We start from the raw sequence: 53400 nt of genomic DNA, 5'->3' as shown, positions 1-53400 counted from the left end.
TATCTGATTAAAATGCAGTCACATTATTTATTATTTAAAAATCAGTATTTCCTTTTCAGTCACAACACCATGGGTTTGTCCATGTTTTCTTTTCAGGCAGTTACTCGACTCCTGTATCAGATGTGGCGCACTGAGTGGTGTGGCTGCGGTAACAGCAGGCAGACAGCCGGTGCAGGGTCCTTTTCCAGCACCAAGTTTAACCTGTTCGTTTGTTCTAAATGGAACAAAATCCCCATTGATAGCCTAACACTGAAATGTGTTCCGGGTAAAAGCTAAGTGAGCTGTTACCTGTTTTTTCTTTCTTTTTTTGAGCTGGGAGGGGTATTTAGAGAAATAAAGTGGTTTAATTACTGGAAACCAATCAGTCCACATGCTTATGATTCATTTTGTGTGACCGTAGACCTTTTCTTTGAAAACATGGGGCCAGAGGACAGGTGTCAAAAAGTAGCTTCATTGTGGTAATATCTTTTCCTCTGGAAACCAGAAGACTATCCAGTTCCACAAGTTCCAACATGTCTCTAGTTGATACCTCTGTTTGTCAACCTCTATGTCACCCTCTGGAGAGCAAGTCGGAAAGGAAACCTATAGGCAATCGGGGTCACGGGTGAGAAGGCCAAAGAAATGGCGAGTCCTGGAACAGGACAGCTTCTGTGTCACCCGTGGAGGGTACGGCATAACCACCAAGGCAGTCGGCTCATCGGCTCCTCTGCGCATGGCCACGCTGCAAGCCTGAAGGAAAGGGGACGTTGGGCCTCAAGAATACAAGGCCCTCGCTCAGCCCTGCTCTTCTAGACAGCACAGAAGGTCAAGTCGAGTTTAAGATGTATTTTTTTCATAATGAACTTTTCATCAGCATTGTTTTGTAGCTACAGTTGCACAAGGTGTGTTTTAGATGGAGTAAGGCGACATAAGAGGTAGAATTCATGTGGGGGGAGAGAGGTTCCAGAGGGAGGCAGATCGCCTATCCAACTATGATTGGCTTTTGGGTTTGTAAGTTACTACTGAAATTTGATTTTGTCAGACCAAAGTTTTTTTTAGAAACCTGATATTTTTTCAGAACCAACTAATAATAAAACTTAATATCCAAAATTTATAAAGAACTTCTAAAACTCAACACCAAGAAAATCCAATTAAAAAATGGGCAAAGGACCTAAATAGACACTTCTCTCAAGAGAACATACTTACGGCCAACAGACATATGAAAAGATGCCCAAGATCTCAAGTCATCAGAGAAATGTACAATTAAAACCACAATGAGATAGCACCTCACAGCTGTCAGAATGGCTCTAATCAATAAGTTAACCAGTGCTGGCGAGGATATGGAGAAAAGGGAACCCTCGTGCACTATTGGGCATGCAGACTGGTGCAGCCACTGTGGAAAACAGTATGGAGTTTCTTCAAAAAAATTAAAAATGGAACTGCCTTGTGACCTAGCAATTCCACTTCTGGGAATATATCTAAAGATATCCACACACTGATTCAAAATAATATATGCGCCCCTATGTTCACTGCAGCATTCCTTACAATAGCCAAGATCTGGCAACAGCCCAAGTGCCCATCAGTAGATGAGTGGATGAAAAAATTTACACAATGGAATACTACTCGACTGTAAAAAAGAAGGACATCTTACCTTTTGTAACAGCATGGATGGACCTGGAGAGTATTATGCTAAGTGTAATAAACCTGTCAAAGAAAGACAAATACCATATGATTTCACTTATGTGGAATTTAATCAAATAGACATAGATACAGAGAACAGACTGACAGCTATTAGAGGAGAGAGGACTGGGTGAAAAAGGTAGATATTAAGCAAAAAAGCCCCACAAAACTCATAGACAGCAGTATGGTGATTGCCGGAGGAGGGGAGGGATGAAGGAGGTAGAAGAAGGTAAAGAGATAAATGGTGATGGAAGAAGACTTGACTTTTGGTGGTGAACACAATACAACATACAGATGATGTTTATAGAATTGTGCACCTGAAACAATTTAACCAATGTCACCCCAATAAATTCAGTAATAATAAAAGTAGTAGATCAATATGTTGATCAGAGTGCCAGTTTGTTAATTTATAGTTCTGGAAATTGGGGCAAGCAAATGTTTAAAAAGATTAGTAAAATCTATTTTTAAAAAGAAAGTTTAAAATGTGGGGTCTGTCTGCTTAACCTGAAAAGGATTGTTGTAAAGTTATCTGATCTTGAAATATTCCTTATTCAAGGACGAAGATAATAAATTACAGTGATGGACTGATCAGACACAATTGATCTAACAGTGAAAGGGAACAACCAGGTTGCTGACGTGTCTGTGGCTAAGGCCTGGCATATGGGAACTCGTACAAAGCAAGTTCCCGCGAAAGGACTCTATATAAAGTCATGAGTTTCTGTGAAAAAGGTTGATGCAGCAAGGGAGTCCCCACTGTGACCAGAACAAGCCTGCCAGATGTTTCCATCGCCTTACGTATGTGGAAATGGAGGGCAAAAAAAAAAAAATTTTTTTTTTCCCAGAAGGTAAAATCATGACTCATACAAAAATGTGCACATGTTCAAGGTTTTATGTGATGCATTAATCTGAAGAATTAAGCACATGTTATAACAGGCTCAAATTTAAAGTTTTTGAAAGCACATGTTTTTATGGAGTAGAGGACTGTTGAAATGTAAATAGAGACAAATTTTTTGAGAGGAGGAGGAGTCCATTGAACCTCTCCTGGAGGGGACCAAATTTACATGTCTGATCAGTTACCTACAACTTACAATGTTATAAAATAGCTCCCACGGAGTCAGGATCTGATAAGACAGAAGGATGTGTTACAGATATGTATAGTTTTCCATTGACGTACAAGTGTTGTTGTTTTTTAACCTGGCACAATTTTTCTTTAAGCTGGAGTTCAGTGATTTGCCTGAGACGATACACATAACACATGGCATGATGGAGGCAAGATTGGGGGACATTGCTCTCCATGGTGGTGCACAGGATGTTGGGATTGCAAAGGGAGCCCCGGGGAAGGCAGTGGGAGCTGCTCTGCGATTCAGCCTGGAGGCAGTGTGGCTGGGGGGGAACTAGAGGGTTCGCGCCTGTGTTCGCAGAGGGAGCCCGATACTTTTTGCACAGGAAGTGAAGCGGGGAGAGCTTTCAGGGGCAATGTGTGTGAGGCAGCACACGAGGCCGGACTGAGCAGAGGGAGGAATTGAACTGTGACGCAGTGACCACCAAGACTTCAGTCAAAATCTATCGGTAGATCTGGAGCTGGATGGCCCTTCTAAGATGTCCTGAATGAAAACCGTGAGTGTCCTGAGAACACTCACTGGGGAGGGCACCCCGCCTGGCAGCTGGGGGAACGCTCGCCTCCTTCCTGAGGTGGAATCTGGGCCGAGCACCGCTGCACCCCCCATCCCCCTCCTCTCCTACCCTTTGGAGATTCCTCCTGGACTAGCACCTCTGCTGGTTCAGGCGCGTACCCGCTCTTCCTGCAGGCTTCCTTGCTGGGATGACCGACTCCATCCTTGAAAGCTCTGAGTCCCTGGTCACCCTGCCCTTCTCAAGCAGTGGCTGCTGTACTGAACCGACCATTTGCTATTTCAAGTGGACAAGGAAGGACCAAAAGACACCCTACGGTTCTCCATGGAGAGTCTCCAGTTAGGTTTCCATAAACTCCTTAGCACCTTGCCCCATCGTAGATGCTTTGAATATCTTAAGGGTACGAGATTGTGTGGACCAAGCCACAGGCTGCTCGCACCACATCTTGGACTGGCTGCAGAGATAAAGTCTCTCTTACCCAACTTTATATTATGTTCCTCTCGATCCATCCCCCTGCAGACCCAGTCCTGTGTGTATTCTCCTTGCTTCTGCCAGTGCACACGGGCAGGGTCTCACGGTCCTCCAACAGGTAGTCCCTTTCCTCCCTTAGCAGACCCAGCACTGCCCTGGCCAGGGGGTGGTGTGGCTTGGCCAGTTATTGGCCAGGCAGCCAGAAGGGGGTGGGGGTGGGGGGAGCAGACTGTGAAGGGCAGGAACAGCCTTTGAGTCGTCTTCAAGCAGGAGGAAGTGGGTCACCTCTGCAGGCCAGTGTTCGGGGGATCTGGGGCTTCAAGGTTCTCAAGAGCATCCAGTTACAGCCACGGTGTCGGGGGGCTCTGGCGCTGCCCTGGCTCCCATCCCGGCGAGAGCCCTCGGCGTGGCGTGCCTGACTTGGGCACCAGTCTTCTCTGGAGCTGTCCCCTTCCCGCTGTGTTCTGGCCGGACCTCCCGCTGCGGCCGCCCTCTGGCTTAAGGAGATGAGAACCCCTTTATATGCTTCCAAGAAGGCCCCCTCTGACTGTGACACTTTGTCTTGAAGAGGCCAGCAATTGTCCTCAGCCTCTTGCCATCTTTCCTCAGCCTCAGCCTGGGAGGGGGAAGGAGCATGTGGGCCGCGGGAGAAGGTGGACTGCGGTGCGGTCCCCAGGGTCTCAGCCCGCCCTCCGGAGCCACCCACCAGCCAGCGTGGCTCAGTTACTGGATGAGGGCCGCCCCGGAGGAGACCCAGCCTTTGGAAGGAGGTCAGGTCCTGGGGAGGGACTTAGCTTTGAACATCGAGGGGCGTGAGTGTGTCGTGAAGGGAAGTCTGGGTGGCACGCAGCATCCATTACACTGACCCTGGGCATAGAAAGGAGCATCCATTACACTGACCCTGGGCATAGAAAGGAGCATCCATTACACTGACCCTGGGCATAGAAAGGAGGACTCTAGATAAGAGAATGCCTTCTGGAAGAAGAATTTATAGGCTATGAGGACCCAATCGCAGAGAATTCTTTCACTCGAGAACACTTAATACCGTCTCTGTGCTCAGCCCTGTGCTAGACACAAGCTGGGGAGGAGGGGTGGTGGGGAGGGGGGAGGTCCTGAGCCTCATGGAGCTGGAACCCGTGTGCTTATGGGACGGTCAGGACAGGGCCCAGATCTCAGCACCAGCATCAGTGGGGGGTGCGCCTACAGGACAAGCCACCCTGTGGTGTAATGGAGCCTTTAATCAGCTCCGGAACTCGTATTTTCCCTTCCACAGGAGACACCCAACTCCCCGACTCAAAAGGTAACAGCTTCTTCCTGGTGGGCTCGGAAGTTCAGAGCGCGTGTCCGTGCCCACCCGCTGGTGGTGAGCGGTGACCCCCGCCCCGCACTGTCCCTGCTCCGGACCTGCGCTGCTCGCCAGGAGGGGAGGGCTCGCTGTTAGAGACTCTCCAGGCGGGGCAGTGAGGCCCTCGCTCGCAGGGGGCAGTAGTGTGTTGAGCAGTGGCCTTTCCTTGTGTTCATGAAGGAGATGATGGGAGCAGAGGCAGGAAAACTCCCACAGCCCGGCAGATGAGTGCAGGCCTGGGAACAGAGGCCCTGCATTCTAGTGTCCCGCACACAAACGGCCACCAGAGGGCAGCAGGAGCTCAGCCTCACTGGGGAGGGATTGCACCGGGGCAGTGTGTGTGTGTGTGTGTGTGTGTGTGTGTGTGTGTGTGTGTGTGTGTGTGTCGGGGGCAGGTGGTGCCCCTGACACACGCCTTCCAGAAGAGATGTGAGGAACAAAAAATAGCTGAATGACAAGGCCCTGGAGCCTACTTCCCCCCTTTATTTCATTTCATTTCATTTCTTAACTCAATTCACAGGGATGTCTAGCAAATAACATGTTAGTAATCGAAGTAATTTTAAAATCATGTAGGCATCACTGGTTCCTGAGAGAATGTCAGACCTGGTGCTCCTCTGAATTGAAGACGAGATAACTCTGAAGGGCCTATTTAACTACTACTTTTCCATTACGGTTGACGTGCAATCTCATTTTACATGAGTTCCAGGTGTACAGCGTAGTGGTAAGACAAGCATAATTTACAAAGTGATCCCCGGTATCTGAGGCGGAACCTATTCAAACCAGGGGTCCACATACCATTGCTTTCTTTTATTTTTTAAATATATTTTATTGATTTTTTACAGAGAGGAAAGGAGAGGGACAGAGAGTTAGAAACATCGATGAGAGAGAAACATCGATCAGGTACATGCCCTTGACCGGAATCAAACCTGGGACCCTTCAGTCCGCATGGCCGATGCTCTATCCACTGAGCCAAACCAGTTAGGGCACCATTGCTTTCTTTTAAAAATATTTTTATTTTACTGCTCAGCTGGGGGCTGGTGGGAAATTGGGAGAAACGAGGCAGGAGGGTTGGGAACTGGAGTATGATTGGTTTTGTTCTCCCCACTTTATTTCATCCATGGAAAACTTGGGTCAAATCAGGAGGTGGAGAGATTTCTTCATTGATGGTCCCTCCACCATCTCTAGTTTCCCTGCCCCCTCATTAGTAAACGCATCATTCCCACCCCAATGCCTGATTGGGGGTGAGGTCTGGTGCTCACATGAAAAAGAACAGCTGCTCTGCAAAGCTCTAAGACCTCCCATTTCAGAATCCTTAAACAGACTCATTAATGAATTCTTCCTTGGGAGCTGACCACATGGCATGGGCATATTATAAAAGATGCATGTAGTCACTGTGGGGAGTGGAGAAAGAAGCCAGTCATTCATGTTTCACACAGCGCTTACAAAAAAAAAAAAAAAAAAAGCCTAATAAAGTTGACACATTTTAGAGGGAAAACGTGTGGTCTGAGGCTTTCTGTAGACATCCACCACAGCTCTCGATGAGTCAGCTGCCTGTCTGGGTAGCACTTGAATATCAGATCTTCATGAGAAGCCCCTGACCCTTCAAGGCTGCAGGTTTCCAAATATCAGATTTCTAAAACGTAGACTGGCCCACGGTTTCACCACTTCCCTTGGTGTCAATGCGTTTCAGTTTGAGTCCAGACAGGAAAAGGCCCCTCTGAAATCTCGCCACCACTGACAACAGGAAACAGCAACCTGTGCTCACCAGCGCCGTCTTTCCCCACAGCCAGGAGACACGGGCTAGGCTCACCTCCTGCCTCTTTGCTGGGCTCTGGAAGGGTTGCCATGGACACAGTGAGAGAAGGAGGCTCCCCCCTCCCTCCCCCTCCACTCAGGGTCAGCATGGCGGTTGGCAGAGAGAAGGCAAACTCAGGGGTTCTTTCCATCGGCCATTGTCCAGCTGCAGGAGAAAGGTAACAACTGAAGCTTGCCATGCCCTCTCTCCAACTTTCTTTTTTAAATATATTTTATTGATTTTAGAGAGGAAGGGAGAGGGAGATAGAGATAGAAACATCAATGATGAGAATCATTGATTGGCTGCCCCCTGCACTCCCCGCACTGGGGATCAAGCCCGAAACCCAGGCATGTGCCCCTGGCTGGGATCGAACCTGGGACCCTTCAGTCCAGAGGCCGACACTCTATCCATTGAGCCAAACCAGCCAGGGCATCCTCTCTCCAACTTTTACAGAAAGCCTGGTGCCTGAGAGATCGGCTGGCCTGCTTCCAGGATACTGAGGTGATGGGGCCCCACCCCACCGACATCCTGTGGAGTCTGAGACTCACCTAGCCACACGGGACACCTTGCCCTGTCCCGCTCTTGTCTCTTGCCTAGAAGACTCTCCTTCACCATTAGGGCTCGGCATGAACCTGTTGTGGTAAAATACAAAATAAAGGCATCTGTCCCCGGTTCCTGACAGAGTTCCGCAAAACCCTTGGAATTTACTGTCTTGTGTGCTAATTCCTGTGTGTGTGTGTGTGTGTGTGTGTGTGTGTGTGTGTGTGTGTGTGTGTGGCGGGGTGGGGGGCCTTTAGAATAGGGTCTAGTCACCATAAAAAAATCACTGATCAGAGGGTTAGAATGTTCCGCCTGCTCCTCACTCCCAGCCCCAGGAGAAGAAATGGGCTGGGGATTGAGTTCAATCACCAGTGGCCAATGATGTAATCAATTGTGCGCCTCCAAGGAAATCTTCATTAACAACCCTAAAAGCCGGGTTTGGGAGCGCTTCCTGGGAGGGTGGTGCGCCCAGAGAGGGTGTGGCATCTCTCTGCACCCCGCACCCGACCTTGCCTGACCTTGCCCTGCCCGCTCTCCCATTGCATTCGGCTGCTCCTGAGTTATATCCTTTATAATAAATGTAAATGTAAGTAAAGTGTTTTCCTCAGTTCTGTGAATTGTTCTAGTGGATTATTAACCCTGAGGTGGGGGTAACTGGGATCCCCAAACTTGCAGCCCTTTGGTCAGAAGGACAGGTGGCCTGGGGACGGGTAACTGGTGCCGGAAGTGGAGGATTCTGGGGGACAGAGCCCTCACCTGTGGGGTTGTGCTAACTCCGGTATTTGACTCCATGTCGGGTTATTGGTTGTTGGTGTGGAAAAAACTCCACAGATTTGGTGTCAGAATAAAGACGTTTCCTGTTTCCTTACCAAACAGTGGAGTTGTTCAACTACAATTTGTTTCTACTAAAATCTTTCCCTTTTTTAATTCCACTTTTCGTGGGAGCTTGGGGTGATTCCTGGAAGCTAGATTGCTACCCACACCCACTAACAGCCAACCAAGTTGACATTTTGGGGTGACAGTTCTTAGTTGTGGGGGCTCCTAGGCATTGTGCCATGTTTAGCAGCATCTCTGATCTCTGCTAGATGCCGACAGCACCCACCTACACTCTGGGTCCCCAAAGTGTGATAATTCCGTGTGACAAAACCTAGACTTTTAATTTTATTTTATTTTTGTTCATCATCGCCCAAGGGTATTTTTCCCGATGTTTTTAGAGAGAGTGGAAGGAAGGGGGAGAGACAAAGAAACACTGATGTGGGAGAGACATATGGACTGGTTGCCTCCCACATGCACCGCGACTGGGGCTGGGGCTGCGGCTGAGCCTGCGACCCAGATACGTGCCCTTGACTGGAACTGACCCCGAGACCCCTCAGTCCACAGGCCGGTGCTCTAACCACTGAGCAAACTGGCTAGGGAGAGAGCTAGACTTTTTAAAAGTGTAGTGGAGCCATGAGGAGGGGAGACCTGGGCTTGGCTCTGGCTCTGTCCTGAACTCCCCTGGTGACTCTGGGCAGGGCTTAGCTCGGGGTGTCCTCAGCCGTGCCCTGCGGGTCAGACAGAGAAGCCTCAGTTCCGTGCGGCAACGGGACTGCTGCTCCGCGCGTCCTGCCCGCTGGACGGAAATTGCGCTCCTTCGCGGCGCTGCCCTGTTCCTCTACCAAGGCCTGACTTCACGTCTGTCTGTATGGTCTGACCCTGAGTCTGCCCTGGGCCAGGGTGAGTGAGGCCTGCGGGGACCTGACGGGCCCAGGTGGGGGGCAGATGCTGCTGACAACCTGGAAGAGACTGGACTTCACGTGCTAAGGAATCTCATGGGCTGAGAGCACCTTCCCTGCTGGAGCCCCCTGACGGCCCAGCCCAGAGTGGTGCCCTTGCAGGGAGTGTGTGTGTGTGTGTGTGTGTGTGTGTGTGCGCGCACATGTACGCTCAGGGGGACAATGCAGGAGTGTGTGGGGGTATGTGCACACTCAGGGGGACAATGAGGGAGTGTGTGTGTGTGTGTGTGTGCACATGTACGTTCAATGGGACAATGCAGGAGTGTGTGTGTGTGTGTGTGTGTGTGCGCGCACATGTACGCTCTGGGGGACAATGAAGGAGTGTGTGTGTGTGTGTGTGTGTGTGAGCACACATGTACGCTCAGGGGGATAATAATGCAGGAGTGTGTGTGTGTGTGTGTGTGAGCGCACATGTACGCTCAGGGGGACAATGAGGGAGTGTGTGTGTGTGTGTGTGTGTGCACATGTATGTTCAGTGGGACAATGCAGGAGTGTGTGTGTGTGTGTGTGTGTGTGTGTGTGCGCGCACATGTACGCTCAGGGGGACAATGCAGGAGTGTGTGTGTGTGTGTGTGTGTGTGCGCACATGTACGCTCAGGGGGACAATGCGGGAGTGTGTGTGTGTGTGTGTGTGTGTGTGAGCGCACATGTATGCTCAGGGGGACAATGCGGGAGTGTGTGTGTGTGTGTGTGTGTGAGCGCACATGTATGCTCAGGGGGACAATGCGGGAGTGTGTGTGTGTGTGTGTGTGTGTGTGTGTACAATGCGGGAGTCCAGAGGGACCACAGTGGGGATCTGAAGCCTACAGCTTAGGGTTGTGGTTGTGATGATTAAGTGGGTTGGCACAAGGAAAGGGCCTGGCCCATGTAAGCGTTATGCATGTGTTACTAATATTGTGACAGTTACCCTCATGTCGTGCCCAAAGATGTCAAGACTGAGCAACAAATATTTTCTGAATGAATGAGTAAATGAGGCTGGAAAAAGAGGACCCACATAAATGTGTATACCGCACAGCTTGGGTACTGCATGTGTGTATGGAATGGAGTGGAGCCCGAATAATAAAAATAAAGGCCCAGTTTATGGAGTTTCTCCTATATGCAAAGCACCTTCCGTTTATTATCTCTCGTCCTCTCCTGTCCCCTCCTCTCCACTCCACTCCTCTCCCTTCCCCATCCCTCTTCTCCTCTCCTCTCCTTTCCTCTCCTTTCCTCTCCTTTCCTCTCCTCTCCTCTCCTCTCCTCTCCTCTCCTCTCTTACACACACACACACACACACAATCCAAGTTGCACGCCTTTAAGGCCACAATCCAAGTTGCACGCCTCACTTCCGCTATATCCTGTTGACTAGAATTTAGTCACATGTTCATAGTTCAATGTAGAGGTGCTGGGAAATGTAGTCTTTATTCTGGGCAGCCAGGTGCCTACTAAAATTCAGGGGCTGTGTGACTAAAGAAAGTAGAGGAGATTGGTTAACAGAGACCATTGGGCAATCTCTGATCTAATACGCATACACAACGGCATAGATGTAGGCATAAGAGTTCATTGTGGCATTTTTGTAATTGGGAAAATCCTAGTAACAATCTGAATGATATCTATCAGTAGCAGACTGATAAAATAGAGGATGATGCATTTGTTCAGTGGAATACTACACAGCAGCTAAAAATGAATGTGATAGATGTGTATCTGCTCATCGGGAAAGCTGTCCAAGATACAGAAGTGAGAGAAGGGAGTTGCAAAAGTATTAAAAAAATTTTTTAAAGACATATGTGAGGTGCCTAGACAATCTGTGGAAGTATATGCTTCAGAGCCAAGTGAATCAGGCAGTCAGGAGACTTTTATGTTCTGTTTCTCATCCTTCTGACTCCAGTTCTTCCCATAGGCACACACTCCTTTTAGAAGATAAAACAAAGTTTTAAAGGTAGCAGATCTGTAAGCACTGACATAGACTTCAGAACCATAGTAAGTAAAAAGCCAGTTAGAAAAATAGGTGGAGCAGATCCCATTTCCCTGTCACGAGCACAGTGTGTGCCTGTGTGTAAATCTCCTGCCGACTGCTGTTATCTCACAAGTATCGCTGTCTGTGGCCGGGACTGGACTCGCACACGCCACACTGTCCGCCGTAGGGGAAGGACCACCTACAACGAGGGACGGGAGAGTCCGGGACGAAGAGGCCGGTGGGTCAGGACCCGCACGGTTCACTTTGCTCTGTGCACATTCATTTGTGTGAGCTGTTCACATTTTAACAAGCATAGATTCATGTATTTGTTTTAAATTTTAACCAAGAATAAAACCACCCTGCAATATATGTAGAGTTCACAATGACTAACACATCTTTGGGACTCAGTGCATAAATGCAGTTCAAGTTTTTTTTTTTTCCCCCTGTTTTTTTTTTTTTTTTTTATATATTTTATTGATTTTTTACAGAGGAAGAGAGAGGGATAGAGAGTTAGAAACATCAGTGAGAGAGAAACATCGATCAGCTGCCTCTTGCACACCTCCTACTGGGGATGTGCCTGCAACCAAGGTACATGTTCCTTGACCGGAATCGAACCCAGGACCCTTGAGTCTGCAGGCCGACGCTCTATCCACTGAGCCAAACCGGTTTCAGCCTTCAGGCACTTCTGAGGCTCCCCAAGGCCCCTCCTGGACCAGCCTGCCCATCACCCCTGGCCCCGCCCACTCTCCTCCAGGCTGCTTTTCTCCCCCTGCCCGCTCTGCCCTTCCCGCCCCCAGGCCTGGGTGAGCCAACCAGCTCTCACTGAATGAAGACTTGGGCGTGTGTTTACTGGGGGCACAATAATAATCGCAGACATTTCTGGTGGCTGAGTAAGGATTCGGGAGAGTGTGGTGTCTCCAGTGTGGAATATGCATAAGGGGTTGGAAATATGTGCCTTTTCGAACCCTACGCTGCTCGGCCTTCTCCTCATGGCGTTGTTGCCAGTGACTTCTGAGTGTTAGCAGTCATACACCTCGTAGATGTGCCATCGTTTGGAGAGGATTCGCTTTTCTTGTCACTTCCTGCAGCCCCTACACCAGTGGTCGGCAAACTCATTAGTCAACAGAGCCCAATATCAACAGTACAACGATTGAATTTCTTTTGAGAGCCAAATTTTTTAAACTTACTTCTTCTAACGCCACTTCTTCAAAATAGACTCGCCCAGGCCGTGGTATTTTGTAGAAGAGCCACACTCAAGGGGCCGAAGAGCCGCATGTGGCTTGCGAGCCGCAGTTTGCCGACCACTGCCCTACACCATCTACAAAGTGGCCAGCAGAGAGAAAGGGCGTCCTGGGCAAGATGACCCCCACATCTCTGGGCCTCACAGATGCACAGGTTGGTTCTGCAAATGGACTGAGCTCCCCCTCCCAGGCGTGGTCCTCTTCCCTGCGCATCCCCACCTACCACCACCCTACCCAGTTTTCAGACTCAGTTTGGATGCCATGTCCTCCCAGCGAGTTTCTCCGCCCTGCTCACGCCGGGTCTCCTTTCCCACGCAGGTGCTCCCTGTATTTGGGCCTCCTTCTCTCCTGTCACATGCCCCGAGGCGGGGGCTCCGGAGAACACGGCCTCGGGCAGTGCTTTGCGCCTTGTGATGCTCAACAAATGTTCCCTGACTCCGAGAGCAGCCACCAGCCACGTGAGCGCAGGGGAAGTGCTTTGTCATCTGTTGTTGGCTGTGCTCCTGGGCCCGACCGTCACCCGCAGGAGCCTCTGCCGGAGCGGGGCCTCCAGGGTGCTGAGCCGGGGACACAGGGCTCAGCCCGCTGCACCGAGTGGTGAAAGGCTGGTCTCCGCCAAGCTTCATCAGCAGCTGATGGCTTTCTCTGTTGGGGGAGGGGAGGCTGAGGGAGGGGCGGCCTTTGCGGTTGTCCCAGCCTGCAGCCACCGCGGGACGTGGCTCCTGGGCCCGAGGCAGAGGCAGGTGTCCCTCCGCACGCTCCGCTCCAGGGACTGCGGGACTCCTGCCCGCCCTTGAGGTGGAGGCAGCGGGGCTGAGCAGCCCAGGCAGAGAAGCTCCGAGACAAGTGGTCCAGGGGCCGGCGGCCGGGCACCACCGAAGGGGATGAGAGATGCGGAATCGAGGGCGCTGCCCGAGCTCCGGAATCAGAGCCTGCGTTTAGGGAGGGTCCCCCCCAGTCAAACACACACATTAAATGTGAAAAGCAGCTCTCTAACCTCCAGGTTCGTCAGTGAGCGACCAGCCCCACGGGTGCCGCCCAGCATCTGACCCTGCGGCACCTGCGGGCAGCATCCCGATAGCTCAACCGCGAGTGCTGAGCATTGCACTGGGGCTGGGGCGGTACTGGGATGGGTTTATGGCAGGCTTGAGACCAGAAATGCTCAAATATTGTCTTATTTCTCATGCCCACGAGAATGACCAATGCAGACCAGGAATCAGTACCCCACTTTATTAGTAGCTGAGCCGTCACCCAGGCACCCGTTCGCAGAACTGGGATGAGAGCTGGGTAGGAGCCCACAGCCACAGTCCCTCATCGCAGACCTGAATGGGTCTCAGGCTGCACACGGCGTAAAGCTGGGACAGGGCTCCATGCCAGGCTGACCCCCAGGCCACAGCCCTCAGGCCCGGGGAGAGACGGAGAGGCAGGGCTGCGTGGGACTTTAGACACGTGATGATTGGGATTCGGGAGCCCGGGGTGAGAGGGAGGTGAGGCAGAGGCCACAGGCCAGCTCCTCAGACCGTTACGGGCAGCAGACACCGTCCTGCCCGCCAAGTGCCTCAGCGGATGTCCTGTCCTGGTGTGCTCGCTCCCTGGCCCGTGGGAATTCTTTTTACCTCCCCGGTTCCTCAGGGGCGGCCTTACACACAATTGCAAGTCCTTCTCGCGACGTTCTCTCTGTTCCAATACCGGACGCAGAGTGTGGTCTGAAGGGAGCGATCACCTCGATCAGCAAACCCTGGTTCCTGACCCACCAGAGGTGAGCACGTCGGGCCAGGTGGGCTGATCGGAGGCCTTCCCCGTGGTTTTTCAGGCGGGAGCTTGGCTGCAGGAGAGAGGCCGTGGTTTCTCTCTGCTCTCTGTTGGTGAGGTGGGGAGATAGTGAGGGTGGGGGCTGTGTGCGCCAGGAGAAAGCATGCCGGAGGGGACACAGCAGCGGTGAGCAGTGGTGGAGGGGTGGGGGCAGGTCCCAGGAACCCACCGAAAGTACCTCTCCATCGCCCTGGAATCCTGGTCCCATCGGGTGGCCTGTGGAGCAGCCCTGAGTCTCAAGGCCTGATTGGGTGAGCTCGTCTCTGTGTCTTCCTAACAAATGTCACCTCCTGCCCTCACCCCCTCACCCTTGCTGAGTTGGGTCTCACTTGCACCCCCAAGTCTGCAAAATAACACACTGAGCACTGGATTTCTTTTTTTTCTTTTTTTTAAAATATATTTTATTGATTTTTTACAGAGAGGAAAGGAGAGGGACAGAGAGCTAGAAACATCGATGAGAGAGAAACATCGACCAGCTGCCTCTTGCACACCCCCTACCGGGGATGTGCCCGCAACCAATGTACATGCCCTTGACCAGAATCGAACCTTGGACCTTTCAGTCCGCAGACCGATGCTCTATCCACTGAGCCAAACCGGTTTCGGCGAGCACTGGATTTCTTGCCTCTGGGTTTGTTTCTCCGTGACCTGGGTTTCTTCGGTGCCAGTCCACAGCCCCTGGAGCCCTCGCTGATCCTCAGGGTCTGTGCCTGGTTACAGGGCCCTTCAGGGTGAGGACGAGTCAGAGCCGCACACTGGGCAGCTCTCACACGCTGAGCTAAGCCACGAAGGCCCTCGGCATGAGGTCAGCAGCGCCCCATGCGTCCCGTCCCTGGGTCCTGTCCTGTCTGGCACCTGAGAATAACCGAGTTGCCATGTGTTGAGCACTAACCAGCTGGCAGGCACCGTGCTAAGCACTTTTCAGGCATTATTGTACTTAATCGTCTCAACCCTACGAGGCAGGTAATACTCTTTACACAAACTTTCTTTGCTCTTGGGACAGTTTAAGATTTACAGGAAAGTTGTGAAGGTAATCCAGAGAGTTCCTGCATGCACCACACCCAGTTTCCCCTGTTATTAGCATCTTCCATTCGCATGGTGCTCTCGCCACGACTACTGACTCACTGCTGACGCGTCATCATTAACCAAAGTGGAGACTTCGTGCAGATCCCCTCAGTTTTTACATAACGTCCCTTTCCTGTCCTGGGATCCCACCTAGGATATCCCATTGCCTATAGGTTCCTCTGGGCCGTGGTCACTTCTCAGACGGTCCCTGTTTGTGATGACCTTGACAGTCTGGAGGAGTGCTGATCAGGCATTTTGTAGAATATCCCTCAACTGTAATTTGACTGATGTTTTGCTTGTGATTAGACTGGTCTTGAGGTGTGTGGGGGAGGAAGACCGCTCAGGTCACGTGCCATTTCGTCACAGCCTATCAAGGGTACATATGACCAAGATACGTATCCCTGTTGGTGACCTTGTTCACCTGGCTGAGGGGGTGTTTGTCAATTACTCCCCCCCCCAATATAGTCCTCCTCCGAAGGAAGTCACCCTGTACAGCCCACACCTCCTTGAAGGCAAACTATTATGTATAAATTATTCTGCCTTCTGCATGGAAGACGTCTCTCCTCTCCCATTTATTCATTTTTCTAATCATTTCTTTATAACAATATGGACTCAGGATATTTATTTTGTACTTTGGGTTATAATCTAACACTGCTTGATCAGTTTTGTTGCTCAAATTGTTCCAGTTTTTGGGGTTCGGAGTTCTTTCTGTTCCCCCGAGTCCTTTGGACAGACTGCCCCCCATTCCCACCGCCATCGCTGTGGGTTGGGTGTTTTGTTCGTAGTGTTTTCGTTCGTAGTGTTTTCAGCATTTTCTCACTTTCTGGCACTACCAGGTGCTCTAGGCACATCGTGTGTTTGCCCTGTGCCAGGCCCGAGACCAGCCATTCCTCCCAGGAGCCCTGGTTCCTGCTCTATCAGCCGATAGTTCTAGAAACCAAGATCTGGAGCCAGGTGTGCTCAAGCAGACAACATTTTATCCCCACCTTACAGAGAAGGAAATGCAGCCTAAAGAGGTCGAATGATTTGTCCAAAGTCACGTGGCTATTTTCCTTCTCACTCTGTGCTCATTTCATCAGGAAGCCTCATCTGTCTGGCTCCCTCCATCCCATTATCAACCTCAAACTAAGCACAGCGTGTCCCGGTTGCAGGAAGGGACGGGAGACTGTGCCTGCAGCATCCCTGCTCCGTGCAAAGTGGCAGGCTTTGCACCCGTACGAGCGTGGTCATTGTTAGCACCGCTTCACATTCTCCTGCCAAAGAGGGTCTGCGCGTGTGTGCCTGCAAGGTGTTCCCAGGCGCAGGCCGTGTGCAGGGAGCAGCCGACTCCAGTGGGAATTCTCCCAGCCTCCCCGTGTTCCTCCTCGACTAGGCCCACGGCACACACGGGAGCTGACTCAGGAGGTTCGCAGAGAGCCTCTGCCGGGCCCCCAGCAGCCCTGGAGCAAGCGTGGTTCAGCATTGCCACCTGCCACCTGGCCCCCCTCTTCCACCTGGGCCGCCATCAGCAACCACCTGCTGAGGGTGGGAGGTGGGGCTGACATCTGGAAATTGCCAGAATTCTGAGGCCCAAAATGAAGTGAGAAATGAGAGGCTGAGCCGCCAGAGGAAGTGGGAGAATTGTAGGCCCCCAGGTGGGACTTGGGTCTCTGTGCCCTGTCCTGTCTGTCTCTGATGGCCGCCCAAGGGGGGCTGCCCAGTCGGGGCAGCTTGGACAATCCACGCCTCACTGGGGCCCCTCATCACAGGATCATCCCCCCCAATTCAGTCCAGGCAAGGTGTCCCCCCAGTAATCAGTCCCTTCCATCCAGTGCTTTGATTTCCGATGTTTTCAGTGGGAGGGTTCCCAGATAAGTGCTAGATCCACCCTGGAGGGGGAATTCAATAAAATGGTGTTGAGTGAATAAAAGAAAGGATGAATGAATCAATCAGTGAAAAGTTATTAGAATAAGATACGGGCATAGGAAAACGGTGCATATGCAAATACTCTGCTCGGCCTCCCAGGCTGCCTGGACATGGAAAATTTAGTCTGACGTCAGCTCAGCTGCAGGGCTCGCCACCCTGGTGGCCTCGGCAGGATGCTGTAAGCTTTGGAAGCGGTGGAGCCTCTGTGCCCGAGGAGCCCACGGATTGGAACTCCCTGGAGCCAGAAACAGGTCTCTTCCTGGGTCCCAGTTTGCCCTCCCCGCTGTCCTCTCACACGGCTCATTGCATGAGGCGGCTTGGAAGAGAGTGGGGAGGGCTGTCGGCTGCTGCTGCCCAGGCCCATCAGACCCAATGGGGGTGTCACATGTGGCTATCAAGCACCTGAAATGTGACCAGTGCGACTGAGAAATTGAATTTTTTAAAAATGTGTTTTTATTGGTTTCAGAGAGAGAGGGGGGAAAGGGAGAGGGATAGAAAGATAGAAACATCGATGAGAGAGAAGCATCATCCATCAGCTGCCTCCTGCACGCTCCCTACTAGGGATTGAGCCTGCAATCCGGCACTTGCCCTGAGCTGGAATTGAACCAGTGACCTCTTGGTTCCTAGACCGACGCTCAACCTCTGAGCCAGAGAAACTGAATGTTTAAGTTCAGGTCATTTCAATTCATTTACCTTTAAATGGCCATGAGTGGCTAGAGTCTACAGGACAATGTGGGTCTGGAGGATCTTGTATCAAATGAATTCCACACATTGGTGAACACAGAAACAGTTTTTCGGGTCTCGTTTGACAGTTACAGGGCCCTGGGTGTACAGAGTGGGAGAATCTCATGCAATGTTTGAAACAAGACAAGCAAGCAATAGTCCTCTCCCCGATGGATAGGTGTGCTGTTCTGTAGACCTGTTAGTGACCAGTCAGCTGGAATGTGGGAAGTGTGCATCAGAAAAACATTGACTGGTCCTGAGACTCAGAACTAACAAATGTCAAGATGTTTGCTTTGGATGTTTCTTGTATTGTCAGCTCTCAAAGAACTGGTTTTTCTCCTTTGATCACAGACCAAGTTCCATCTTTTATTCCTTTGTATTTTAGGAGTAAGCGTTCCTCGAGTGCCTACCACGTGCCTTACATCTGTTATCTTGAGTCCTCACACCGACTCCCCAGGTTGGGTGTTACTGAGGCCATTTGCACTTGAGGAAACTGAAGCTCAGAGAAGTCAAGTGATCTTGTGAATGCTAAGGTTCCAAATTACGTGTTCTTCGCATTCTGAGCCTATCGATAAGAACACAAGAAAATGATACCCCAGACACCCCAGGGCACTAAACATAGCTTGTCTTGGATTCCACATGGTGATACAGGATGATAAGCTAGCAAAGCCGGAAGCAGACTCAGAGATCCTCTTGTCCAAATACCTATGTTACAGGTATTTACCTACGTGAGCCTCCACAGTAGTGCTAACTCTTTGCCAGGCACTGACTGGCACTACTGACTGGCACATCAGCACTAGGGGGACGGGGACAGTGATAGGATGGCACAGTTACTTGTAATAATTTCTGTTGAATCTACCATTTGGTTGCGTTCCAGAGTGGAGTCACAGTCAACTGTGCAACCCCAAATAATCCCCAAGTACTCATGATCTTTACTTGTATTTTTCTAACCCAGCGAAGAGATCTGTAGTCCCCAGCTGCTATGGTCACTCTTAAAGCCCTTGGGGAAACTCCCGACTACCTCTGGACCTTCCTAACTCGACTCCTATTCTCTTCCCCCTCATTCTAGCAGACTTCTCTGAGGTACGCTGACACACCTTCTCAGTAAAAGCTTCCCTGCCTCTCTCAACTCTCTCATTCACGCCTCTCTGCCCATGACACCCAAGAAAACCATTTTGTCTGCATAGGTTCTCTCTCTGGAGGGCTGAAGGCAGAAGAAGGGGAGGGCATGAACGTTCTGGCTGGCGAGCTAGAGTCACTGGAATGTTCCGGGCTTGGGCACAGCCTGGGAACATTCACATCCCAACTCATCTCCAAATGCAAAGGTGGCATGTGGCCAGGGAAACCCGCCAGGCCGGCTGCACCTTGCTGTGGCAGGCAGTGAGCAGCCAACCCGATGGCCATTCCTTCGCCCCCTCGCCTTGCTAATGCCACGCTGGTTTAATTGGAGATAACGAAGGACCCGGGTTCAGGTGATGAACCACGATTAGTCTCAGCCAGTCGGGACTCCCCAGCTCCTTTCACAGGCTCCCTGGCTTGCCAATCTCCCTTGCTCCTGGGGCTGGCCCTGAGATCTGGTTTGGCCCAGGACACTGTGGTAGGCAGAATAACAACCTCTAGAAGGTGTGTACATCCCAGTCCTCGCAAACTGAGGATATGTTAGGTTACCCAGCCAAGGGGAATCAAGGTTGTGGATGGAATCAAGTTTGCTCATCAGCTGACCTTTCAAGAGGAAGATTATCCAGGATCATCCAGGTGGGCCCAGTGTCATCACAAGGGCCTTCAATGTGGAAGAAGGAGGCAGAAGAGTCAGCATTAGTGGCGTGCATCGCGAGAAAGGCTTGGCCAGGCGTTGCTGGATTTGGAGATGGTAGGGGGCCACAAGCCAAGGAATTCGGGCAGCCTCTAGAAGCAGGCAAAGGCAAGGAAATTGATTCTCCCCTACAGCCTCTGGAATGTAGTCCTTCTGGCATTTTAGCCCAGTGAAACCCATTTCAGACTTGTGACCTCCAGAACTGGAAGATAATACATTTGTGTGAAGTGACTACGTTTGAGGTAGCTGGTACAGCTGTGATAGGAAACTGATACAGACACACAGGGGAACGTCTGCTGGGGGCTTCTGCAAAAGCTTTTGCTTTTCAGATAAAAGAAAAAACATGGCTGGTCCTACCTTGTCCTCCACTCTTCCTGCCTTGAAAACAGACACAATAGCAGGGGCTGTGGCAGCCCTGTGGTGACTACTAGGCCACAGCGTGAGGGAAAAGTTACATGGCCAGGATAGTCGAGAGGAAAGAATGAACCTGGGGTCTTCGTTACATTGCTGAGTTACTGATATAACCCTAGGACGGTGACCCCCACACACCCCTTATATGTGGCACAGTGTGTCCTCAGTGTCGAAGCCCTGGTACCTGGATCTTCTGTTGCTTGCACACCATCAGAGCGCTTACTGTGCAGAACTGAAGAGAAAGAGTGCCCCAGCCTGTGCACCTACTATGTAGTAAGCAACACGGAGACACTTTACCTACCTTACTTATGCGCATTAGGGACATCATGTGCTTTAAGCGGAAGAGGGGACAGGAGGTGGGGGATATGGGGCCATAAAGAGCCCATTCACAGCCCCCAGGCTTCAGGAAAACCTAGTGTGACCCCAGCTCTCAGCCTCTCCTTAAAAAGCCTGATCCCTACATTTGGAGTCTGGAGAGGAAGTGGGGCCTCCAACAACTCTCACCCCCGAGGAAGCCGCCAGACTTCCCTGTGCAGGTGCTGGAATGTGCACCCCTGCCACCTGACCACAGCTTGAGGCTGTACATGGAGTCATGGGGACCCCCTGGCCCCCGGCCTGGGCCCCAGGACACCGACTGCAGGGGTCCAATCAAAGGCCTTGTGGGCTCCCTCTGGTTCCAAGGACTGCCAGCAAAGTACTGCAAGGGGCTGACAGCGGAGACCCCATTGTACTGAGGGTGATCTGAGGCCCAGTCAGTGAGGCTGGGCGGTCCCCACACCCAGCTGGTAAGCAGCAGGGCCAAGGCCAAGTGCACGCCTCCCGACTTCCCATTTGAAGCATGTTCTTCGCAGCCTCAAAGCTGCCTGCAGGGGCCTGTACTCCTGCTGGCTGGGAGGGTCTTGCTCCGGGCTTAGGGCTAGTTAAATGCACACACTTATGTTGCTCCAAAGAAGACAGACACAAAAGAGGAACACTGCGTGATTCCAGTGGCGTGAAGTTCAGATATAGGCAGAGCTAATCGTGCTGTTAGAAGTCAAGGCAGCCAGCCTCAGCCCTCACACAGTGCCTTCGGGAGCTGCAGTCAAGCAACGGGTATGAGTATGTGTGAACTGCAGAAAGGTTTGCCCGCCGAAAACCTCCGCGGTATCTCTGAAATACTCCCAGTGCTGCCTTCAGTCAGAGAGAGGGCGGGCAGAGGCCCCCTAAGCCTTGGGAGGGGGAATACAGGTCCCCCTTCCCGAGCCCAGGGTAGAGTCTCAGTGCAGGCCCAGGTCCCATCGCGGGGTGCCCATTGAAGCTCCATGGGATGCTCCACCTGCCTGAGCCCCTGAAAGACAGTGGTGGAGGGGCTGCCAACATCACCCCCATCAGCCGCCCACGCCTCAAGCTGCCAGCAGTCGCGGCCAGAGCGCCACCTCGCAGTGTCCAGAGAGTCCTGGTGGCATCTCCTCTCACTCCTGGAGGGAGAAGCAGAAGCCAAGGGAGGAAACGTGACATCATCTTAGGTCACACAGCTGGACGCCACCAGCCCGAGTCCCTAGAGACGTAGGCTGGCACCAGGTGGCTTCCTGTCTCTCCTGAGACTCACAAAGGGCACAGTCCCAGGGCCTAACACAAACAGGTCTCGGCAGAACCTGGGACCTGCCCGGAGACGCTGTCGGGGCAGGAAGGGCTGGTGAGGACTGGGGCTGAGGAGCAGACACAGGCTCTCTCCACCAGCAGCAGGCACCATGCTGGTCTGGCCACCAGCAGCCACGGGACCATGTGAGCCCAAAGAAGACATTTGGGACGGCATGTGGACTTTTCAAAGATGCCCGAACCCGGGAGGTGCAGCTCAGTCGACGCTGGGAGGAGCCAGAGGCAAGCTCGGGCAGGAGTGAGCAGCACAGGCTTCCACACTCCCGTCCTCCACCTCCTCCTCCTCCGGCAAACAGTGGTTTGTACTTAGCCAGAGTGCTCCTCCGAGAAGCACATCCTTCTGACACCCCGAGGCGGGCAGGTGACGCGCAGTGGGCAGGTGCTGTCGCAGGCTCCGGAGCTCCACACCCTCTGTCATCTGCTCTCCCTCCCCGCAACTCCCACCCGGTGCCTCGGCTCACAGTTTCTTGGCTTTCGCCCCAGGAACTCTACTGAAACAGCAGTTTCATGACCAAATATCTAACTTGCCTAAGTGCCCCCGTTTCAGCCTACCAAACCTCCCCGTTTATTCCCCGCAAAGCTTTGCTACCCAAGTGTGCAAGCATCCAGGCTCCGGCAGCAGGGACCTCAACCAGGAGCGGGTCGGAAATGCAGAATTCAGGCCCATCCCAGATGCGCAGAATCAAACCGCACCTTAGCAAGACGACCTGGGAGCAGCTCCTTCCTCCGCTTAAAGGAGCGCCGTCCTTTGACGTGTCACCTCCCAGGCTGAGCAATGGACACAGTCCCGAACCTGGTGTTCTCTGTGGTCTCGAAGCCGCCCAGGTGAGGTTCCAGTGGGCAAGGAAGCCAGGATGGAAGAGAAAAGCCAACAACACACAGAGGGCGAAGGTTGTCCCTAAGGCTGGCCGATCAGTCAGGGTTTCTCAGTCGCGAGCAGCCTAGTTCTTTCTGTCCAACGAGAATTTACTGGAGGGATATCAGATATTTACAGAATTAACAGAAGTCTGAAGAGCCAGGAAATGGGTGGGAATCTGGGCCACTTCAAGGCCAAATGAGCGGGATAGACGATAAAATGGTCTTATGGTGGAACGGTTTGCTCAGAGAGAATCCTAGAACCACGGGAATCCTACCCTTCTGTCTTTTTTGTTGTATTCTGTTCCAGATTCAGGTTCCAGGGCGGCTCGTAGACTGGCCCCGCTGGAGGCATAGGCCTGCTCCTTCGTTAGGGACGGGCCCTGCCAGGCCATCACTACTGTATCTACCCGGAGGCTTACAGCGCTGCTGGGGAGGAGGCAGACACAGAAGGCCACACCAGCCACTACCGCCACTCCCCACTGTTGGATTATGGATCCAATCAGAGATCCGGAGCCAAACGCAGCCTCCACAGAGCTGAGGGTTCTCCTTCCCATCTCCCTCCCTCCAGAGAAGCCGAGTTTGGCAGGGTTGGCCTTGTCTGTAAATGCTGTTTGGATTATCAAATCTCTGCATGTTCTACTTCCGAGCATCCTAGAGGATGTCTTAGCTTGGCCCCCATAGCAACCTATTATAGACGGACCGGGTGGCTTACAAACCACAGACATTTACTTCTCACAGTTCTGGAGGCTGGGAAGGCCAAGACCAAGGTGCCAGCGGATTTGGCTCCTGGTGAGAGCCTGCTTCCAGCGTGCAGATGGCTGCTTGCTGTGTCCTCGCATGGCAGAGAGAGGACGCGTTGGTCTCCCTTCTCATAAGGACACTAAGTTCATCATGGGGGCTTCACCTTTGTTGGTGCCCCTCGTTCGGGCCACCATAATGCCGGGGTTCTTTTCCCAGCCTTACAAAGGGTTCAGCATTCTGGAGGAAGGGGCTGCGCGTGGATGATTAAGAAGGAGTCCAAAGACGAAAGATAATTTTGAAAGGCATTGGGGGTCAGAGGAGCTTCAGCTAAAGGGAACTAAAGACTTCTTTCCTTGTCTAGGACCCCGTGCTTTTATTATAACACATCCCAAGGCAAGGTGGAAATATACACTTCAAAGGGTACGGTATCAAAGGGTACAGAAGCATTGTCAGTTTGGGGAATAGCCTACAGCTGTTCAGGTGTTTGGCCAACAGGAGGCAATAAAATGCCCTGAGCTGTCTGGCAGCTAACAATCCTATTCAGGTTTGGGGGAAGTGCCGTTCAGCCGTTTCCAACAGGTAAACTATATATGTGGCTCACCCTTGTTGAGCCCCCCAAGCTTCACCAACCTTTTGGTGAAACTCTTGTAATTATTGCATGCTGGAATTGGTTCTTGGCACACCTTCATGATGTCATCTAGACCTTACTCACATCCCAAAGGCCCCATATCCCAATGCCCTCACATCGGGAGTTAGGGCTTCCACACATGGGTTTGGGAGGGGCACATTCAATCCATAACAGAAGATGTTGAAAGGGCAGAGCAGGACAGCACAAAATGTACTGTACCCTCCATCCCGTGTAACTATGTATATGACTCCTTTTTCTTAGAAAACCGCGAGAATGTAACAGTTGCATAAACCTGCCAATAGGAATGTAGAGAAGTAGACTCAGTCCAAATTAGGCAAACTCTGTAACCCACGTCACTTCCCTAAGCCCACCCAAATGACCAACCCTTTATAAACTACCGCTCTCCCGGGGTTCGCTCTCTCTGGCCCCACTGCTGAGTCAGGAGGAGGCTGGGAGCCAAACCCGGGTTTGAATAAAGACTCTTTGCTTTTGCTTCGGAGAAAAGGCTCCCTAGTGGTTGATTATTGGGGACCCTGAACTCTGGGCATAACAATGTCAGTCATCTTTTGCATCCACAAGCTTCAGAGAATAGAGTTTGGGACCGTCTGTGCCCACATGATTCAGTGGAGTAAATGCTGCCATCCAAGGGAGGAAAAGTGAAGCCTGGAGTACCCGGTGCTAATGCTGATGGCTGGATACTCAGCTGGATTGAAGCACTGTGCCTTTAAGAGAGATGAAGACACATCTCTGGGGGTGGAGCCTGGCCCAAAGAGCCAGGTGTTTGGAAGTTGCCAGGGCCTGCTTTTGTGGAGACCAGGTCTCTGCGGTTCTGGTTTGCAGCCTGGCACCGCTCCGGCCCTGCTCCCTACTTCCCTCTGCCACACGACTCAGCTTTGGCACCGGTGAGCATCCCTCCCACCCACACACCCACCAGCTCTCTGTGCGGGCTCTCCAAGCCCAGTGTTGACAGCTATCATTTGCAAACTCTTCTTCTTTTCAAGTTCAGGCTCTTCTCTGGTTAAGATAAGCTTCTCCACATTTTCCCTTTCCTACCTGTTGGCCTATGCTGTGGGGAGCAGCTGAACCTAAGGAAGAAGCCTGGTTTTCTGGGGTGAAGATGAGGCCACCCAGTTTGCTGGCTGAGCAAGTGCTCTTAAGTGTGCCTGTGTGTGCGTGTGTGTGTGCATGTGTGTGTGTGTGCACGTGTGCGCGCGCGCACACATTCGAGCTGGAATCGATGACATTCTGGAGAGAGGATCAAGGCCTCCTGGGTCTCCAATATTGGGCCTACCCACTATCTCAGGTGCACACAGTAGGTACTCAACAACAATTGGCAAGGATGAAGAAACAGTAATGGAAGGAGGGCTGGCCTGGGAAGTTAAGACACTGGATTCTGTTTCCAACTCCACCTGGAGCTATTTCACAAGCCTTTCAGCCGCCCCAGGTGTCCATTTCTCTAAGAGAGGCAAACAGTTCCGTCCTCACCCCTTGCAGTAGTTGAAAGGCCAATTAAATGATTGATGAGACATTTGCTTCCAAGGACGGCAGCGCAGAACCAGGTGGGTGGAAGTTACAGGAGGCAGATTTCAGATCAAAATCAGGAAGAGGGTTCCATTAACCAGTCCGTTCAGAGCCTCCTAACCAGCGGAGAGCCCTCTGTTCTGGGAGCTAAAGCCAGACAGGCTGACCCAGTGAGAGGGACTGCCCTGGGACCAAAGGTCCCTTTGGAATGTGAGGGTCTCCGTTTTGGTGGCTGTCTCTGTGAGGCTGTAGGGGTGCTGGCCTTTCTGCACTTTGTCCAGCAGCCCGGCCAGTTCCAGGGACTCACGCGGGTACTGACAGCTCTGGGGTCACACAGGGCCCTGCACTCCAGGAGCCCACTTTGGGGACAAGGGCTGGAGCTGAAGGAGGCCGTTCAGGAAACTGAGCACAAGTATAACTCCTGTGGCTCCGGGGAGGATGAGAGGGTTGGGGTGGGGGGACCCTGTTCAGCCCTCTACTTGGAACCCAACCCCCCTCTGGTGCCCTGAGGACTAGACCTAGGAGCCGAGAGGGAGAGCTGGTGGCAGAGGCTGGGCTGCCTTGGGAGGCCTGGGTGGGTAGGGAAAAACCTCAGGCTACTCCCAGAGGCAGCTTTTCAGTTGGGGAGAACCAGAGGAGAACACGTGTTTGGTTTAGTTGCTTTTCACGTGGGACAGACGGGAACGTGTTTACAGACTGAGGAGGAGAGCTCACAGAAAAGCCAAAGCTGAACAATGAGGAGAAAGGAGATAATTAATGGCTCAAGGACACAGGGTGGGCGGGCGCAGGGATTTTCCTTAACCAGGAGGTGGGAGGGGAAGGCCGGAAGGAGGTGGAAGCCTTGATCCCATCCTTGAAATGGAAGGGGAAGGTCCCCCAGCACTCCCCGCCCCCCCTTGCAGGTGAGGAAGGGGAGGGAGGTCTGAGCGGCTGTGGTGGGGGTGGGGGAGATACGTCGCAGCGTGGGGGTCCTCCAAGATGCGCCCTGTCACCACAGCCAGTTGTGAGCCTCAGGGGGGAATAGAGAGAGGGACAACTGGAGAAATAGCCCCAGAATCCCCAGATGGGCCTGGTGAGTGTAGACCTTGACCCACCCTGGAGAGGGCTGGTGTAAAACCCAGGAGGCCCAGTCCTGGCCCTGTTCCGGGCCCTGTAATGATAGCGGGCGGGGGAAACCTGCGAACGCTTGGGATTTCCACTGTCTGGCCGGCGGAGCCAGTGGGAACTCATTCGCCCGGCTTAGGGGTCGAAGAAGGCCGGGAAAACTGGCGTGAGAGGCACTGTTGCTCTCCGGAAAAGCAGAGTGTTGTTTTTTTTTTTTAAATAATATATTTTATTGATTTTTTTACAGAGAGGAAGAGAGAGGGATAGAGAGTTAGAAACATCGATCAGTTGCCTCCTGCACACCCCCCACCGGGGATGTGCCCGCAACCAAGGTACATGCCCCTGACTGGAATTGAACCCGGGACCCTTGAGTCCGCAGGCCGACGCTCTATCCACTGAGCCAAACCGGTCTCGGCAGCAGAGTGTTTTTAATGGCACCACCCACTGCCTCGGGGAGCAGTACTAGAGGCCGAGCAGGTTCCCGGGGCCCATCCGTCTGTTTCCTTGGGACCGGTGTCCAGTGGAAAAGATGAGGGATTGTGCACAGGGTCCGGGAGCCCAGCCTGGCGCAGCCTCTGAAAGCTGTGGGACGTCACTTAGGCCATTGCCTCAGTTTCCCCTTCTTCTTCAGGTCTATTTCTGGCCAGTTGGGATGGGGGAAGCTCCACGCTGTCTATCGAGGGAGCAGATTCGTGGGAGCCAGATCTTCCCAAGCTGGAGAGCAGGGAGGGAGAGGGTCAAGAGTGAGGTTTTCAACTCCTCTTCCCACGCCACCAATAAAGCACAAGTCTCCCAGCCACCATCACAGCCTCCCGCCTGCGCCTCGTCACATGCTCCGGTCCCTGCCCCAGCTTCTGTAGCTGCTGTTCTCAGCTGGGCTCCCAGGCAGCTCCGTGGCCAGCACACAGCACAGGCGGTGCTCGGCGATTTGCGTGTTCTCTGCCCCGACGGGGACCTGGGATTGATTTAGCCTGTTTCCTGGGCGGCCTGCTTGCAGCGGCAGCATCTGCTTCCCCACGAGGCTGAGTGAGTCACGGCCGCCCACGCGAACGCTTGGCACCGCACAGCCCTGCTGGGACCACGGATAGTAAGCCAGCAGGAGGACGGAAGATGCGAGGTGCTGTGCACTGCCTGCTGGCTTCCTGTCCTGGGTCTCAGGCCTGGGACAGAGAGTGCACTGGGCAGAGGGCCCTGGGCTGGGCTTAGCCACCCAGAAACCTGGCAGCATCTTCCTAGGAGCGCTGTTAGATCGGCCTCGGTGACTTCAGAGTCCCTCATCTTGGCTGCTGCCGGCAGCTGCAAGGCCTGAGGAGGGAGGACTGCAGATTTCCAACTGCAAGTCAGTGCTTTTCACTACCCAGGGATCAGCTCTCAAACTCGTCTTTCCCCCAACCACCTCTGCACCCACATTGGCCCCAGGTTCCTTCTGGATTTCATCCCAGGACCCCCCTCTGTGACACCCCTCAGCCCTCCTCTCTGGACAGCAGCCCTCAAATTGGGTTTTTCCCAGACCCTCCCCTCCCTGAAACTGACTTTGCTCCATCCTCTTCCTCCTTGAATCTGGGTAATCTGGGGGGGGTGGGGGGGGTGAGAGGGAAGAGTCCATCGTGTATCCTTAATGGCTGAGAGCAGGTCATAGTGCTCATCTCAGTGGCATTGCATTTAACCTTGACTTCCAGAGGCAGGGCCTGTCTAAGCAATGCTTTCTCACCTGTAGTCCCTGAACCCCCGCAGCACCCCGGAGCTTGTTAGAAATGCACTTCTCAGGCCCCGCCCCAGACACACCGCGGAGTCACAAACTCTGGGGTGAGGGCTGGCAGTCTGTGTTTGAACAAGCCCCCCGGTGATCTGGGAACCCCTGGTCTAAGGAAACGGACCTGTCCCGGGAATTTCCGTCCATACCTCTGTCTACACACAGCACAGCTGCAATGTCTGTTTTGAGTGAGAGCCACGCTGGCTGGGGGCTTGGGTAGGCAGTGACCCCGATCCCCTGGGGGCCGAGTTTTCCTGAATCGTGCCCTTGTCTAGGTTGGTTGCATCACAGGAAAGGAGCTGGTGTGGTTTCTGTCCTAGTGGGAAGGACAGCATTACCTCACCACCGAGATGGCCTCGAGGGGAGTAGGAAACCCACCCACAGGAGAGGAACAATCCCGCCATTGTGGGAGGGCCCAGGGCCCACGGGGTCCATGCCCTAAGAGCTGAGGCATTTCAGCGGAGGGAACAGGCCCTGATAAACCTTATGAATCAGTTATGATTACTAATTGCTCTTTTTTACTGATCACCTCTGCGGGGGCTGGATAAATGGCCCCGTGGTCCATCCTCAAAGAGTTTGCAGGAGGGTGAGAGCGTTAGTCAGACTAGATTAGGCCGTGGCAAGCAGCAAACCACCCCCAAAGTCTCAGGGGCTTAACATAACAGAGGCTTATCTCGCAAATGCTTCATATCCAGTGCGGGTCTGCTCTGCTCCACAGAATCACTCAGGGGCTCGGGGATAGGGAATCCACATCTTGTACAGCCTTGGTCTGCAGCAGGAGAAGAAATAGCTGGGGGTCAGACACCCCACTTCACCCCCCCCCCCGCCCCCGCGGGAGTCCCATCACATTGCTGACATTTCACTGGGCAGAATGAGTCATACAGCCTGCCTGACTTTAAGGGGCCAAGAAGTATATGCAGAAAGGACAAAAAAAAATAGGACACTAAAAAAACATTACCACACTGAGAAAGGCCACTCATTTATTTATTCACTTAGTCCTTCATAATCTTTCCAGAATGCTTACCACATTTCAGGCACTGGGCCAGGCCCTGGGAGATGGAATTACCAGGGCAGCTGCCCTTGCACAATCCAGGGAGCATTATATTCTGTAGGGAGAGCACCCCCTGGAGTTGTGCAGTGCAGGAGTCCTGCTTCTTTTTTTCTTGTATATGTTATGTTTTGTCATTATTATCTACCTTCCACACCGGAAAGAAATCTCTCAGTTACTACAGTGTCAAGTAGGCTCAGCCAATACTTGTCAAGTGAACGATTGAAAATGAACAATTATTGACTATGTTTCCCACCAGCCCCTGCCTTCGTGGAGCTTATAATCTGCTGTGTCAGAGTTGTGTAAACAACCAACTGATGTATTTTTTAAAATCTCATGTCAGATAGAGTGAAATACGTGTCGAGTGAAAATCCAGGCTACGTGGCGTGGGAGCACAGAGGAGCAACGGTCGTCTTGACCACGGCTGGGGTCGGGGAAGCTGTCCTTGTTGTGTAAGTGAAAAGGCGGGGGTCCAAAGAGGTTAGTGAGCCTGTCTGACGGGCTGGGTGGCAAAGTGGGTGAAGGGACCCTGCCATTTCTCTTGGTCTGGTGTGTTTTTCTACACTAATAACTAACATGCCTTTATATGTATGGAGCAGCTCACCGTTTTCCAACAGCTTTTGTGTGTAACTACAGCTTCCCTTGAACACTTAAAAGCCCGCTGGGGGGGGGGGGGGTGGCCCAGCCTCGGGGTCTGCTTAGCCTTCCGTGTTTGGTTCACCGCTGGTAGGAGGCTCTGGAGGTGTTGGGTTGTGAGGCTGGGACATCCAGTCCTCCCTGCCCCGCAGCAGACGCCTCCCCGCGCCAGCCCGAAGGAGGAGGCAGCCTTCCCGAAGGGCACCTGCAGGGGGGTGGGAAGGCTCATCTTCGCAGCGCTGGGCAGAGGCGGAGGGTGCCTGACCCTCCCCTGCGGGCAGTAACGGGCTCATTATTTTCAGTTGAACTTGCAAGTGAACACAATGACGTAAGTTCCTATCTGGCTTCCAAAGCACCTTTGAAACTGTTCCATCACAAGTCTATTCATTTTACAGGGGCTCTAAAGGCAGGGCAAAGTTGGAGCTCATCCTCTGGAACCTCCCTCATTCAGGCTCTGTCATCTGTGTCCTTCCTCCCTGGCAGCTGCCTCTCTCCCGCCTCTGTGTCCTCCCCTCCCTCCCCTGCCTTCCTTCCCTCTGGGAACCTCTCCCCGACTGGGGCCCGGCTACGGCTCCATTCAACCGAACAACCGCTTCCTGAATGCCCACTCTAGGCAAGGCCCGGGCTTGGTGTTGGAGGTTCCAGGGTGCGCAGGGCACAGCAGAACCTCAAGGAGCTTGCTGTAGGATGGGGATGGCCCAGTCCTGGCACCTTCCCAAGATGCCTGCTTTCCACCTGTTCCACCTTCGACCCGTCCCCTCCCAAGCACATGTCTTGCTCCGAGTCTGCTGTGTGCCTAGCAATGAGCTAAGGCAGTGGTCGGCAAACTCATTAGTCAACAGAGCCAAATATCAACAGTACAACGATTGAAATGTCTTTTGAGAGCCAAATTTTTTAAGCTTAAACTTCTTCTAACGCCACTTCTTCAAAATAGACTCGCCTAGGCCGTGGTATTTTGTGGAAGAGCCACACTCAAGGGGCCACAGAGCCACATGTGGCTTGCGAGCAGCAGTTTGCCGACCACGGAGCTAAGGCATTCCTTCCTCTACGTTGTCACGTCAGGGGGATTCTATGCCCATTTTCTAGACAAGTAAATGAAGGCTTAGGAGGCTATATAAATTGTCAAAATTCACACAGCTAAGGAAAGGCCCCACGGGGATCCCTCTCAGCTCGCCTGCCTTCCAGACCCATCTTCCTCACTACCTCCCCAAAACCTGGCAGTTGACTGTCTACACTAAAAACAAACAAACAAAAAAAACCCACAAAGAAATGTTTAGGCTGTAGCACTATTTCTACCACCACCTTTTTCTTTAGAGTGTCTTAGAGTCCAGTGATCCTTTCTAAAGACAGGCACTTGGAGATCCTGTGTCCTCATATTCTTGGGGTTTAAAAACTGGATGTTTTGATCATTTCTTTACCCCCGAGGTGGTAGGAGAAATCTTTCCTGAAACCACTATGCTAGTGTTCTGGTTTGACATCTGGGCAGTGGCTCTGTCTCAGGCGTCGTCCGGGCATCCTGAAACCGCATGGATGCTGGGCTGGCTCTTCATGTGCTCGGAGGGGGTTTCAGTGGTCTGAGAAGTGATTCTCGCTCCTCTTTTCACCCTGCGATCCCCAGGAAGGGCAGGCGATGGCGGAGACCCCCGGGGAGGTTTCCGAGGGTCACAGCCAGGAAAATGGACAGCACTGGGCGCCTTCTGCGGTTGCCCTGTGATTTGTATGTTGGGTGAGGTTTCCAGGCATTCTTGTAAACTGGCTAAATATTGTTTACAGCTGGATCCACAGTCAATGTTATTCTGATGTTTGAAACTGTCAAGTCCTGATTTTTCTTCATATTTCACCTCACGCATGCCAGCGGCTCAAATCCCCTATGCTAGGAGTATGGAGGGAAGAGAAGGGAAACTGTAACGACTCCCCGATCGGCTTTTGGGGTCACCCAGCACTCCCAGACAATCTGGGAGCTGACTGCCCGCCTCCAGACTGCCTCAGTCTCTTATCATTCCCTCGTCCATCCACGCTCTGCCGAGCCTCCCACTGAGGTTTGAAGGCAGCCTGGGTGGGGTGCTCAGCACCGCTGGGTTAACTGCCCGAGGAGGGGGCAGACGCGGAGCTTCAAGCATGGCAGCTGGGAGTCCAGGGAAAGGCAGGAAGTTGTGTTCCCATCAGGGAAGTCTCCCAGCAGATAGTGGAGCTTGGGACGTGGGCCAGCTGCAGGGTAAAGACCCCAGACCCCCAGGAGTCCAGTTCCAGACAGACCGCGTTACGGGGCAGGTTCCACGAGTGGGGGCCTGTGAGGTGCAGGGGGGAGAACAATGCCCAGCTTCCACCTTCCAGGCAGGGGTCACCCACGGCTCCTTTTTTAGGGCTGAGGCTCAGTATCTGCGTCATAGAAGTAACAGCAGCACGTCCGTGCTGAGCAGCAGGAAATGAAAGCTGAGCTGCTGGAATCTCTCCAGCTGAAGTCAGGCACACTGGGCACGTATGTTTGTCTGTCCAGCTCCTCCCACCCCCGGTGACTATTCCCTCCGCACAGCCACCTTCCCCACACAGCCATGGCTACTACAGAATCATCAGCTATATTCTGTACAGCATAACCTTGGCCCCGTGGCCCCCGCGGATTGGTCCCCCAGGGTGACATCTGACTGAAGAAAGGATGAGCGGGCCCGTCCCAGAGATGTTCAAACTTGGGACCCAGGTCATCGAGGCAGCTCGCCCATGGTGATGCTAGCTGCCCCTGTCAATGCTCAGCACCTCTCATCCTTGCTGTCTATCCTGATTAACATGATGCGTCGCCTTTAATGGGGTCTTACACGATGTATCGACCGGCAGGTTCTCCAAACGGTTAATGTGCCATTGATAACCTGCTGTTCCTGCCCCGCTCCTGTTAAACGCCTGAAGATAAGAATGATTTCGTCGTTTTCTTCACCGGGGTTCACACGGCGTCTTTCAGAGCAGCCGAAAGACCCCGACTTCATTTGGAAGCAGAAGGATTCCTTTCAGCACTGGGCTCCCTCCCAGCCTCCAGGGTCTGTCCCAGAATTCAGACCTTCTGAGTGGCCCTTTCTATACCAGTGCCTGAGCCAAACCGTAGCTAATTCCAGTTTAATGCCTCAGGATTTAGAACTTAGGTGAACTTAGAGTAAGGCGACTTTTTATTTTCTTAACAGCTTTATTGAGATAAAAAAAATGCATATCTATGATATATATACAATTTGACGAGTTGGGATAGATACAAACACCCATTATACCGTCAACATAATAGACACACCAAACCCCTCTCCAAGTTTCCCTGTGTCTCTTTTTTGGTTTGTTTGTTTCATGGTAAGAACACTTCATGGGAGATGGACACGTAGGGTGGGGAGAAGTCCTGGGCTCCCATTGCCTCTCCAGGTCTCGAGTCGTTCCAACTGGATACCCTGTTAGAATAGGTGGGACTGCTGAAGGTCATTGTGGTTCTGGCCCGCCAGGTGTCCACTCCAACCTCTTCTGGTAACAGCCCACTGATTCTCTCCTGGGGACCCACCTCTCAGTCCGGCTCTAGAAGTGGACCCACTTTCAGTCCAGCTCTTGAAGTGGACATGTGTCCCTGTTCTGGCCAAACAGCGAGTTCTATCTTCCTGGCCACTCGGTTGACCTAAAAGGAGGATATGTGACCCAAGCCTGAAGGGTTAGCCCAGGGCAGATCCTGGAATAGGGGAAAAAGATCCCTTTTCCCAGGGGGGAAGTCCAGTGATTTGAGGTGGGAGTGGGGGGTGAGGGGCACTGAGTGTGCAGTTGGTGAGGTTAGAGCCAACACAGGGGAGCTCAAAGGGAACCATTTATTCAACCAAGAAGCTCCCTATTCTTCAACCAGCCACAGGAATACAGCTGCTAATGGTCCCGCCAATTAGAAAAGGGAAACAGCGGGTGCAGCTCTGCCACTGAGCTTGGTACCGTGGTGCCATCTGGGCCGGGGTCTACTTCTGTGCCGTTTTCATTTTCTCCCCTGAGAGTGTTTCACACACAGGCAATTCCTGCAAATCCCCAGACTGGAGGGCACTGGCTTCCCTCCCCACTTCCACCTCCCTGCATCACTGCATTGGACAGGGGAGGGGCGGGTTTCCTGTGAGTGCATTTAAATACCTTCAGAACTTTTTTAGACCTTTTATTTTATAGACTAGAGACCCAGTGCACGAAATTCGTGCATGGGGGCGGGGTCCCCTCAGCCCAGCCTGGACCCTCTCCAATCCGGGACCCCTCGGGGGATGTCCGACTGCCAGTTTCGGCAGTCGGACATCCCTCTCACAATCCGGGACCGCTGGCTCCTAACTGCTCATCTGCCTGCCTGCCTGATCGCCCCTAACTGCCCCCCCCCCCCCCGCCAGCCTGATCACCCTTAACCACCTTTGCCTGCTGGCCTGGTCACCCCCAACTGCCTCCCTCTGCTAGCCTGGTCGCCCCTCACTGCCTCCCCTGCTGGCCTGGTCGCCCCATGCAGCCTGCTGTTTGGTTGTTACTGTGAGGGCATCATGACCAATTTGCATATTACCCTTTTATTAGTATAGATAAGAAACTGACTTAAATTAGGAGATATTTGAAGTGGCTCTTCATCAAGCCCAGAGAGATCTCTGCTGTTGCTATATTTAAAAGCCCAATGGCCAGCTGTCATGGCTCAGTGGTTGAGCATCAATCTATGAACCAGGAGGTCACGGTTTGATTCCAGGTCAGGGCACATGACAGGGTTTCGGGCCTGATTCCCAGTGGGGGGCGTGCAGGAGGCAGCCAATCAATGATTCTCTCTCATCATTGATGTTTTTATCTCTCTCTTCCTCTCCCTTCTTCTCTGAAATCAATAAAAGCCCAGCAGCAGGTTGTTGGGCTTCTGTCTGTGATGTAAGGAATGGGTTAAGTTTTGGAAGCTCCAACACTGTTTGGGAAGGAGGAAAACAGTGGCCTCGCCAGGGTATGTGCCCTGGAGATGGTTTGTGGAGGTTGGGGAGAAGATAATATAGTTATCTGTAATGAAGAGTGTTAAAATAATAATGTGTGCACATATTTGCATTACCATGTAAATTCCCAAAGGAAACTACAGAAAAAAGAAGTTGTATCTAATCTAATAATAGACAAATATGCAAATTGACCGCACATTCGCTACACCTAAGCCACGCCCACCAGCCAAGCCACACCCACCAACCAATCAGGACGCGTATGCAAATTACCCCAACAAAGATGGCGGCTAATTTGCATATCAAGACAGCGTCGAAAGAAGCCAAGAGCTGCAGAAGGGAGTAAAGCTTCCAAGAAGCAAGCAAGCCGGGGGGGGGGGGGGAGGGAGGAGAAGGGAGGAGCGAAGTCAGGGCTGGGGGTGAAGGGAAAAGCAGGCGGGCTGGTGGAGAAGGCGGGGCGGGTGACAAGGGCGGTGCGGAGGCAGGGCCCGGGGAGAAGGGAAAAGCAGGTGGGCTGGAGGAGAAGGCGGGGCGGGCGACAAGGGAGGAATGGAGGTGGGGTAGAGTGCAGCAGGAAATCCTATTGCAGGATTTTTCCTGCAACGGGAATGCTAGTATTAATATAAAAGCACAATGTAATCAACAGCCCCCACGTTACCACACTTAGGTCTGCTTCTTCTAGATCCTTTGCGGAACAGCAGACCTATTGGGAGGACTCTTCCTTACCCCCACCCTCATGCCTCAAGCAAGTCAGATATTTACTTTCAGCCTAGAAGGAGGAGGGGTGGGGGCAAAGACTAGGAGGAATGCTAACCATGGCTAACCTAGGTCAGATTGCCAGGCTGGCCATTGGCCAGAGTTCTGTTTCACACTCTGGGGACAACATAAACTAAAAGCTAGATCTTTGCACCCTGCTCTGAAGGTTAATGCTCTGACTCAAGACTTAGTCACTCCCCCTTCAATGCTATTACTATTATCTATTCATTCCTGTGCAAAGGAGGTGATGTGGTATAGACAACAACAAGAACTGGAGACTGACCCTTATTTAGTCAGAACTGAAGGAGGTTCATTAATTTCTCTCAACCTCAGTGTCCTCATACTAAAAAGAAGAGATAATTCCAGTTGGCTTGCCAGGTCTTTTTGGAGATTTGGAAATTATACTAGCATACCTGGCACAATTCTTGGAAACTACTACCCCCATAAGAAAGGGTTACTACTGCTATAGCTATTATCCCTGCCTAAAGCTATGTATTACTGATCTAGGCATTGAGTGTGAGAGCAGATTGTATCTGTAGTGGTGATAGCAATTACAGTGCCTGACACAGAGGAGGCGCTCAATCACTGAATAAGTGTTGAGAGTCTGGAATTTGAGCCAGGGCAGCAGCCACCAGGAAATAAGAGTCTACATGAAATTAATTACCTGCTCTATTCCTGGGTCAGTTGTCGGGGTTCTTTTCCCAGCCTTACAAAGGGTTCAGCATTCTGGAGAAAGGGGCTGATGCGTAGATGATTAAGAAGGAATCCAAGGACGAAAGGTAGGCATTGGGGGTCAGAGGATCTTCAGCTAAGAGAAACTGAAGACTCTCTCCTTGACCAAGGACCCATGCTTTTATTCAACACAATTTGTCCCAAGGCAAGGTGGAGATATACACTTCAAAGGGTAAGGTTTCAAAGGATATTGTCAGATAGGGAAATAGCCTACAGCTGCTCAGGTGTTTGGCCAACAGGAGGCAATAAAATGCCCTGAGCTGTCTGGCAGTTACCAATCCTATTCAGGTTTGGGGGAAGTGCCGTTCAGCCGTTTCCAACAGGTAAACTACCTATGTGGCTCACCCTTGTTGAGCCGCCCAAGTCCCATCAACCTTTTGATGGAACTCTTGTAATTATTACATGCTGGAATTGGTTTCCAGCAGTCAGTGACTCTCATTTTTGTGTGTGTGTTTGGGACATCAGAAGGGACTGACATATTCAGACAATTATGCATCAGCCATGACTGCAACTCAGTCCTTACTGCTGAAGAACAATGCCTCCCAATATCTATAAAAGCAACCCCTATGGTTCTATTATTGATTAGGATGCCCCCTCATGACACTGAACTCAGGTTCAGCTGCCTGCTGCTTCAAGAGCCAATACTTGAGAGACAGGTGCTGGTGCAAGGAAAGAGTTTATTCAAGTGCCAGCAGCCTGAGAAGAGGGCAGACTGCCGTCCCAAAGACCATCTTAACATCTCAGTGCAGGCAGGGCTTTTACTCAGGAGGGAGAGGGAAAGAAGAACAAGGAAATCGGGGGGGAGGGGATTGAGAGTTCTCTACCTGTAAGTCAGCACAATCCATTCTGATGATTATCTTGAAACTGGCCAAACAGAGGTCCAGTTTTATGCTTGAGTGTCAGCAAGTCTCCCAGAGCCAGAATGTCTGGTAGCTGGAATCAGCCTCCTCCCCCGAAGCTAGTTCCTGGAACTATTACACAAATATGCTAGGTATCCACGGGTTACATATTCGTTAAAAATTCATCTTTTACAAAAACACTTTTAACAAAAACAATATTAAAAGAATTGAGGGGTGGGTTACACTCACACTGTGGTTCAGTGGGTAGAATGTTTACTGCCCTGACCTCCCCCGCTAACATACACCAGAAGAATTCTCACATGACCAATTAACCGCCATATTTCTTGGCCCCTGATTTGACAACACACCTTTCACCTTCCACAGTGCCCCAGGTTGCAGCCGTGGTGCGCTGGCCTGCAGGTCTCGGGCAGACACATCAACATTACCTTTGGAATCCCAGGATTTGACTTTACAGTTTCTATTTGTCAACAGTCCCAAAGGTCCTTAACATGAAGTCATTTGTAATTTTAAGATGTCGATTTTAAAAAATCAGTTTGCTACATAAGTAATACACAAGTATCGGGTATTGCCAGATGCTCACACAATAGAGAAATATACAGAAGGAAAGAGGTCTTTCTTTATTTGTATCAGTCAGGGTAGGCCATGTTACACTAGAGCAACAACCACCCCCACACACACACTTGAACACCCCCCCCGCCCCCCGCCAAATCTCAGCATCTTATAGCAACAAATGTTTATTTCTTGTTCACACTACATGTTTCTCACAAGTCAGCTACAGCCCTGTGCTTCTTGCCTTTTTTACTCCAGAACCAAAGCTGATGGGAAACGCTAACCTCTCTGGAGCATTGTCATCTCAGGGGAGAAAGAACGAGACAAAGCAAATGATGTCCTGACTCCTAAAACTTTGCACAAAAGTGACCAACATCACTTTTTTGGTGAAAGCAAGTCGTGTGATCGTTGCTGAGGCCAACAGCAGGGGAATACATCCTTGTGCAGAGAGGAGCACTGCAAGGGAGAAACGGGAACGTTTGGTGAGTGAGAATTCATCTGCACTACCTCCTCCTCAGACAACTCCCCCCCGGTAACTGCCCTCAACAGTTCAGTCCCCTTTCTGATGTATTTGCCTAAGTAATATGTATCTCATGTTTATTATTTATTCATAATACACATACATACACATAAATATGGAATACTGTACATACTGTTCTGCAATTTGCTCTGTTCACTTAATATGCATTGAAGACCTTTCCATATCAGTACTTATAACTCTACCCCACTCTAACAACTACATGGCATTTCATGCCATAATATAGTTTGATTCTTGGTGTACTTTTAGATCTTTTTAATGACTTTAGCTATTACAAATAATGCCATGCTATTTATCCTTGCATGCATATAACTTTGTATACATGTGTATTTCTGAATAATAGGTTTCTAAAAGTAAGTTAAAGTAGAGCATGTGTACATTTTAATTTTTACTAGATACTGCCAACGTGCCTTGAGAAATGCACACAGCCATCAGCAATGGAAAAGTTGCCTGATTTCCCAAATCCTCAACAACTCTTCATATTCTTTTAAAAAATATTTTTATTGATTTCAGAGAGGAAGAAAGAGGGGAAAAGAGATAGAAACATCAATGATGAGAGAGAATCATTGATCAGCTGCCTCCTGCACGTCCCACTCTGGGGATTAAGCCTGAAACCCAGGCATATGCCCTGACCAGGAATTGAACCGTGACCTCCTGGTTCATAGTCTGACGCTCAACCATTGAGCCACACTGGCCAGGCTATCTGATGAATTTTTAAAATAATAGTTCATTGTTTTAATGTATTCAGTGCATTTTCTTGTTTATTACTGAGTTTGGGTATTGTTTGTATTTATTGGCCAATTTCACAATTATCCTTTTGTGAATTGTTTCTATTCTTCCCCCATTCTCTAGTGATTGTTTTTCTTTTCACATTTGAATGAGCTATTTTATATATATATATATATAGCTTCAATATTAATCTTTTGTCTGAACTACTGGCTGTGAATACAAGCATCTCTCTTTTACCATCAGGAACCTTTTAAAAACCAGACACCTAGTGCAAATGTGAACCAGCAGCCTCTTCCGGTCAATCCATCACTACCAACCAATTTCCGAAAACACAGAAAAGTGTCTATATGTGTAGCAAATTCCTTAGCATGTCAGATGCATGACACATTGCTTCCGGATGACCGAACAGTGAATATGATTTCTAACAGGCATTTACTTGCATGTGTGCCACACGGCCTCTCTGAGCATCGTCGGCATCCCAGTCACATCACGCCGTTGACATCCTGTGCTTTTCAAAACATCAGCACCTAATTCTGGCATTCCTCCGTTATATTTGGAAAGTAACTGGAGAACTCCTCCCCCTCATACACATACTACTTTTTTAAAAAATGTTACATTGGGTTTGGGGGATGCACAAATGAATTTTTCGGTATAAACCTTGGCCCAAAACATGTATTGGAGAGCCATGTATGCTCTGTGAAGTCTGAGTGTCAAAGGTAAGAGGAGTCCCACTGAGAAAAGATTGCCTGGGGAGGCAGCTGGTGAGATGCGCCCTGTTTGCTGCCAGTCTGGCCATTTTGTTTTTAATTTTGTTTTTTTGTCTCCCACCCCCTCCCCCAGCTTTATTGAGATATAGTGGACATATAACATTGTGTCGGTTTAAGCTGTACATTGTGATGGTTTGATATATGTATATATTGCAAAATGATCATTAGAGTAAGGGTGGTTAGCATGTCCACCACCTCAATAATTATCTGTGGTGTGTGTGTGTGTGTGTGTGTGTGTGTGTGTGTGTGTGGTGTATGTGTGTGTGTGTGTGTGTTGTGTGTGCACACGCCGTGTGTGAGGAGGACATTGAAGATCTACTCTCTTAGCCACTTTCAAGTATACAATACAGTACTGTTAACTATAGTCGCCTGCTGTGCCTTAGATCCCCAGAACTTACTCCTCTAAAACTGGAAGTTTGTATCTATTGACCAGTATCTCCCCATTTCCCCCACCCCGGCCTCTGGAAACCACCATTCTATTGTCTGTTTCTGAATTAGGCTTTTTGAGATTCCGCATATTATTAAGTGTGTCATACAATATTTGTCTGTCTCTGACTTATTTCACTATCTCAGTATTATTTCTAAACAACTCATACATACATATTTTAAAGGTGTTCGTTCTGTGTTGAGTTCTTTAATCATCACGGGAATTACTTATGGGGCAAGGTGTGAGGTGGTCTAGAGGGAGTGTAACGTACCTGTGTTCCTAACAGGTAGCATTTTAACCCAATACCATTTATTGACTATATCCTCCTTTCTCTAATCGGTTTGAAATGCACCATATATTAAATTCTCAGTGTTTTAAAAAATGTGTCTGTATCTCAAGGCCTCACATTTTCTGGTGGAGCTAGTGTATGGGAGTGCACATCTCAGGGACCACGAGATTAATTATCAGCATCCGGGCACCAACACAGGCATTCTCTGCTCATTGGAGTTATTGTCGCAACGGTAAAAACTTCATTAGGTGTGGCAAACTCTTCTGATAGCAAGACCACTGCTAGCGTGAAATGCCATTATAAATAGCCGAGTCCTGCCGTCACAGATTAATAAGGTTATTAAGGGGTCATTTTATGTTTTCAGTTATCCTTCAGTACGTTTTACTTAGGGCCTTTGTAGGTTTGATGATGTTCAAGAATTCGAGGATTCAGCGGTTCTGGGTGCGTCCCTGCAGACGTCCAGGTTCTGTGTGATGAGCTTCCTGGTCCCTGAGGTTCAGAGATTCTCCTGCAACCGGCACCACTTGGGGGCGGGGTAGGGGAGCCGTGGAGTGAAATCCTTCCAAGGGTTTCCACCCTCCTCTCTTGCGAGACTGAAGGCTGCCCTCTCTACCTCCACTTCCTTCTCTCATCGTCAGTCCCTCCTCATCCCATGGCGATCTGGGTGCCCCTTCTCGGCACCTCAGAAATGCCTCATGCAATCTAGTCGGAGAAGTTGGAAGGTGCTGGGGTGGGTAGGGGCAGTGGGGTGCAGCTGATACTGTATGGCCACTGCCTTTGAGCCCACTGTGTCCCAGGGATGGGTTAAACCAGATAATGAACAGACGAGTGGAACAAAACCCAAAGAGAGAGATGGAGAGAGGGCCTTAGGGAAGGGGCGTGGGGTGGATGTCTGTCCCGCCCCCACCTCTCCTTTGTGAGTGTGCCCACCAGCTCCCGTGTCCCAGGACAGATAGCATCATCCGCACCCCGAGGGGAGATTAGATGACACCTGAGAACCAGAGGGCCAGGGGAGCTGGGGAGACAATGCTGAAACCGCTGAAACCGTGGTGGCTGGCAGTCTGGGCCAGGGCTCTTCGGGCCACGGGCTGCCCTCCAGCCGGCCAGGAGGTGTCCTTCTCATTTCTTTCCAGGGCTTCACTTCTGGGGCCCCAGCCCTCAGTGCCCAGGCCAGGGCTTCTCAAACTCTTCCTACTGAGCCACCCCCAGCTGCAAGCCTCATCCCCAGCTCTGCAGAGCCATAGCCAGCCCCACTCCAGGCAAATGTGGGGGTTCCCTGCTGTCTCCAGCTTTCTCTTTAAACCGGAAGCAAAGTTTGTGTTCTATGTCAAGTAACTGTGCTTGTTTGGATATAAAAATTGTGTTTGCAATTCCATGCCTAACCTTCCCTCCTCTGCCCCAGTATAAATTCAATAGTGCTCTGTATTTCCTGGCTCATTACAGTGGTAATGAATTCACATCCGCCTGATCATTCATTCGCTGTCTTTCCCAATAGACTGTAAGCTCTAGGAAGGCAGCAGCCACGCCTGTCTCGCTCAATGAATTCTCGGTGGCTCGCCAGTGCCTGTCTGAGGCTGTGGCTTTTATTTAGTCCCTCTAGCCTTCTTATAACAAGGCTGATGGGAATTCCAGTCCTCCTACGGGTGGGTCAAGTGTCTGTGCTTCCTTCCACAAGCAGAAAGGCCTGGGGATGGGGCCTCACAAAGGCGTTATTGTTCTCGAGGGGTCCAGGTGAGAGGCGCCATCCATCACAGCTCCGGGCCGGCCCTATCACAACTCCTGGCACCCTCCCAGTGACAGCGAGACAATGACATCACCTCCAAATGTACACAAAGGGGAGCCTATTCTGAAAGCTCTCTCTGGAGGTTTACTTCAAGCTCAATCTTGCTGTATTAGGTGTATAATATCACAACTCAGATTCAGTTTCTCAGATTCAGTTCAAGCGCCATAGATGACTTGGTACGTATTTGATTTATCCAAGTTTCCTCAAGTCAGAGAAGAAATTGAAGGATGTTTTGCTGAGGTTAGGAAAACAAGCCAATTTGGAGAAGGAGCTGATTTCTCAAACATGGAATTGTAAATTATCTCCCTCACCTTGGGGTCTCGTTCTCCCACCTCCTTCACAGGTTTTCAGTGGCAGCCCTTCATCCGTATCATTCTTTTGATATCTACAGAGCACTACTCAGAAGATGTATTGGTTAAAAAATGCAAATTCCACAAAAGGCCATAGCGCTGTCTCCAAGTTTCATGCAGAGGTGTGGTCAAACAAATGTGTCAGCATTTGAAGACAATGCTAACGAAAAAAACAGTAAGAAATCTGGATTGTGGAATAAGTATTACCACAATTGCTTATATTTATTGAATATTTATTATATGTCAGATACTAAGTCGAGTTCTTTGCCTGAATGGGCTTGTTTAATCTTCAGGGCAACCATTTGAGTAGGGAGAATTATTGTTCCCATTTCATAGATGAGGAAACCGATCCTTGGAGAGCTTATGTAACTCTCCCAAGATGGTGCCCAGTGGGGAACAGAGCCAAAGCTCTGGTGCTGACTTACACCATTCTGTGGTTCAGTGTCCTACCACTGGCCATGAGCAAGCAATGGACATTTTGTGTTTTGGAAAGAAGTAAATTTCCATCATGCCACGTACACGTGCCGGTTAGCTTGCGTTGTTCAATTCAGGGCCTAACAGATTTGTTTCAGTGAACCAAATGCATGAAGGTCTGTTCTAAGTGGCTCATTTGTTGACTCTTTTTAGGTGATAGAAACTCTGTTGTTCTCTTAAGGAGGTTAAGCACTGCCTCTTCCCATCCAGCCCCATCACACTCTAACAAATGAAATGCTCCTAAGTGAGTTTGGCTCATTTCTGAGTTCCAACAAGACCCACATTTCTGCTTGACCAGCCGTCACACAGAAAGTTCTGACCAGCAGCGCTCTTCTGAACAGGTGTTGGCGTTCCCAGTCCCTGATAGCAGCCGCCCTGGCGTTTCTTTCAGTCACTGGAGCTGGTTGGAGTTTTGTGGCTGTTTCATGCTGAGTTTACAGAGTGCTCACTGCCGGCCACGTCAGCACAGCGTGACCCTGGCCCTGCAGTCACTGGCCTTCCTGCCTCAACCTGGTCCACAACCGTCTTCCACTTTGAAAAGCATTTCCAGTTCCCTTCAGTTCAGCGCAACAGGGATGGGCTGAGCAGATACTATGAGTCCAATGCGGTGCTGCTCCAAGTCGGGGGACTCTATACTACATATGAATAATAGCTAACTCTTAGGAGTGCCTGCTCCTAGTCAGACATTATCTCACTGCGTGCATCATCTCATCTCACTCTCACTGTCACCCTCTTGGTCCCATTTTTTCAGAGGAGGAAGCAGGCGAGTGGATGAGCCCCAGGCTATACAGCTAACAGACTGAGGAGCTTGCTGACTGCAGCCCCGACATCAGAGTCTGAGCTTTAAACTCCTGTTCTTTCGTGCCATTTCAGCACGTTCCAGGAAGTCTAGAGCTAGGAGCTGGAGTAGTTCTGGAAGATTCTATGGAGGAAGTGGAAGTTGAGCTGGATTCTGAGATTTACACTGGGGAGAGGGGAGAGCAGAAAATCAAAACACACAGGTTCTCTTGCTCCTGGTTTTTTTTTTGTTTTGTTTGTTGTGTGTGTGTGTGTGTGTGTGTGTGTGTGTGTGTGTGTGTGTTTGTATGTTTGTTTTCCCTGCAGAGCAATGGAGAAGGAAAATTGGTCCATTTTGTAGTTGGCATTACGAATTAATTTTAAATTCCACACCTGCCTTGCCATTTGAGTTTAATCTTATTATAGCAGATCGCCTCACATTTCTTTAGTTTGTGTAGATTTTGCATGCAGGGGTTTTAAGTCAATCAAAGAGCATCTGTGCTGAAAGGAGTTATTTTTGTGTGCATTAACATAACCGGCCCAATTCCTCTCTGAATCAACAAGGAAAACCTTTCTAATTCCTGTTTTAGAGGTAAAGTAATGCAGTACGGGAAGAAAGCTAACTATCTCTTTTTTATTTTTAGTCCATGGTAGATGTCCAGTAAAATGAATTTATACTGTTTGGAGGAAGAGCTGAAATCAGCATACCTAGACTGACCTTAGCATTGAAGTGTCCTTGACAGGAATGCTTAATACTCATGATGAGCGAGCAAGGTATTCCAATAGCAGAAAGGGGACAGTCTGAGAAACAAATCTGAACTTGAATATCCTACATATGACATCTGGACACAGCACTGTCCTCTTTTATTCCACCTTGTACCATCTCACCATGAAAGTACCTCATATAAAATATTCTTTCTGAAATAGCCAGACTTTGCAAGTCATTTAATTTTCTCTAGGTCGTTGGCTCCATGTCCTTGTCTTTAAATCTTCCACCTCTTTAACAATTTCAATCTTCTTATTTTTTTTGCCGAAAATAGTTTCCCCACAGCTGTATTTTAATGCATATAAGAAGGAAATTACTTGACTTTTATTTAGCATCTCTAAAAGAACTTTCTCTGAGACAGAGAAATCCGGTGACTTTCTTCTCTGTATCTGGGTAACTTAGTCTCTCCATCCCTATACAGAAATACGAATCATTGGTCGCAGCCATATAGTGTGGGTGGGACCAAGCCTACCTTCAGCTCCAGCAGATAGCCCTGATTGGTGTAGGCCCGTGGTCGGCAAACTGCGGCTCGCGAGCCACATGCGGCTCTTTGGCCCCTTAGAGTATGGCTCTTCCACAAAATACCACGGCCTGGGTGAGTCTATTTTGAAGAAGTGGTGTTAGAAGAAGTTTAAGTTTAAAAGATTTGGCTCTCAAAAGAAATTTTAATCGTTGTACCGTTGATATTTGGCTCTATTGACTAATGAGTTTGCCGACCACTGGGCTAGGCCATTGGCAATTCAGTTATGATCACAGGATTTGGTTCAGGGACGAGCCAGTCTGCACAAAGCTTTGTGTTGCTGCTGACTGATTGCCAAGGACAACCTCTCCTGTTTCCTGAGAATAAGTCAGTGCACGGGCTTGATTGCAGCCAGTTCTCCTACAATCATCAGGAAGTTAGCTCTAGGAAGCAGCCAACGTTGGGTATAAAAGAGAAGTGAGGTGGAAAGAAAGCGAGGCTTCACATCATTTTAGCAATCAGTGCAGTCCATTGTAGCTCTGGACTCCCAGTTAGCCAATAAATCCCTTCCTGATGATGAGTTTCAATTAGGTTTCTTTGTTACTTTCAACCCCAGTACACCCAACTACTGAGCAGTTGAACTCAAAAGCAATACTATGCCCCAAAATGCAGTTTATCCCTTCTGTCTAACAGTAGCATATTGGGTCATTAACTTGCACCCTTTGATGGTGTATTAGCTGGGACAGGTTAGGCTGTTACACATAAAAATGGACTTTTCACTTGCATAACAGTCGGAAGCAGGGGTTCCTGGTCAGCACTTGGCTCTCCCACATGGTTCAATTGGCTCCCCAGGAAGCCCGGCTCCTTGCCCTTTTGGCCCGCCCACCCCCTAGGCCTTGTCATCCTCCTCATCAAGCTGGCAGAAGGGAAAGGAAGATGAAGGGGACACCCCTGCTTCTTAAAAGGCTCGGCCTAGAAATGGTACAAACCATTTCTACTTTCCCTTGGCTAAACTCAGTCACGTGGCCACATCTAACAGCAGAGGAGCCCAGGAAGAAGTGGAGTTTTGGTAACTAAAATGAACTGCAGGAGATGATTAAGTTACAGGAGAAAACACCAACAGAGCAGTGTGCATAGTGTCAGCCCAGGTGTCCCATCTCAGAAACGCATCAACTTTGTCTCTCTCGTTTCAGCCCTGGGCAAGCCTCTGCAAGGCTCCTGCTCTTCTCCCGCTGAGTTCTTTCTCTGGTTCACTCATGCTGACCCCGTTTAACCCACTCCATCACCCACTGGCAAACGATACAGGCTTAACTGAAGATCCCGTATAGAGACAGAAGTGTAATCAAACTCTTCTATGAACCTCTGCTCTTTCCTCCAAATATCTCTTCCCAGGTCATCAGTCTCTCTTCTTACTCTTCTCTGGGGCTACATGCTTCCCCTACACCAGTGGTCGGCAAGCTCATTAGTCAACAGAGCCAAATATCAACAGTACAACGATTGAAATTTCTTTTGAGAGCCAAATTTTTTAAACTTAAACTTCTTCTAACACCACTTCTTCAAAATAGACTCGCCCAAGGCTGTGGTATTTTGTGGAAGAGTCACACTCAAGGGACCAAAGAGCTGCATGTGGCTTGCGAGCTGCAGTTTGCCGACCACGGCCCTATACCATCACCAGTCCCTAAAAATCTCCTCCTTGCCCAAGCAACTCGGCTCTTGCCTTTTGTAATATGCCCACTCCACCAAACAAACACCTGGTAGGAAACCAAACAACAACAACATACGTGTGTTTTTTTCTTCCAAATACTCCTCAGGAAACTTAGGAAATAATTCACTGAGTAAGAAAGGTCTCTTCTTGGGGCACAGCTGGGTAGGGAGTTGCTAAATAAGAAAATAAATTTTTGCCATAAAAATGTATTTACATAGATAAAAGACTAGAAGGCTATCCCTACCTAAAATGTCAACAGTGTTTATCTCTAGGTAACCAAATTACAAATGGGGTATTTTTTCTCTTGTATGTTTCTGTACTTTAATTTTTGTATTTTTAAATTTTTTATAGTATGTGATATATTTCTTTAATAATCTGTAAAAACCACAGTAAAGGAATATATTTTTTGCTTAATTTTATTGAACATAAGGGAAATGTAAATCAAACTACAATGAGATGCCACTTCACACCCATAGCTATTATAAAAAAAAAAAAGATACAGCAGAAAATAACAAGTGTTGGCAAGGATACAGAGAAATTAGAACCCTGTGCATGTTGGTGGGAATGTACAATGATGCAGCCACTGTGGAAAACAGCATAGTGGTTCCTCCAAAAATTAAACATAGTATTATCATAGAATTCAGCAGTTACCCTCTGGATTTATAACCAAAAGAATTGAAAGCAGGGTCTCAAAGAGCTATTTGTACATATCTATGCTCATAGCAGCATTATTCCCAATAACCAAGACAGGAGGGCTACCCAAATGTCAATCAACAGGTGAGTGAATAAACAAGATGTGGCATATACATATGATGAAATAGTATTGACTTAATAGGAAAGAAATTCTGACACATGCACATGGATGAACCTTGAGGACATTACACTGAGTGAAATAAGCCAGTCACAAAAAGACGAAAGGTTGTATGATTCCACTCATGTGAGTACTTAGAGTGGTCAAATACACAGGGCCGGAAAGTGGAATGACGGTGGCCAGGGCTTGACGAGGGGAACATGGAGAGTTGATGTTTAATGGGTCTAGAGTTTGAATTGGGAAAGGTGAGACCACTCTGGAGGTGGATGGTGGGTGATGATGATAATTGTACAGCAATGTATATGACATAATACCACTGAACTGTACACTCAAAATGGTTAAAATGGTAAATTTTGTTATGTGTATTTTACCATAAGTCTCTTAAAAGAAATTTATCTTTCCATAGTCAATTTTATGAGAATTTTTGACTTGGAGAGCTATAATCTCTTTTGAATACCAGATATTTCCCTTGTTTGGACTTTATCATCTATACGGTATTCCTTGTAAAATAAATTTGTAAGTGACATAAGGAAAAAATACTTATTTTACCCATATTACACAAGGCTCAGGGATTAATAATACGGCTTCTCTTCCCCCAGGATTTGCTATGTAATAAGTGAGAAAGACAGGTAAGCAATTAACTGCGGACCACGGGGAAATGAAACAGCGGGCCACGTGTCCGGAGACAAGCGGTGAATTCTGGGCAGTTCCGGAGCCTTCCCAGAAGGGTGGTGTTTAAATTGGACCTTGGAGAACCTGTCGGCGTTTACTAATGGTGAAGCTGTGAATGTGGGGGACATTAGACGGGGATACAGAGATGGAGGGACAGCACTGGGTCGTGAGGAAGCCAGTTGGCCCACCAGGGCCGGCCCCTGAGGCTTCTGCCCAGTCATCGGGCATATGGGACTCTGAACCTGTCTGGCTGAAGGCCAGCGGGGAGGCAAGCCCGGGCCTGGGCGTGGCAGTGCTGTGTTGACCTGGGAGATGACCCGGAAGTGGGCTGAGCTCCGAAAGCTAAGTCAAAGCCAGCCACGTGTCGGGGCCGGAGCTGAGACCTTGGCTGGCCCGGGGGTGGGTTCTAGAGAAACACGGAGCGTGCCAGGGCCTCCTGTGCCCACAGGGAGGTGGCTCCCTGCTTGTTGGTGCCTGATTGTGTGCAGCTGTTGGTTTCGTCATCTAACACTGAAAAGGCATAGAAGCCTTTTTCATGAAATCCTGGAGCTATGTCATGTTTGCTGTTGGCCTCTGGGACTTAGCCAAGCTGCAGCACACGTCTTCCCCCAGTTCCCACACGCATGGCTTTGCCGCGGGAGGATGGCGTGCAAATGGTGCACAGCTGTACAACCATCGCCCTGCCTCGGTGGAGGGGAGAACAGAGTGTGCTTGGGAACTGGGAATCCGTGGGTGCTGTGTCAGTCACTCTGGTCGTGGGATGTGGGGAGATCAGCTTGCTGAGAAAAGGCGACCGAGGGCATGTAGAAGTATAAGTCTCGGATCTGGAAGACTGTCAACATCAACGCATGCACATGTTGTGGCAGAATGCACGGGAGAACATCAGCCAGCACGCTGAGGGAGGCAAGTTTAACCTTCATTTCACAGATCTGCTAGTCCAGGGGAACTCCGGATCCAAAGTCTGAACTGAACTCGTGGGGAGGCTCTGACCTATATATCTCCTCCTGTGGCGGGCCCCTGAGGGTCCCTGCAGCTCCGCCCAAGTCAGTCTTGGTGGGGCCTTGGGGGCATGCTCCGCAGCTCCACCCAAGTCAGCTGTGGCGGGGCCCTGGGGTTAGGCTCTGCAGCTCCGCCCAAGTCAGTCAGAGTGGGGACGTAAGACTACAGTTTTAACCGGATACTGAACTAGGTTGCAAGGCCTGGCCCCCTCCCCATTTTGCTTTTCACACATAGTCAAGGTGTGTCGCTCCTGTCACTGCAGCTATTTCTGCTCTTTGAAGCCTCCACCATGCGCTGCCCCCTGCCGCCTACTGGGCACTTTTATTCCAGGCAACCACAAAGGTGGGCCTCATCTCCGGCCTCCCTAAAGGGTCCTGGACCCTGCTCCCAAGGCCACAACGGTGTCAATTACCCATGAGCATCCACAGCCATCTCTCATCTGGCCACGGCTGGGGCACAAGGTACAGGGGACAGGCTACGTGGAGAATCCCACAAACCCGCCCCTCTTGTTTACCAAGTTCCCAGGATTCAGCCACCTCCCTGACACTCTCTAACCCACAAAACACAGAAACCTCTACCCTCTTGCCTTCTTGGAAGGCTCCCGAATTCCCCCAGGTGGGCCTGACTCACGCAGAGCTGGAAATTCCCTGCCTGGGGTCAGGGCACCCAGGTCTGGGAACGCAAAGCCCTGGCTGTCTTTCCTGGAAGGGAAAGGGGAAATTATCTTTCCTTTGTTTTGGCTGATAAGCCAGAGTAGCACAAAAGATAAACTACAATTAGTGTCTCAACATCTCACATCAGGGCACGTTGTCGCTGGTCTCACTCACCTGAACACCTGGGCTGACTCCTCTGCTACGGAGCCCTGGGCCTACCACCTGAGTCTGTTCATGGGTCTTTCATGGCTCCTCAGGATGTAACTCTTGGACACTTTTGGGTGGTCCGTTAATTGCTCCTTAATTCCCTTTAATTTATAGTCCGTGCTGCTCCAGGTGGCACCTCCCACCTCATCTCACTCTGTCTCCTGCCCACTCCTAGTTGTTCGCCTGCACCCAGGCCCAAAGCCCCAAAGAATCTGACCGGGTTTTAGTGCAAAGTCACACTGAGGCAGCAGGACCTGACCCTGGCAAGGAACCATTGAGGGTTAGGAATCTGAGGTATGAACCCTCCTCACCGTCATCCGAGTCTTTATTGTTCCCAGTTTTATTGAGAGATATTGACATAGCACTGTGTAAGCTTTAGATGTATGGCATAATGACTTCATACGATTCTAAAACGACATCTGAGCTAGGAATCTAGGCATGTCCAACCCAGCGAACTGTCATTGGTATCAGCAGATGTCCCGGGTCCCGGTCAAGAAACCCTGGGATCCAACGGCCTGAACTGAGCTCAGTGGACTGGCCCCTTGTTTCTGGGCCTCGGAGTGATTGAGTGGCTCAGGGGAGGCGCTTTTCTTCGTTCACTGAAGAAAGGACTGAGTTGGTTGGCTTCTCCCAGCGTACTCTTTAAGGAACCTGCCAACCTGGCAGATTCTAGATACTTGATTTTCCATCTTGACCGGGTTCCCGGTGACACTGAAACCAACCTTCCTCTGATGTCCACACTCAGGGACTTCACAGGTCTTTGCGCTGGAGGATCTGCTCACATGGAGGCCCCTCCGGGACTCCCTTCCCCAGCTCCTCCCGACTTCTCTGAAGCTCCACCGGAGTCTCCTGTCTGGTATGTGGGAGGTATGTCAACAGCTGTAGGCGCTTCTGCCGCGTCAGCTCCTGACTTCCTCGCCCACCTTTCCCGGGTCTGGAGGCTGGGTCCTTTAGCCTCCTCCTCAGTGGAGCCCTCACAGGGTTGGAGGGCCGGTGGCCGTGCCTGCTGCAGCCTGTGTGCGCGAACAGATTCCGCATCCGGCGATCCGATGATGCTCTCCAGATTTATCGCATCGCTCGCATCCCCAGGCCGGCCTGACATTTCGGGCGGGTGTCTGGCGTGGCTCCCGCTGCAGGCATGATGAAGACGGGAGGGGGAAGAGCTCGCTTCCCAGGGAGCAACTGTGTGTCAGTGACAAGTCTTCCTGGCAACAGCACCAGGAAGGAGGTACCAGCATCACAGCCAGAATCGTCACACTGATGGCTGCACTGCACTGCACAATTTTCCTCCTCGGTTGCTGACTCCAACCTTAAAAAAAAAAAAAGAAAGTAAGAAAAGGGAAAGGGAAAGGAAAGGAAGTGTTTGGAACATGCATTCTCTAAACGATACCCCCTAATCTGCCACCAAACAGGGAGACTGATGACCTGAAATGCCGCCAGGCTGTGGCTACCTCTGGCTGTGCTATGATTGAATAATAATAGATGAGCGTCTGCGGCAGAGTGAGAGGCACAGGGACGAAGGTTGAGGGGCAGAGCTCATTGGCCCTCTGCTTGGGGAGTAGGGCCCCAACACTAGGGAGCCAGAGAGGTAGCTCCCGTCCCCCTTTTTTTTCCTAGTGTCTTAGGCATGTGCTGCCAACCACAAAGTTTCCTATTTCTCAAGGCATCTATTCAGAATGAAGAGGGAGGTGAACCAGGCTTGATCCGGACATCCACATGTGTGGGAAGCAGTGGCTGTTTCTACTTGACTCTGGTCACCATGCCCAGACACGAGGCAGAAGCGTCGGACAGCTGCGCTGAACGGAACCCGGCCTGGCTCAGTTGGCTCATCGAGTGCCCTCGAGTGTGTCTCGTTACCCCCTCCAGGCACCCGTCTCACCATCTGGAGAACGAACCGCGGATCTCTCAGAGGTCGCCCCAGGTCTGACCTTCTAGGATTCCAAGGTCAAAACCAGTTTCACAATTCTAAGAAAGCTTGGAATTAAAAGTATTCCCATAAATGTTGATCTCAAATGCCTGATCTCCGGGTTCTGCTTTATCACCGCAGTGTGAGCATGCGAGACTCGAGGCTAACATTCCCGCGCACGCATCATTTAGCAGTATCTGGGATACATTTACATTCTTAGCATCGGTGTAATTCCACTTGGTTTGATGCCACAGGAAGTTCAAGCCCGATGCAATTAAGGGATTTTACAAAATGAGTGTTTAAAAAGCAAAGACAATGCGTTGCATATGCTATATCATTGTTCTCTGCATTGTTATTCGATCCAGCACGTTGGGGGCGGCTCACACTTCAGTCCAAGAATCTGTTAGCAATCCAAAAGTTGCATTTTTACTATCTTATTTGGCAGCATGGAATTTAAGATCTGGATTGGACCTGCGAGGCAGGCAGGCAGGCGCTCCTACGAAAACAAGCGCAGACAGCCTTTTTGTACGTTTTCGCATACCTCTCAGCTCCTAACGTCGCTTTCAGACTGTGGGCCTGAAACAGGAGACAGGAAAAGCCCTGACTGCTAAACCTGGGGCTGAGGAGAGTGTCGGGAGCACCACGGGGGATCGTGTCCAACCTGAACGTGCTCCCCCTTCCACCTAAAACAGCCACCACACCAGGAGGAGATAGATACCAAGGTTTCCAGTCCTGCCTGTGGGAGGCCGGAGGAGGCCACCGTGCAGAACCCCGCCCGGGCCGCAGCTGCCGGCGGCTTTCCCACGGGGTGCACCCCGAAGGGGAGCAGTCCTCCGTGGAAACGGAGTGGGAGGCTACCGGGGACCTCACGGGAGAACCCTGAGCCAGTTCAGACGAGAGACTGAGGAGTTGCAACCTCTGCATAAACCCTTCTGGTCTGAGTGAGCAGTCACGGCCGCAGGAGAACCCAGAGGAGAAGCTCGAACCGAAAAGGACAAGAAGCGTAACTTCTGAGATGGCCCCAGCGAGGTATGAGACGGGAGGGGAGATGGCAGGGACCTTACCCAAGTCCTGCTGGGCCCGTGTGGTTGCGGGGAGACCCCGAAGCTTAACCAGCGGGAACTCTTAAACTCTCACGGACAAGGCAGTACCCAAGGTCAGGCCTGAGGAAGAGGGGCGTTGAATACTGGCGGGTGGAAAAAGAAGTCAAAAGCTGGG

At 50.7% G+C, this 53400-nt stretch overlaps 1 long non-coding RNA gene across 1 annotated transcript; it reads left to right on the top strand.

Annotated features, from left to right (window-relative positions):
* The first annotated feature begins 24800 nt into the window (after positions 1 to 24800).
* LOC129148966 (uncharacterized) lies at positions 24801 to 52230 on the top strand. The gene is made up of 3 exons (XR_008555958.1): positions 24801 to 24887; positions 38128 to 38351; positions 51940 to 52230. It is a non-coding gene; the product is annotated as an uncharacterized LOC129148966 (long non-coding RNA).
* The last annotated feature ends 1170 nt before the right edge of the window (positions 52231 to 53400 follow it).

Source organism: Eptesicus fuscus, chromosome 5 (assembly GCF_027574615.1).
Source record: "Eptesicus fuscus isolate TK198812 chromosome 5, DD_ASM_mEF_20220401, whole genome shotgun sequence".
NCBI classification, from domain to species: Eukaryota; Metazoa; Chordata; class Mammalia; order Chiroptera; family Vespertilionidae; genus Eptesicus; species Eptesicus fuscus.
The sequence above is the reverse complement of the archived record's forward strand: the minus strand, read 5'-3'. Positions and strand labels throughout refer to the sequence as shown.